General features: G+C 31.7%; 2 protein-coding genes across 2 annotated transcripts; one reads left to right on the forward strand and one right to left on the reverse strand.

Moving 5' to 3' along the window:
* Window positions 1–3,528: 3,528 nt before the first annotated feature.
* On the forward strand, window positions 3,529–13,764 carry LOC134690169 (uncharacterized). The gene is made up of 11 exons (XM_063550147.1): window positions 3,529–3,533; window positions 7,231–7,271; window positions 7,999–8,531; window positions 8,990–9,258; window positions 10,066–10,132; window positions 10,539–10,646; window positions 11,433–11,600; window positions 12,092–12,170; window positions 12,616–12,728; window positions 13,209–13,305; window positions 13,623–13,764. The coding sequence occupies exons 1-11, from the start codon at window positions 3,529–3,531 to the stop codon at window positions 13,706–13,708; spliced, it is 1,566 nt and encodes a 521-aa protein (XP_063406217.1). The 3' UTR covers window positions 13,709–13,764.
* An 8,449-nt stretch (window positions 13,765–22,213) lies between these two features.
* Window positions 22,214–50,216, reverse strand: LOC134691316 (succinate dehydrogenase [ubiquinone] flavoprotein subunit, mitochondrial-like). Its single transcript, XM_063551768.1, has 16 exons — window positions 50,054–50,216; window positions 44,246–44,344; window positions 43,624–43,785; window positions 42,563–42,706; window positions 41,744–41,908; window positions 41,059–41,207; window positions 39,662–39,786; window positions 38,955–39,123; window positions 35,047–35,242; window positions 33,435–33,632; window positions 32,449–32,541; window positions 31,466–31,564; window positions 30,684–30,827; window positions 26,715–26,828; window positions 25,398–25,484; window positions 22,214–22,454 (listed from the first exon to the last, which is right to left on the reverse strand). The coding sequence occupies exons 1-15, from the start codon at window positions 50,111–50,113 to the stop codon at window positions 25,398–25,400; spliced, it is 2,004 nt and encodes a 667-aa protein (XP_063407838.1). The 5' UTR covers window positions 50,114–50,216; the 3' UTR covers window positions 22,214–22,454.
* Between the last annotated feature and the right edge of the window lie 21,873 nt (window positions 50,217–72,089).

Raw genomic sequence — 72,089 nt, forward strand, 5'->3', positions numbered from 1 at the left:
AATTACGATTAAACCACATTTTCACCACGCTTATTCTGCGACCTCGTTACTATTATCACGATCTTACTACATATGAACTAGAGGCTCTAAAGAGCCCGTGTCGCTCACCTTAGTATAAGTGGTCTAAACAGATGGATTCATGACAAAATTGTGTTTTGGTGATGGTGTTGTGTTTGTACATCTGACTTTACTGAACATTCTTGATGCTTACAATTATCTCTATCTATAATGAACTTGGCCCAGTAGTTTCAGTGGAAAAGGTTAGTAAAAATTTACAAATTTTATGGATTGTTAAAAGTCGACTATAAAGGACAACAACTTCTTAAGGGGTCAATTGACCATTTTGGTCACGTTGACTTATTTGTAAATCTTACTTTTTAGCCATGGCGGCCATCTTAGATGGTTGGCCGGGTCACCGGACACATTTTCTAAACTAGATACCCCAATGATGATTGTGGCCAAGTTTGGATTGATTGAGCCCAGTAGTTTCAAAGGAGAAGATTTTTGTAAAAGACTACTAAGATTTACGAAAAATGTTTTAAAATTGACTATAAAGGGTAATAACTCCTAAAGGAGTCAACTGACCATTTTGGACATGTTGACTTGTTTGTAAATCTTACTTTGCTGAACATTATTGCAGTTTACAGTTTATCTCTATCTAATGATATCAAGATAATAACCAAAAACAGGAAAATTTCCTTAGATTGGCTTCAAGGGCAGAAACCCAACAACTGATTGTCCGATTCATCTTAAAATTTCAGCGCAGATAAATCTTGACCTGATTAACAATTGTATCCCGTGTCAGATTTGCTCTAAATGCTTTGGTTTTTGAGTTATGAGCCAAAAACTGCATTTTACCCGTACGTATGTTCTATTTTTACCCATGGCAGCCATCTTGGTTGGTTGGTCTGGTCACCGGACACATTTGTTAAACTAGATGCCCCAATGATGATTGTGGCCAAGTTTGGTTCAATTTAACCCAGTAGTTTCAAAGGAGAAGATTTTTGTAAAAAAAAAAAACCGACGACGGATGCAAAGTGATGGTAAAGCTCACTTGGCCCTTCGGGCTAGGTGAGCTAAAACAATATGTGGTATGATTGCCAATGAGACAACTATCCACAAAAGACCAAAATGACACAAGCATTAACAACTATAGGTTACCGTACGGCCTTCAACATTGAGCAAAGCCCATACCGTATAGTCAGCTATAAAAGGCCCCGTTAAGACAATGTAAAACAATTCAAACGCGAAAACTAACGGCCTTATTTAAGTAAACAAAATGAACGAAACACAAATATGTAACACATAAACAAACGACAAACACTGAATTACAGGCTCCTGACTTGGGACAGGCACATACATAAATAATGTGGCGGGGTAAAACATGTAAGCGGGATCCCAACCCTCCCCTAACCTGGGACAGTGGTATAACAGTACAGCATTTAAACAAACTATACAAATCATTTGAAAAAGGCTTAACTCATCAGATAGACAAAAAATACAAGTGGACGTGGTCGGTTACGCTAGCTCATTACGTTCTCAATACGACCACACCACAATTTATCCGATTGCAAAACGATTTCATGCCGCTTTTTCGGCGATAATAGCTAGCACGCTCTAACCATGATCATTCTTCGATCTGATCACGCTCATCTCGTGATTTTTCTACTGTACGACCGGAGTTTAGCCACTACCACACCATGAATTTTTTTAACATGTTCAAAGGTCACGCTCATCATGATCATGAAGACCTTTCCATGACTGTACCACGAAGAGGAAGACTATAATAGGCTGCTACTATACGCGCTTGTCGTTCCCATTACGACCTCACTAAGATTTTACTGTCTTTACTCTGATTTCGTTCAAGAAGAATCTCATATATGATAATATATACAGATGCATGATGCTTGAAGTATGATTTATATGATCAAATGAGACATAGAAATAATAAGAATAAGAATAGTTGAATTTGACTCCCATGATAGCAGAATAAATAAATTACAAATGATATTATGATATTGGCGAAAGCATATATTTTGGTCTATGAAAGGCTTGATAATTTCTCGCTACATTGAAGACCTGTTGGTGACCTTCTGCTGTTGTTTTTTCTATGGCTGGGTTGTTGTCTCTTACCCCATTTCCATTCTCAATTTTATTTACATCATATATGAACGAAGTACTTAAATTCCGACTGCCGCTTGAAGTGAAGGTATTTTGGAAAGGATCAGACAATTCCATCTGTGGAAAGGTTAACGAGATCTTAGCGTGCATATAATGTTGCACTTTACTAACATGCGGCAATATAATTAATGTTCCAATTCAGTTAGAATGAGACTTTAAACATTCACATCCAAACAAATTCCCATTTATGACATGAGCTTTCCCATACATGTACAAGACCGTTTTTGGTTCTGATGTCTTCATGATCATCTTCACTGCCTCAGGGGAATTCCTAGCTTATACATTTGTAATAGTTGTAATCTCAATAAACATAAAAAAAAAAAAAACGAATAACGTCGCATTGACAGAGTTAAAAGTGTCTCCGGTTTTACATATTTAGCTGCATCGTCCGTCAGCAGGCAGATCCTCTCCCGTTCTAGCCAAAAGTAAAACTTATGATAAATTAAGGTACTTAGTATAGGAATCTTTAGGGAACCCATTTAAAAGAGGATGTTGACGTGTGTGTTTTTTTAAATTATTGCGAAACTCAATGTTATCGAACGTTATGTGTTTAATCAGAAAAGGTAAAGAAAAAGCTTAAAATGTGTCATGAAACAGATTTCTCCAAATTTAATGTGATGGAGTGTTTAATCAGATTTCAAACAATGCGCCTATAAAAAAAATCAGGACATATATTGTATATTAAATCTGTCAACAAATTTATATATGTAGTAAATTGCAAGTTTTTATATTCAGTAATTATAATAAATAAAACAGCTTTTTGTAAAATGCCTAGAAAAAATAGCCATTATGTAAATAAAACATTTTACAAAATGCAAAAACTTAGAAAATGCCTTTAAAATGTACATGTATATAACATTGAGGGTTCAATGTTAGTTTGACATCTGTCACCAATCCTTAAACGCATTAGTTATAGTTATTTCTCCCTGTAAATGTGTCAGTATAGATATGATCTCTAAGATCGATAACGGAACCATTGTAGATTTAGAAGGGATTGGCACTAGCATATTCATTTCAACCACATGTCCCGCGGCTTGGACTAATACGCATTGATTGATGTCATACACTTTACCGTTATCTACCTAATCAAAACTCATGACTAAAGCAACACGTGTACTGAAAAATTAATAATGAATCTGTTACTAAGGACTGATACTTTGTTACCTGAAAAAAGGGGGGATTACATTTTTGGGACTAAAAGGGGGTATCCAAATGCAAGATACTTATATGGGGTGGGGGGATTCTATATTTTCAAACATGCAAGAATATACTTCATTTTAGTTGACACTATAAGACATTAGAGGATGGCCAGGATAGATGTGACTACAAATAAAATTGGGAATGGAAATGGGGTATGTGTCTAAAAGACAACAACCTGCCCATGGAGCAAACATCATCCAAAGGCCACAAAAACATGCTTTTAAAGTAGATGATATATATTTAAAACATCAAAATGACATTCGCCTCATGCAATGATCTTAAAGTTTATAAAAAATGAGTTATCAATTTACATAAGTCATGCTGAAGGCCAAAAATGTTGAAGAGTAGATCCAAAGATATTAATAATGAAGCGTGGTCCGTTGAAAACTATTTCAGCTCTCTCTTGGTTTTACAGAGTAAGCATATAAGACATTTTTTTAGTCTTGCATGGTATAAAACGAGAGGGAGGAGTATTACCCAAAATTATTAAGCATTGTTCTTAATTTTTTAGGTAGAATTAAATGACTAATATCTAAAGTAATTGTTATTGAGGAAATGCAAGCTTTTAGTAAATAGTGTCACTCTTATTTAAGCCATTATGAACTGCATAGTTTAAATATATTTATTTATAGTGGATTGGGAAACAAGTTTTGCAACTTATATTAATCCCTTTCCACTTTGCGGGTGCGAGTGCTGCCTTGTAGCGGCATTACCCTGCTCTTTTTCGAAATCTACAAGGGTGTCTTTAACGTGCAAGAGATATGGCCCTCTCTTAACACGGGTCAGCCATTTATTGTCCCCTTCCGACGGACTATCATCGTTTCCTCGAGACCATACTCGCAAATGGTGTCAAGGGAGAGCCGAAAATTCAGTTCCTGAAATTTTCATCCCAGACGGGAATCGAACCAGGAACCTATGTGTTAGTATAAACATACGTCAATTACATGAAAACACATGTTGCTAACATAAGTCATGAAACATATATTTCTTAAACTTTGTGATCATTGTCCTCTACAGAAAAAGACACGTTATGGCATATATATTGTTGTTCTTTAAGCATTGGCGAATTTTAATGTAAAGTTTACTTCAATAAGATTTCTCTTAAATTTTGTAAAACCGTTTTCAAGCAATATTTTGAACAGGTTATAACATGTATGAGGTACTTTTGTACATGTTATAACTTGTATTTTTGCATTATACAAGTTATAACATGTACAACATTTTTGTACATGTTATAACCTGTACAAAATCGCAACTTGTACACGACATATATATTACCTGTAGCAACTACATTTTAGTACTTATCTACTTGTGTAAACATCAATCCGCTCGGCTGTTTGATTCAGATACAAATTCTAAGTTTCAACATTTTATGTTACGGGAAAGTATTTTTATGTGTAGTTTAATTTACTTCTTTTTGAAGAATAAAAAATAATGTGCTGAAATCGAACGAATGTGTGGTTAATGTCAATGAGATTAAAATAAACACCTGTCCTAAGTCGTTTGACGTATATTGTTCATAATTTTTTTTAGTTTCTCGCGTTTTTTTAAAGATTAAATTTTTGTTTTCCTGTTTGAACGGGTTTACACTAGTTATTTGGGGCCCATAATAGCTTCCGAATTGAAGACCGTAATTGGTTTACTTTTACAAATTGTGACTTGGATGGAGAGTTGTCTTATTGGCACTCTTTATACCACCTCTTCTTATATCTATTATCTATATCTATGTAAAGTTCAATGAAGTCACAAACAACTCTCTTCTATAAGCTTTATTTGCACTACTATTGTTCAAAAAATAGTATAAACGGAAGTTGGAAGAATGTATTTTTTGTTGTGAATAATAAAAATATTAAAAAGTGTTGGGGGAAATTTATTATCAAATACTAGACTAAGTATATCTCCCTTGAGTGATTTTCATCAACCCGTAATAGATATTACTTTCCACAAACTTCTCAGAGAAGGCCGTATGGTGACCTATAGTTTCTGAGACATTTTGATCTCTTGTGGCCATTGTCTAATTGGCAATCATACCACATCTTCTTTTTATAGCCATGCCACAACAATCTTCTAGAACACGTGGGCGGCGTTGTAGGGGTTGCTGTAGAGGCAGAGGGAGCTCTGATAGTAACGAATTCTGGTGAAGCAGAGATTTCGGACCGACCAATTCAACCAAAATTACAACCTTTTGCTGGTTCATAAAGCTAAACTTACAATATGTTAGTGCATGGACGATAGTAGAGATGACACCGATGTGTCAATAGATATTGGAAAATGTGGTATGAGTGCTAATGAGACAACTCTCCATCCAAGTAACAATTTATAAAAGTAAACCATTATAGGCAAAGGTACAGCCCTCAACACGGAACCATGGATCATACCGAAAAGCAAGCTATAAATGGCCCAAAAAATTACTAATGTAAAACCATTCAAACGAGAAAACCAACGGTCTAATCTATATAAACGAGAAGTATGGTTGAGCTGTTAGAGAAAATGGACAAGAACTAAATATAGACAAGCAAAACTTAGAGATATATAATATATTCTATGTGAAAATGGCAATGAGAAATATGGTCGTAGTATGAACGTAGTCAGGTCGTAAGAAGAGAGTGGTGAGTACGACAAGGGCATGCCAGAATCGTACTACGGTCTTGAACTGCGTGGTGTAAACGTGGTATAGTCGTAGTAAAAACGTAGTTGTTTCGCGGCGAGAACGTGATGGTCGTAGTGAGTTCATACTAAATCGCTGTGAGATCGTAGTGCAGTATCTCCGAATAGAATCACGCTTTCGCTACGATGGTACACCGACCTATGCGATCTTACTTCAACATTAATGCGCTCTCACTACGCTTCTATACTATAAAAAAGAAGATGTGGTATGATTGTCAATGAGACAACTATCCACAAAAGACCAAAATGACACAGACATTAACAACTTTAGGTTTCCGTGCGGCCTTCAACAATGAGCAAAGCCCATACCGTATAATCAGCTATAAAAAGCCCCGATAAAACAATGTCAAACAATTCAAACGAGAAAACTAACGGCCTTATTTATGTGAAAAACATAAACAAACCACTAAATTTACAGGCTCCTGACTTGGGAAAGGCACATACATAAATATTGTGGCGGTGTTAAACATGTTAGCGGGCTCCCAATCCCCCCTAACCCGAGACAGTGGTATATATAGCAGTAAAACATAAGAACGAACTATAAAAATCAGTTGAAAAAGGCTTAACTCATCAGATGGACAAAAATACAAGTGGATGTGTCCGGGTACTAGTCAACTAAAGAAACGATTTGGAATATTTTTTTTCAAAAAGTATTAAATATAAAACAAAATTGAGATACACTATTTTGAAAAGCTTTCATTTGCATTGCATGCACATATGATAATGAAAATCCAAACTTGTTGGAAAGTATTTAAATTCCGTGTAAACGATCATATAGGGTGCAAACTAGTTTTGCGGAAAGTTGAATAAAAAATCATTTTTCCGTTGTTGACTAGTATACTACGACTTGATTACGCCACGACCGCACCACAATTGAAAGGCCACGCTCATCACGATCTTGAAGACCTCACCACGACCTCAATGCGATCTACATGATCGTACTACGATCATCAAAATTTGCATTTTTTTCACAAATCGTAGTGCGATTGTGGCCTAGTGGGACTGCTGTATCAGAGCTTATATCCCATGAACCGAACTCTAAGCCGGGAATGTCACAGTTTATACCCTGTCTGAGATCTGAATAACATATAATGTATATATAAATGTCAATGTATGTAAGCTGGGCTATATTTTTTTACTCAAAACTCCTGTCCTGGCTTTTATTTTAAAATTTCATCCTAGCCCCCCTCCCTTCGAAGAACGAATTCAAAGAAAATTCAAAGGTAGGTAGAGTTTGCGTGCAATTATGTCTGTTACGTAAAGTAACAATTTGTTTCAGATGTTTAACTGTTAACAAACCAAAGTACAATTAATAAAGTAAAAACTTGAGAAAAGGTAATTTTTCTAAAATTATTATAAATACATTCATACCAAAATGATAAAAAAAGTGCTATAGTATAAATGTGTATTTTAGTAAATGTACATCTTTTGTGCGGGTATCTTATATATTATTTGCTATGTTGAAATTAAGATGCTTCTAACATTATGTGGATATATTTTTGAAACTAATTGTAAATCCAAGGTATAAAGGCTTATATTGTCCCTGGAAAGAAGCAATAGGAAAGTTACATGTGTGTATGATAGAGTTTAATCATGAGGAAGAGTGTGAAAATTACTACCATTGGATTTATATATCCCTCCAACCATAACAGACATCACATTATACACAAAATTGTACTCTCGAAACAGGGGACTCAGAGTGGTATATATATATATATATATATTATATACATATTATCTCAATCAAACCTTACATTCAAATACACAGTATACTCAACAAATTACTCACAACTGGTTGCTAACAAACGGATTTCAGAAGCTTCAACTAGTGTAAATAAATGGCTTAATTATATTTATTTAAATATTTTCTTGTATAGAACACATATTTCTTAAATTTAGACATGCAACAGGTTGCCTGAATTGACTCAATTTTAATTGAATATACTTTAGGATATTTTCCTTTGCCGGTAGGAAACCTCAAAGAGCCATCATCTACAAATCTCGTGAGAGTTCCAGATGAATCCCATACTAAACAGTTAGAAAAGGAATTTAGGAGAAAACCTTTCAACTACTACACACTTATGGTAGTAAACATACCTGGATTATCTGATATTCCAGATAATATACAAACTTGTAAATTGGAGACCATAGGTGGTAACCATTCAAGAATAGCCTTGAAAAACATATTGAAAGACAAAGAATTGAGTTCAGAAGAACGAAAAAAATACGAGGAACGCTTGTGTGCCGTATACTGCTCTCTAACACCACAAGAAGCCAAGCGAGTTGGACTGGAGCACAATACAATTCACAGATTTGGAAAGGATATAGATATCTTTGCAAGAATTGAGTGTTTTCGTTCAACCTTGTTTCAAAGGGCTGGATTCAATAAAAAATCAGACATACAAACTAAAGAAACACCAGTAGACAAAAATTTACTGAATGAATGGAAAAACGACTTAGAGATGATAACAGGAGTCGAAAATGTAAGTTATAAATTATCATTATCGTTGAATTTTAAACAGAATTTTAATCAATTTTATACTAATTGTTGTAGTTGACCTTACGTATTACATTTGTACAACTAATTAAATTACACAAATAAGGGAGGACGGGATCCACAAAAAAAATGCAATCCATTATATTTCTCAATCAGTGAAGACCTATTGGTAACCTTCTGTTGTTGTCTGTTCTGTGGTCGGATTGTTGTCTCTTTGACACATTTCTCATTCTCAATTTTAGGATCAAGGCAAATGTTATGTACACATTTCTAAATTTATTACGATTCAGATATGTTAAAAACGAAATATTGGCCAGCCGAATTATTCAGAACAATTTGACATTTGTTTACAATCATTTAAAATATTACTCACTAAATCCTTGTAAAAAAATGAATATTAAGATATGCACGTTTTCTATATAATTGCTTAATTATTTTTTACAGAGGAAGAAACTGAATAATAAATTTCGTTTCGAATTGTTTTTGGCCCAGTTTTCAACCCCATGCTGGTTGCAACTGAGATCCTTTATTGATAACTTTAAAGGTAGCAAACGTAAACAAAAAAATAAGATAAGTGGAAGACAGTTACGGTGCTTAGATGGGTTAAAGGAAAAGACTATTTTGGATCTTCTTCAGAAGAACAACAACCAGCATGTTGACTTCTGTAAATTCAAAGCCATGTGTGACGAACATAAATCAAAGTCATCGTCAGTGTATGTATATACGATTACGTTTCTTATATTAAAAATTATTGCGATTTTTGTTATGGTCGAAATTCATCACACCAAATAGAAAAACTATTTAATTTGCATTGTCGTGCTACAATCTTGCAGTAAAAAAATGAAGTCTATGTACTGTAGTGTTGTCCATTTTTTAACCTCTGTCTGGTTGTGAACTATGTAATAGCACAAGCGTTGTGTACGCCCTTTGGCTGATTTGGCTATAATGATGTAATACTTGATGTTCGAAGATATTTCTTGTTATTATATCTGGCTGGATAATGTTGTTTCAATTTAAAACCACTTTTTTTTTTAAACTGTTACAGTTCTTTCATAAAACAACATGAAAAGGAGAACCCATATAATCAATTAAAGATAATTAATTAATTAAAATATAAGCATTCAGATAAACTCACTGAAGGCAATGCATGGTTATTATCACTATTCTAAGGTAACATTGTTTCAAACCTTTAAAATTTACTGTGTACTGGTGCCGTTATGATAAAAATATACAGTCAGATTTAATTTGAGCTTATATATATAAAGCTAAGTTTGAATAAATACTATCGGTCAAATACATGTAATCTATACACATATGTTACTTTGTCAATTAATGAATTAATAAATGTTAGTGTCCGTTATAGAACATGGAAGTACTAGTACACCTTGTCTTTTACTTTTCAACTCATGTTAACATCCATATTGAATTACAAAATATGAATGAATATGTCAGAATACTAAATTGCATGGTATAATTTTATAATTCTTAAAATCTAGTAAACTATAACATGTTTATTTTAGGACATCAAAGGGGAAGCACAAGGCCACATTAAAAAATGCTGTTACAGAAGAAGAAACAACTGAACCCGTAAGACATCACTTATCATTTTTTATCCTTTAGTATTTCAAACAAAATAGCAATTTGCTTTTTATTTCATAGAAGATGTGGTATGATTGCCAATATGACAATTTTGAATCTCCAATGAAACAATGTATGAAAAATAACTATGTGCAGTAACAATAAAGTGTATGCCTAGAATAGAAATGTTTTAATAAAGTCCAAAACACCAACACAAAATTAAGAAATTAAAAAAAAATCAAATTTGCACCTCTCTTTATAAAGACATTATTGTACATAAATATGTTTGGCAATTGTATATTATTTTCATACAGTTAACTTTCAACTATGCGAATTTTGATTACCTATGTAATTAAGTCATAACCACTGGAGTTTCATGAACACAATTAAATAATATAAAAAAAATGTTGTCTAGGATGGTGAAGAAAGAATTATCACTATTGCTGAAGAAGATGTGGTTAGTGAAAGTGCAAGTGATGCATCTGAAAGAGACGAGTATAAACTTCTGTACTTAAAAAATAAGGCAAGTAGAAAACAATAGTATATCTCTACGTGTCTGGTAGAGATTGCATTTGAAGAGTGCAACCGAATACTGATTTTTTTTATTGACAAATATAAAGTTAGCATATATAAGCTGTCATCAACCTAACAATGTCTAAATACCAACTCATGGCTCATCCAACAACCTCGATAAAATGTAGTTTTAATAGATCTTCAAAACAAACACAACTTGAAACTTTCTTTTTTTTTCAATTGAAACCCCGTTCAGTGAGAATTTCAACATAATTTTATATATACAAAACTTTACATTAATGTGTGTTGTTTTGAATAAATATATCGTATTGGTCTATCGCAAAGGAACATAAATTTCATGGTTAGTATCCTCTATACACTTTTTCAGCAGTTGGAACACTGCCTGTTGTCCTTATCTTCTAAACATAGTTACAAAATTATACTTCGTATGGTTTCAATTTAATATCATCTCACAAGTCATTGGAATTTTGGACTCGTTTATGGACGGAAAATATCTTTAATTCATTTTTAAACATTTTCAACTGCTTAAGTGTGGCCGTATTTAGGACAAGCATTAACTGTCAGAAGAATAACACCTTATTGTATTTGGCACAAAACTGTTGAAGAGGTCGGTGAAATAACCCCTTCCTAAGTTTCTTAGCCTTAAACAAAACTTTAAAATGTATTTTTTCATATTGATCGTATATTGTATAAACCAATTAAAAGTATAGCTTAGTGTCAAATTATTCATGCTACTGTTTCTGTTGATAGAATTTTATACTCCATATTTTTGTAGACCCATTTAGACGATAGCTTAAAGAAAATCAATGTACTACACAAAGAAAACACATCAATGAAGCAAAAATATGCAGAACTCAAAAATAGTTTCGAACAAGAAAAGTTGAGTAGCCAAAATTGTAAATGTGAAGCTGATATTCTTAAAAAAGAAGTTAGTGATCTGAAGGTAAATTTGATATTAAGTTGATTAATTTAACATACAGATTCGCAGAAAATTATCAGCATTGGACAGTATTTTCAAAGAAAGGATAATCAATAATAAAAAAAGTATAAACACATTTGCCAACTACTAGACTTATAGCTAGACAAATCTCCCAACAGTATTACAGTTCTAGGAACCAATCCTAATTGAGATATAATCACTAGACACTAATTGCTGCTTAACCTTTCTTTTAACACTGGAATTGCAATAGGCACATGTTGTAGCCAGTCCAGTCTCAAATAAGTTTTTATCTTTATGCAGCTGCCTGATTATCATTCAATTAAAGAATATAGTTTCCATTGCATGCATTGAACTCAAACAATGAATGGTTTGTTTAAGGTGCTCAAATAATGAGACACAATTTAACTTTAAAGATGTTTCTCTGAAAATACAGTATTTCCTTTTGTCGTAAGACTTGAGTAAACACATATGTAATATTTAATTATCTTTTGTAGAAGAAATTAGGTAATATCTTCAAAGAAAACAAAGAATTGAAAGAAGACATAAACAAACGGAAGTTGGCATCCGTGACAGGTATGAATTGCAATTTTTTTTTGTACTCTTAAGTGACATTTTATTTCCTTAATTATGACGAAAGAAGATTTGATGTACACAAATGTATATATCAAGTATAATTGAACATTCAATATGTCTATGCATGGTTGAGTAATTCTATCTCTGAAAAAGATATATGTTTCATATGTCATTGGTATGGTTTATGTCTCTTTATCTTTTATCAAATTATACATGTATGTTCAATATGCATATAATTGTTTAATTATAAGTCATGTTATCTCTGAGGAAATTACCTGTTCACTATAACTATGGTTTAAGTCTATGATCTGTGAGGAAATTATATATTCAATATGTCTATGGCTTATTAAAGTCATACTTCATGTATCTCTGAGAATTTTTTTAAGAATGTTCTTCCTTTGCAATTTCAAACTGGAAACAAGTACTATAAATAATTTCTTTTCAGATTTTTGTGCCAGTACTATCTCTGTGGATCTTAATCCATCTCCAAGGAAAAAACTCTGTACAGAAAATAACACAGACACCAATGATGGGAAAAGGAAACGTCAAATGAATGAGGTATATTTGAAGGTTTTGTGTTGACTCGGTCTTGCTTAATGTACTGGATAACACTTAAAATAATCATCACCTACAGTAACTATCATGTTTTCTAAAGATTAAATGCATATAATCACAACGTTTATTTCTGTTCTAATCATATGTTTACATGTTGCTATACTCGGTAAAATTTAAAGATTACAATGAATTACTTCTTGTTTAGTCAGACTCTATCAAACTATATATTTGGTTGAAAAATATCAGTTCTCTCATTATACCGTTATGCTTTTTTATAATCTCACGCTAACTGTGCAGAATATTGGATACCCACTACTTTTTCTTATAATTAATACGATTTATGTTATAAAAAAATACTTTGTTCATATATTTTATAGACATTTTGGAGTTTATTTTATGAAAGAAAAAAAAACAAGTGATACCTTTTACATAGAATTTAGTTACTTGACAATTAACTATGTTAATTTTGTGTTGTTTTATTAGGAAAACACTGAGTACAAGGATGGAGAAAAGGTTTTATGCTTTTGGAAGCAGGACCAGAAGTGGTATGAAGCTGATATCATAGAGAAAAGGAGTAAAGGTAGGTGTTGTCTTCAGTACAATCAACTTTTAGCTCCAGACAACAAACAATGCATCACCAACAGTATCAATTTACCTTTGATCGATATTTTAAGTAAAAATATAATTAAGAAATTAGAATACAAACGGTATTAGTTTAAGGTTGAAAATTATATAAACACTTTTTTTCACCAGCATAGCCGTTAAAGTCCAATATTGTAGATTATAGAATGAAATGCTTCTCTCAATTTTCTTTGATTCAGTAACGTTTTCAATTTATAGATTCTAAATAACTTATAAACTAATCATAATTCTAAATTATGTATATTTTTTTTACAGGATACTTTGTTAAATTTGTACTCGATGGAGTAGAGAGAGTTCTAAAGCAAAAGGACATAAAAAAGAAGAAGACTGGAAAAAGATGATACTTTTGCAGTCAAAATCCATATAAAATGTGAATTAATAAATGTGTATATATTTATTAACTTTTGTTATATGTTTGTATTCCCCTGTTCCGAATGTAGGAGAACATGAGTTTCATTTATTTCAGTAACTTCTTTCAATTAATTTTAAAAAATGTGATACCAAGCCGCATTTCATCAATTTTTACACTGTCATGAACTTAAAAAAAACAATGCTCCTCAACTTTTCTTACTACTGGTTAATTTTTATTAATAATGGTTCTGTAGGATTTTTTTGTTGCATTCTTCCCAGAAATCACACATCAAGGTCTTCGAAATTTTTAATGGTGTTTTATGTGAGCCTTATATACATCCATCACTTATCAACTTCCTGTTAACCAAATACTTAAAGCTGCCCTTTTTTTTTATTTATTTAGCAGTACCTCAAAGTTAGTGTATTCCATTATCATCTATGGATCGAAAAAAAACCAATTATATAAAGAAGATGTCGTATGATTGTCAATGAGACCAATATCGCTACAAAAGACCGATTGACACAGAAATAACAATTATAGGTCACCATACGGTGTTCAAGAATGAACTAGGTCACAAACAATTTCAAGGAGTATTAATACTCTCAAGGTAGAAACCTTTATAAATGAGTATCGATACTCTCAGATAAAAACCTGTTTAAATGAGTATCGATACTCTCAAAGTAGAAACCTGTTTAAATGGGTATCGATACTCTCAAAGTAGAAACCTGTTTAAATGAGTATCGATACTCTCAAAGTAGAAACCTGTTTAAATGGGTATCGATACTCTCAAAGTAGAAACCTGTTTAAATGAGTATCGATACTCTCAAAGTAGAAACCTGTTTAAATGAGTATCGATACTCTCAAAGTAGAAACCTGTTTAAATGGGTATCGATACTCTCAAAGTAGAAACCTGTTTAAATGAGTATCGATACTCTCAAAGTAGAAACCTGTTTAAATGGGTATCGATACTCTCAAAGTAGAAACCTGTTTAAATGAGTATCGATACTCTCAAAGTAGAAACCAGTTTAAATGGGTATTGATACTCTCAGAGTAGAAACCTGTTTAAAAGAGTATCGATACTCTTACGGTAGAAACCTGTTTAAATGGGTATCGATACTCTCAAAGTAGAAACCTGTTTAAATGAGTATCGATACTCTCAAAGTAGAAACCAGTTTAAATGGGTATCGATACTCTCAAAGTAGAAACCTGTTTAAAAGAGTATCGATACTCTTACGGTAGAAAACTGTTTTAAAGGGTATAAAAACAGTAAAGGTAAAAAAAAACTGTTAATGCTCTCAGGTTAGAAAACGTTTTTTGAGAGTATCGATACTCTCAACATGTTCAACATACTCAATGTAACCTGTTTAAAAGAATATTGATTCTCTTGAGGTAGAAAACAGTTACATAGAGTATCGATACTCCTTCAAAAATAAACTTATTTAAAGTGTAGATGTTAAAAAAAATGCTTCTAACATACTGCCTCTCCTGGACTATAAAACTTTATTACCGGAATATTCTAAAACTGGAGGTAGACAATGCTTAATTGAGTATCGCTACTCTTGAATATATATTTGCCAAAAAATTTAATACTTTTTAGCAAAAAGAGCTATAACCTAAGAGTGGCGATACTCTGTGGTATTATACTTGTGACGTATAGTACTAGACAGTACTCTGGAAGTCAAGACATACATGAACCGCATATGACAAAGAGCGTCAATACTCTTTAGATAAGACAGTTATAAAGAGGAGATGTAAATTTAAGTAATCTTATTTGAGTATCACAACTCTCGTACATATAAAATGATAACTTGATAATTTTGTTTACATTGATGATAATTTTTGTATTAAATTTTCCTGGTGGACCGTGAAATCAATACGCATTTCTATATGAAAAAAATCTAATACACGATGTTTCAGCACTCATTGAGTTGGAAATATCAAAACTTGACCAAAACGGGAATTATTTATTTTCCCTTTTTTATTTTTAACGTGTTACACGTAAGTAGTATAATACTTTGTCATCAAGAGATGTCGGAACGACCAATCAAACCTAAATTACAACCTATTGCTGGTTCATAAATTAAGCTCAAATGACGATATTTTAGTGCACGATAGCAGAGATGACACAGGGTGTCAATATACATATTTAGGAAGATGTGGTATGAGTGCCAATGAGACAACTCTCCATCAACGTAAAAATCTATGAAAGTAAACCATTATAGGCCAAGGTACGGCCTTCAATACGGAGCCTTGGCTCACACCGAACAGCACGCCTTAAAGGGCCCCAAAATATACTAATGTTAAACCATTTAAACGGGAAAACCAACGGTCTGATCTATATAAAAACGAGAAGCATGGTTGAGCCGTTAGAGCAAATGGATAAATATATTCAGACAAACAAAATCTAGGGAGTTTTTTTCATATATTTTATGTGAAAATGACAATAAAAATGATGGTCGTAGTATGAACGTAGTAAGGTCGTGAGAATAGCGTGATGAGGACGGCAAGGGCGTGCTAGAATCGTACTATGGTCGTGAACAGCGTGGTAAAGTCGTAGTGGAAGCGAATTTGGGTCGCGGTGAGAACGTGGTGGTCGTAGTAAGGTCGTGATAACGTCGCTGTGAGATCGTAGCGTAATCTCTCCGAATAGAATCACGCTTTTGCTACGCTCTCGCTACGATTGTACAGCGACCTTTGCGATCTTACTACGATCTTAGTGCGCTCTCACTACGCTTCTACCACGACCTAATTTCGCCACGACCGCACCACGATTGTTTTGAACATGTTCAAAGTTGGCCACGCTCTTCACGATCTTGAAGACCTCACCACGGCCGTGGTACGACCTTACTGCGACCTACACGATCGTACCACGATCATCAAAATTTGCATTTTTTTCACAGATCGTGGTGCGATCGTGGCCTAGTGGGACTGGGGTATTAGATCCGTCACTTGTGGTGCCTTTACTATGGAAACGTTTCTTCATACGGAATTTAAGGTGGTTTGGGAGTCTAAAATAAGAATGATAGAATTTGTTCATAATTTGCCAAAATGTAGTATCTATTGATATATATATATTGAAATAAATAATGAAAATGATAGGTAACCGCGCATTTTCTCAAGCTACAGGAAGCGACAAATTGAGACATTTTGTAAGGATTAAACAAGAAAAAACACCATTTTGTGGTTAGATACTAAACAAAATGATAGAATTGTTAAATACTTAAGGAGAAGATAGCTTTCTGACAATGCTTTGAGAATTTTTAAAGAAAAGATAGGGTCACCGTGAGTTTTTTCCACGTAAAATACAAAATAGGAAAATTCCATGTAGAATCCAACAGAAAATGCACTATTTAAGAGTTACCTCCCCTTAAAATGGCAATTTAAAAAAAAAAAAAAAACAAACAAACAAACAAAAATTATCATCATTTGCAAAAATGTTAATATTTATAAGTTATATTCTTATAAATTGGTTCTTTTAAATGAAAATTCATATTAAATATCTGCATTCCTGCACCAAATTTTGCTAACATGATAGAAAATCTGGACCTTTGGTTCACTGTTTTTTACAATCCAATATTTTGTTAAAACATAAGATTCCTGACTTAGGACAGGTACAAACATTTTAGTTTTATCTGATATCTCGTATATTAGATTCAATTTAAGGGAATTTAATATCAAAATAGAGATATTTTTTTGTACTTTTATCCATTATAATTTTTCTTATGTAGCAAATGGCAATGTATTAAATAAACATCATGAAAAAACAGAAAATGTAACCCTTCGTTTAATTTGGTTTCAAGGGGACAAAATGATATTTGTACAAAATACTAATATAAGAATTATTTACTTTCGACATGGGGATTGCTCTGGAATTCCCTTTGTTGGGACAATTTAAAAAAAATTACGGCAACCTTTCGTGCATGGGACACATAACTTGCATCATTTTGATCCCTTTTTTTTTCCGTCTTTTTGAATCGACATTACGTGATCGCCCAATTATGAATTGCTTGTACTAGACAAACTTTTATATCGTTTGGTAACAAAATTTATATGTTTTTTACGGTATTCAAAATTTAACAAAACTAAAAGTGTAATGCGGGACAAGGAACTCATATTGCAAAATAAAGGTTTTATTGAGTTTTTTAAAATTAATGAAAATTGTCTGTAACATAAACAAAATTGCAATAATCTAAAAGAAGAGTTTAAAAGCTTTAAAATGAGATACAAGTGGAACACTTTACAATATCAATTTTTATGTTTAAAAATTGATAAGATGAATGTGTCTTGTCCGTGATTTCACTAAAGTAACACCAGTAGCGTGCGACGTATACATTTGAGATAACGAGCAACACACAAAAAAAATTATGCCAAAAGTTGCGAACTTGTTTGTCATATTTCAATTGATTTAAAGTAAGATAAGCATGATCATGCATGACCTGTCTTTTTTCTTCTTAGTGATATTATACCAATATAATATATCAATTTGTTCAGGAAGGAGTACCTGACCATTTAATGAAGGAAAAAGATCTAATATTTTTAGGTGACGAATGCTCAAAATTGCAAATTTTGACGTTTATAAGGTTTTTTTTGTTTAAACTCTTCTTGATGAAAAGGGCTTCATTGAAGCTTGAACGGAGAGGGCCCCCACTAATGAAAAGTTCTGGATCCGCCACTGCACTTTAATATTATAATTGTCACTAAGACAACTTAAATTTACACCAGAGACCAAAAAAGACATGTATACATGTAGAAATTATAACAATTATAGGTCACAGTTACATCTTCAACAATGAGCAAAATGTTTTTTTTTAAAGGACGACATTCCTAAAGGATTGCGCCCCATATGTTCCTAATGTTTTTTTAAGTAAAAAAAAAGAATCTACTAAATGTCTGTTTTTTGGTTGTTTTACTTTGGTTGTAAGTTTTACAAAAACCTACAACAAATAAGCATAGTGTGTTGCTTATTTGTTGTTCCTTATTTGCCTTTTAGATATACGACTTAAGTTTTGATCAGTTGCTCCAGCCCAGTTCCAAACGTATACTGCAATGTCAGCTTTAAAGGCCCCAGTTGACAAATTAGGTCACTGGTTTTTCCATTTGTTGGTTAATGTATCTGCCAACCACATTTAGAAATCAAAGAGCTGAAAGCTCTGAGCAAAAGTGACGCCACTGCCTCTAATATTGGGATATTTTTATGCAAGTCTTGATTTTCACATACCGTTATAAATTTAACATTGCAACATGTCTCGTAAGCATATAACTGATATTCGTATATGTGTGTGTGAAGTGAAGATGACAACTGACTGGTTTTTTTTTTTAGTACAAATGAATAAGTCAAGAGTCAAGACTACCTGATTGATCTACAGTATCCAATGACTACTGGCTGTTTTTTTTTGTACAAATAAATAGGTCAAGACTACCTGAATGATCTACAATATCCAATGACTACTGGCTGTTTTTATTGTGCACATAAATAAGTGAAGAATACTGGAATGAGTCTACAACATCCAATAACTACTAGCTGTTCTTTTGTATAAATAAATAGGTCAAGACTATTTAAATGATCTACAATATCCAATGACTACTGGCTGTTCTTTTGTACATACAAAATAAAGACTACCTGAATGATCTAAAGTATTTTAAGTAATGTTACAAGTGAAGAGAGGATAGATACGTCTCCAAAATGCTTGCAAAACTGGAACTACAACAAGATCTCCAGACAAGGACGAACAAGGCGTTGTAGCCAAAGTTAGTATTTATGTAAAAAGAAGTTGTTGGGCTGATTCACACTATTGAACCAGACGAATTCCTCAAAAAAGCATGTCCGAAATTAGGACGCAGTCAGATGAATCCTGCCAGACTGACATGTACCGACGTACTACAGGAATTCCATACACCACTAAATAAATAAGAAATAGCCGAAAGGGTGATAGAGCAGTATTTTCACCATGAGAAAACATTAAAAACCACAGCAAAGCCAAGGTTAGCAATGACTTTCCAGTGGTAACAATCTGCCTATCACATGCACCCTTTCAGCTATGTATTGTTTACTTTAATATACTGAATGTTCCATTATTGCTGCCTGTTTAATCTCAAATGCAAAGTAGTTAACTATGCCTTAATTGTACATCATAATTTGCTCTATTTATTAAAGCTGCAAATGATCAAGTGTCACTATGAAGGACTGACTGAGGGTAGTAAGAGTATTTTCCATGGGATAGAATAAATTGTGTCTCTCATTTTAACCAATCAGAATCCCACATTTTGAAGAATAGAAAATATAGTTGACCTACTGCCTATATTTCTTTTTGAAATGGATGTTATCACATAATTTTAACATTGATCACTGATCCATGAAGTGAGGTGCAGGTCAGGTGAACCCTGATTGACATACATGTAGTCATTGCAAGGAACCCATATACCAAATAGGGTTAGCCTGTTACTCGTAAGTGAGAAATTCAAATGAAAAAAAAATATAAAAAAGAAGATGTGGTATGATTGCCAATGAGACAACTATCCACAAAAGACCAAAATGACACAAACATTGACAATTATAGGTCACCGTACGGCCTTCAACAATGAGCAAAGCCTATACCGCATATAGTCAGCTATAAAAGGCCCCGATAAGACAATGTAAATCAATTCAAACGAGAAAACTAACGGCCTTATTTAGGTAAAAAAATGAACAAAAAACAAATATGTAACACATAAACAAAATAGTATTTCCATGCATTCACTGAAAACCACTGAACCATGAAAATGAGTACAAGGACATTCAACATATGACAGATGGAAAGTTGGTAACATAAGGTATCTGCATACAAGATATCAAGCATCCAGGTCTTCTTCCTTCTGAAATTAAAGCTTTAAGCAAAACGTTTCTCTGTCACAGCAGCCCCCTTATAGTAATAACTATGTCCCCATTGTGTAACTCTTGCTGCAGGAGCACCAAAATCATGTCTGTCATCATTTCATTTTAAATAGTTCAAAAGTTATCTTAATAAAAAAAAAGCCCCAAAAATGACATTAAACACATCATAGACACCAGCTTAAAATTTTGTGCGATAGACTACCATTCATCTACCTAAGGTGGGATGGGGGCATTAAAACTTCAGCAGGAATAGATTTAATATATTGTCTGCCGGAGAAGTGTTTCACCCCTAGTTTTTGGTGGGGTTCGTGTTGTTTATTCTTAAGTTTTCTATGTTGTGTCATGTGTACTATTGTTTGTCTGTCTGTCCTTTTCATTTTTAGCCATGGCGTTGTCAGTTTATTTTCGAGTTATGAGTTTGACTGTCCCCTTGGTATCTTTTGTCCCTCTTTCATCTACTTAAGACTCGACAGCGACACACAAAAATGACTACAAAACTTCAGCAAATATTTATTACGGCAATTTTAATATATATAACAGTTTATATTTACAGTACAAATAGATAATATTCTAAGACATCATTAAACAAACTAAAAATTTAAGCAATAAGCTATTACAAACGATACAATTAGATTGCAGTGCATCCAGTGTAAGATAGGACACCCTTATATCCATCATAAACTTTTAACTGCATGTTGTAAGTAAAAATTAACTTCGGAATCATTGAATTTAATATGTTTTATGTAAATTAATATTTCATTAACTTACATGAATATCACATAAGATTGCTTTAGACACCAACAAATAAAAAATAAAATTCAGCTGGTGTTTCCCCCTATTTTGAAGTGAATCCAATCAAATCTGATAATGGTGGCGCTCTTTCAAAATTGAAAGGAAAAACATTAAAGGTGGAGGTGAACTCATGATATACAGTAGAACTACCTGAGATTAAGAAGTACAAGACAAACTGCCTGGTCTAATTTAAAGAACATAGAACAGCATTATAAATCATTTGACTAACATAACTTGAAAAATATCTATTGTGAAAATATAAATCAAAGTGCTGAGCACAAAAGGGTAAATATTGCTTTCATTTTGCAATTTTGCTAAATTGATTTGTATTAAGTTATAATTTGAGTTGGAGTTATCTACCTTTGAACATGATTGTACATTTGTAGTTGAACCTTTTTTTTTTATATCACAGATTCATACACCATGCAGTAGTTCTGTATTTTTTTTACAGGTACATTAATTCATATACACATCATATTGTAACTTAAATATTTGAAGTATGTTAAAAATATGCAAGGTAGTGATAACCTTTGAAAGATTTTTAAATCAAGTGTTAGAACCATAGGTTTTTTTCATTGAATTTCATTCAATCTTTACCCCCCAAAAAAATGTTCAAGTATTTTATAGTTTGCATTTTTAAACTTTTTTCTTTTAAAATGATACAATTTATAAAAGATAAAGAAATACCAAATTATCTGATAATCAACCACATTCAGAATTTTGCTGCTATTTATGTAAAATAACCTAACAGTACAAAATCAAAGTTCAATATCCATTTCTTGTTATTTTTAACTAAAGAATACAATGTTTTAACGGACAATTTAAAGTTTCTTCCATATTTATAAAGAAAATGCTCTCTCTTGAAATTCATTAATCATGAAACACAATTAGTCATTATTTCACAGTACTGATAGTTAAAAGTATTCAATTCTTTGTCACTTTCACATGCCCTTTTCATTGAATAACAAGAAATTCAAATGCTTAAGATTCAGAATCCATTGTTTTTTTTTCTTGAAAGACTTATTCCTTCTGGAAGCTGGCTCTCGTAAATAAATAAAGGAATTAGGAAAATCTGGAAAGAAAAACATAAAAAAACATGAAGAAATATATTATATATAAACTAGAAACCATTGCTGTAATATTGAGTTTGACTTTTGGTTGTTTTAGGTTTTTTCACAAAGCATTGTCAGTTAGTTTCCAACTTGTAAGATTGACAATCCCTCTGCCTCTCGTTTACGATAAATTAGAGGAAAAATCCAACAACCACACATTGATTAAGTGAAAAACTAATGTCTTTTGTCAGTTAATTCTTTGTAATATCTTAATGTATAATTTTTAGTCCCTTCATGTTCCATGTTCCAAGATTAAATAAATAATACAACTGATTTTTAATACCTTATTGTCATGAAAATACATTTTTTTCATTGATTTACAATTTTACATTTGTGGCCTCTTATCAATAGATGACTATAAACCAATCATGTGTTGTTTTTAATGAATGCGTTACACAGGTTGACTCTAGGTCAATCAGGATACAGGCGTTTATTGAACAAACACCTCTTACTCTCTTACTGTGACATTATAACATACATATTGTGACATACTGTGGATTCATTATAATTCGTTGGATACCAATTTTCGTGGCTTTCATGGGTACAGGTGAACCACGAAATAAAATGTTCATCAAATAACAAAATTTCTATAGGCTCATATGCAGACTTTGTCAAAACCACGAAATTGAATATCCACGAACATGCTAGTTTTCCGTAATCCACAAAAATTGGTACCCACGAAAATATAAATGAATCCACAGTAGAAAATATGCAAACATTCAAAAGTAATCTATTGTCAGTTAAATGTCCATATATATCATGTATATATTTGCATTTTTTTTTTGGTTTTTAAATTCATTTTCTAAAATTAATATTTTTTTTTTTTTTTTTTTTTAAATCATGATATAAATTCAATTCAATTCATGGTACTTTAAATTAAAAAAAAAATAATTGACTGATCTGCATGACAGGGTGACCAATTGTCCTCTGCTTATCTATGTGATAAGGTAAATTATCACCCTTATATTAACAAAATAATCAAAACCTGGCTTTTTGGTGTGAAGTATAATAAAAGTATTGTCACCCCCTTAGACATGTGACAGAGTTAATTATCATCCTCATATTAAACAATCAAAATCTTATATTTTTTTGTAGAGTATAGTAATTATCAATTATAATACTATTGTTATAGTATTAAACCATTTTCTAAGATGTTTCGGCCAATGACTAATTGTCACCCCCTTAGGGACGACATCAAAAGTTCAATGAAGGATAAAAAACTTAATTCATATAGTTTTTTCACTGACCCCCCTACCCCCTCTTAACTTAATTTAGGAAAAATTGATTGACCAATAAGGATATATGTAAAATCGATGTCAATTTATTAGTGTTGTTCCGATGATCGGAATAAGTCGGAAATCAGTTGGTTGGGCCTTGCGATGTCGATAATCGATTGGGATTTTGTTCAATCGATTGTCGTTTTAAGTTTCTGGACCTTTAGCTTGTCAACTTCCGGTCTGTTTTACGGTTTGGTTTTTGATATGCGCAGTCAAACAATATTAACCAGTCGATGACAGTAACAATGTCAAACATCCAATAATTAAAGAATAAACCAATTTCCTTCTTTATAAACGTGACAAAAGCATTTACAGATTGATGGAAAGTTATTTAACATTAATAACTTTGTATGAAATACTTTCTTTCATTACCCGTACTTGTTACTTGAGAGCGGTACAAATCATGCTGATTTTAGACAAAATAATTTCGTTGCTTCATTAGAACGTGTTTCAAATTGCCTTTTAGAAATGTTTATCCATGTGTTGCATCAAAAACGTCATATTCCTTTCCAAATTGTTTGCCAAACATCGTTTATTGTTGTAAATTTTCCGAAATTTGTTTGCCATTTATAAAAATATAAGAATCACGAATCGGATACGGTTCAACTATGTAATAATTCCGCATTCTTACAATTATTAGTTCAGACGTACGAATGACACAATTGACAGAAATTAATGATCACAAGAGTGAAAAAAAGCGTTCTTCACGAATTAACAGACAATGGCTTAATACCCTTTGTATACTGTATATCTTATAATGCAAATGCATTATTTTATTTTTTTGTGTTAATTTTAAATTTCTAAAAATTAAAAACTTTATATATCTTTTCCTAATTAGAAGCATTCAAATGTTCATACAGCTATGTTATTGAAATTGTTTTGTGAGTTACACCATTGAAATTTAGAAATGTTAGTGTCACTGTTGGTAATAAATGTTGTAATTATGAGATAAAATATGTTCAATATGAATCTTGATTCTTTTCAAGACATTTCATTGTTTTAACTGCTGAATAGATAATTATCAAAGGTACCAGGATTATAATTTAGTACACAAGAATATGAAAAGGAAACAAAAGATCAAATATGAATATATAAACTCTGCAATGATATTGAATGTACACATAAGACATGTACAATGAGACTAAATACATGATTTCCTTTAAAAAAAAAGGGCAAGGTATTATGATCCGATTATAACCGATAGTCGGTTGGTTGCTGTCAAACGATTGTAATAGATAATCGGTTGGTAATTTCAACCGATTATCCAACACTACAATTTATACAAAACTTGCAGCAGTTTGAACCCCCCACCCCCAAACTATTTGAATTAAGTTTTTTATCCTTCATTGATTTTTTGATGTCGTCCCTTATACATGTGATGGAATAAATTATCACCCTCGTATAAACCAATCAAAATCTTATATTTTGTTGTGGAGTATAGTAATTATGAATTATAATACTATTATTGTAGTATTAAACCAATTTTGAAGACATGTCGTAAAAATTGGTTTAATACATTTGTACTACAATAATGTAAAGTATGTACCTTATTGGAATTTTCAAAACCAAGAATTATAATACTATCAAATGCCTATGTATACTGAATAAGCAGATGACTATACCTACTTAATAAGATCTAACTGCTGGTGGAACCATGGGGCATTCTTCTAGATTTAATGTATCGTCTATAACGGGTCTGTAACTTAATTCTGTCTGTAAGCATATAAAACAAAAGTAAATAGCATTGCAAATTCTATAGATTAATTGTTCACCAATGGGAACTAATTTCATGGATAAAATGGACTTCATTTGCTCATTGTTGAAGGCCATATGGTGACTGTAAAGATTGTTGCCAATCTTTAATTTAAAAACAATATCTTTGGTTTCTGGATATTAAATAATGACTAAACAACTTTTACAAGTATAAGAGATTATTATTATCAATAATAATAAATACAGGTTAATGAAATACAATAGATTAAAACGTTTTTCGTGTATGCAAAATTACCTCTTGGAATCTTTGAAAATCTGTTTAAATTCGTTTCGTTATCAGAAAAGTCCGGTTTTTATAGTCCTTAGCACGCCTTATCCTTGCGTGTAAGAAAATAGTTCGCTACCGGGCAAGGTTTATCATGTAAACAACTGTCAGTGCGTAAATAAATATGAATTATAAAGAAAGCAAACACGATGTCATATAAGTCTCGACACTGATTCAACAATATAATGCATGTAAATACAAGTAACTAAAGAAATGTAGGATTCATAACAAGCTAGAAAACAAAGATGTTATCCGAACGCCACATGTTGGCGGAATTTCGTAACGTTAAATCGGCAACTGTCAAATTTGCCGGGAACGACGTTACGTTTACTAAAAGGTACTGCCGCGGTATTAAACGTTCACAACAGTGACCTATAGTTGTTAATTTATATGTTATTTTGGTCCTATGTGGAGAGTTGTCTCATTGGCAATCATATCACATCATCTTTGTTATATTTGCAATGGACATTTCCTGAAGATATGTACCTAGAGTTTGTCAAAATCAATTATTCATTCATAAAAGAAATAACTGTTTCACTCTTTCCAAAAAAAAAATACTCATGAGAATGTTCTATCCAAACAAATTGGAACTCATAAGAATGTGTATTAATAAACAACAAGTGGAAAATTTAGCCTGTAAGGGATATGCATTTTGATACAGTCAAATTTACATGTAAAAGTTGTATCAATGTGTCAAGTTATTGTGCCAATATATAGATCTAATTATTAAATGCTATATGTTACAAACATGTATTGTAAACAAATCAGATTTCTTTCACTTTTCCTTTACCTTTTCCAAGGGAGATAAATAAAATAACATTTCCTATTATTTGTATAAAGGGAGATAAATCGAATAATATTTCCTATTATTTATACAAAGGGAGATAATTGAATGTTCTGTTTACCTTTCCTGACTCTACATCAGTTTTAACCATTGTGTGTTTTCTCCAGTGTTCCTCGAATGGCTTCTTTTTTTGTCCTTCAACTGGTTTGGAGTAGTCATATTCATCTAAACGGTCCTGAAAAGATCACAACGACATCATAAAATTGAGAATGGAAATGGGGAATGTGTCAAAGAGACAACAACCCGACCAAATAAAAAACAACAGCAGAAGGTCACCAACAGGTCTTCAATGTAGCGAGAAATTCCCGCACCCGGAGGCATCAGCATATTTGATTCCATGTATGCAAATTAACCATAAAATGATATAGAGAACAGGATGTCCCAAAATTTAATTTATGGGGGATGGAAGCCACTTTTTTCAGACCAAGACCATCCAAGAAATAATTTTATATTAAACTTATATAACTCATACAAAAATTCTTAAGAAAATCCAACTACCATTGTTAATTGCTTTTATTTATGATTATTTCTAATACAATCCATATAAAATTTTTAACAAATTACCTTCCCTAGGGGGACATAGTATTTTCAGGAAATATATGTTTTGCCTTAATTCCTCCACCAATTAATTATTGGAACAGCTGTGACTTAAAGGGAAACTTCGCAAAAAAATCAAAAATTGATATTATGTCCATTCTGTATAAAAATGCTCAAATTTATAAATATTAAAGTTTTATTCCGCTAGATAAGAGATCACCATCGATTTTAAATTTTGAGTATCAGTTCTCGGCCTTCCGCCATTTTGTTATCTTGTCCAAATAAAAATCCGATATGTCTATAAACCACAAAGAAACAAAACTACAGTAACCGATGTAGTCTTAATTACGTGTCGATATCTTGTCAATCGTACGGTTGTTTTATCTGACTAACTTACTTGATACGGACAATGTTCTTATTTTTTTAAAAACCATATAGTCTGTTATTTTTAAACTGTTAATATTGGAATCGGTTAAAAAGTCAAAGTTCAAATCATAAATAAGTGTTCCGTGAAAATTGTTTTCGAAAATCTAATTCGTTCATAATTCTTTAAAGTAATATACTTTATTCAAATAAATTAGGATCTTCGCTCCACTGATCACCCGCATGGCTTAAGGTATTACTCCCAAAGGTATTGTGAGGGGTGAAAGGTGACACGTCCAGGTATTCAAGCGATTTCCTGTCGGGCTTGCAAGTTCATGCATCGTTTCACTTCTGTAGGTATTGATCAGTGTACACGGCCGATAACTTATAACTGAACTATCAGGTGCATGTATAATATACATCTCTGTCTTCCGTGTCCGAAAGTGATATAATATACTAGTCATAACTTAACTCATACGCTTGTTTATAATTGTATTATATGTCTCTGGGAAAATGTAATATTTACTCGTTGTCAATAGTAAAGGACATAGTTGGATCGGTAAACGGACAGAAAGTCACAGGACAAAAAGTCACAGGACATAAAGTTACAAATTTGATAGGACGAAAAGTCACAGGACAAAAAGTCACAATTATTTTTTTGACAATTGTTTGAATATATAAGAGAAAGATCTTGAAATATTTTCTTTTTATTACATCTATTTATTTTTCAGTGTAGGACATTGTTCATAAGCTTTGTTAAATGAAAAGTTATCAAATTTTAATCATGCAAAGGGGACATTTCTTGGCACCATGAAGCCATTTAAGTACAAAGTCACTTTGACATTTTGTTTTCAGAACAATTATTTGTTCATCATTGATATTTATTGAATAAATTTTAATTACAAAGTTGCTTTATATATAAGAGTTCAAGAAGAAAACAAAAACTTTGTTTTTAAAACTATTTTTTCTTGTTTAAAGAAAAATACTCTAAAAACTGAATTGTGACTTTTTGTCCTGTGACTTTTTGTCCGTGACTTTTTGTCTGTGACTTTTTGTCCTGTGACTTTCTGTCCTACATTCGTTGGATCATTCCAGAAATGTTGATTAAAAAAATGTGCGCACTTGTCGACGTATCATTTATACGCCCGGATAGAAAGTTACGGAACTACAGCGCAATTTAAAATATATACATGTATACATTGAACATAAGAAAGAAACATACATTTTGTGCAAATTGGGGTAAAAGTTTTGTAAATAGACTAGTCCACGTATACTAACTATACAAATCCTTGCGTATACTATCAGTATGTAATTCATCCAATTCGATAGACTATTGTATACCAAAAGAAGAAGAAGAAGAAGAGGACCAATTTGATTTAAATACAGGTCGATCTATAACTTGCTTTGGTTCATCGAAGTTATGAACATAGTAAAATCACAGATTTATATATCAATTAGATTGTTCTCGAATAAAGAAAGAAATTCGTCATCACCACAATTGTTCCGACATATGCAACTGGACGTACACTAATAATCCCCGAGGGATGTGAATATTTTCTAGGAAAGCTATTGAGTATTAAAGTTTCAAATCATTTTCGGGATTTATTTTCTTTCTTGATATTCAATGACAGCAAATTTAAAGAATAAACTGCTTTTCAGATATTTGTCCGCTTTAGGGCTATTCTTGCCAGTTGAACAGACTTATAATTACATTCAAAAATAGGGAAAGATGACATTAAGTTCGTTGTCTTTTGTTTTTAAACATCTTTGGTCAAATAGTTATTAAGTATTATACGTTGTGAGACAAAGACTATTTTAATAAGGACGTCCCCGATTGTGATTAAATTTGGTTGACGTTTTTCACACTTGATAAAGAATATCTATTCGTAATTTTTCGATTCCATTCCAAGAAGACCTTAAATTTGCTGTCAATTTTTAAAAACTTCTCAAGTAGAAAAATATTTTTTCTTTATTCGTTCATATTATATTCCGCTTCGGTAGAGTTATCTTCAGTGAGTTCCAGTTATTAATTTATACGTGGCTTTTAAAAAGTCTAAATCTAAGTGTTCTCATTCATTTATTTGCCTAATAAAAAAAAATAAAAATACTTTGGTAAAGCTATTTATAATTTCTTAAGTTCTCCTTTTTATTAGACATCAATCAAGGACAAAAGGTGTAAATCATTTCAATCGGACATTTGATTTTAGTTTCCCGTCTTTAACCGAAAATTGTGTATTTCTTAGTAAATTAACTTATTTGAATTAAAATAAATAATAGCACCAAACATAATTAAATTATTCCACGGCGATCAATTTTTATTTGTCACCAACTTGAATATATATTTTAAATATGTATATTGAATGCTCCCTTGTCTTATAATTCACTGATCCGAATAGACAGTCACACCTGGCAAGATGTGCCCGAGAGGCGTGGTTAAATACCGAAGTGCAAATAACAATTTACCTTTCAACAAGCCATCTACCAGTATTGCCACAGAACCGTGAATACACACATCGTATCAACCAAGTCATAGCAGAGATAGTAAAAGGTCAATAAGAGTACACCAACATATTGTCTTTACAGATTATTGTACTTTACTTTGTTCACCTTATCAGTCCGAAAATAAATTAATTAAAAATAAATTTATAACTTTTTGTGTTGTCTACAAAAATAATTCGAATATATACGTTTAACATAGAAAATTTATCTCATGAATATGTACAATTGAACGTCTGTGCGTTTTATCTTCTTATTATCGGATGGTTATTTAGATAAAGCGTAAGTCATCGGCGCGCTTACGATTACGTTAAAATATGATTAAAAACTTAAGACTTTTAATGATTGTGTTTTAAATCCCAGCATGCAAAAACCAGGAGAAAACGTCACGACCTACAGGAAGTAGTTAATATTTTTTCATTAAATATTGAATTTCTCCTTTATTACTGCACATATAGCAATAAAACTTTGTGAATATATATATTATGTCATAATGAACATATTTAAACCATAAGTGAAAAATCGTGAATTTTCCCTTTAAATGATAAAATTGATCTGCAGCAAGTATTTATATTCTGGACATAAGTTTATCGATAAAAGTACCTTAAATTTTTCCAAGTTTAAAGTTCCATACCTTAAAATCTTCCCGACTGTGTGCTCCTCGACTTTCTTTCCTCTCGCACGCTGATACCATTGTTTGTACAGCATTTATCATTAAATTCTGTAATTCTAATGTTTCCACTAAATCTGTGTTCCATATCATTCCTCTATCAGTAATCTACAAAACAATCAACGAACTAGAGTTTCAATCAACTACATCAATCTAAATATACCATTGCTTTTACATCACGTCTAAATATACTATTGCTTTAACATCAAATCTAAGTTGTGCTCCATATCAGTGCTTTATCAGTAAGTTACAAAACAACACTAACTTTAATTTTCAATCAACTACATCAAATCTATTTAAACCATTGCTTCTACATCAAATCTTAATATACCATTGCTTTTACATCAAATCTAAATAAACCATTGCTTCTACATCAAATCTTAATATACCATTGCTTTTACATCAAATCTAAATAAACCATTGCTTCTACATCAAATCTTAATATACCATTGATTTTACATCAAATCTAAATAAACCTTTGATTTTACAGCAAATCTAAATATACCATTGAAAATAATGAATCCAGAAAAATACTTGTTAAACTTTAAACCAGAGGACAAGAACCAGTAAGATATTTAATTCAAATGTATTGCATCATAAAATGACAAATTTATTAATTTTATAGACTTGTAACAATTTGCTGTTTGATGTACTGACTATACTATCTTGTTGAAAAATGTTTCTGGTCCTTAAGATATCTTTTAGTATTTTTGTTAGGTTGCTGGAATCTCTTTTATTGATATTACCTTAAGGTCATCCATTTGTTGATATAATTCTCCTAATTTTTTAACCCCTTCTTCTAAGACTGGTCCATCCCTGAATACTGCTGCATTGTTCTGCATAGCCTAACAAAATAGTCATTCAATATTGTATAAAATAATTATAACTGCTTAGCCTGACAAAATATTCATTCAATATCGTATAAAATAAGTATAACTAGTTGACCTTTTTTCATATAAATAAGGTCGTTAGTTTTCTTGTTTGGATTGTTTTACATTGTCATTTCAGCGCCTTTTATAGCTGACTATGCGGTATGGGCTTTGCTCATTGTTAAAGGCTATACTGTGACCTATAGTTGTTAATTTCTGTAACATTTTGATCTCTTGTGTAGAGTTGTCTCATTAGCAATCATACCACATCTTCTTTTTTATACTCAGTAAATATTTTTATTGCAGAATTTAATATAATGATTGATTAATGATCAATTGTTGATGATTAAGCCACTTTCTGTCATTATAATGGAATTTTATGCGACTGTCATACAAGTGATAACTTTATATAGCTATAAAACCAGATTCTCTACATTAGGAAATGCCTGTAATAAATCAGGAATATGACAGTTGTTATTCATTTGTTTGATGTGTTTGAGCTTTTGACTTTCTGTTTGGAAGTTTCCTTGTAGTCCATTATTTTACTGTTTTTCAGCAATCATTACCGTTACCTGGTTGTCAGTTTTTTATTGGTTGAGGAAGCCAGGGTGCCTTAAGAGCAACATGAAGATGTTATAATGTCATCACCTTGCACGTTAAGAAATTTAAACTTGGAGTATTTAATATGACCATCCTCTTAGATTTTTCACAATAATGAGTAGCATGTTTTAATTTGGATATATGTTTAATGTGTAATAAATCAAATATGAGAATCGAAGTAAAATGGACCAAGTTAAATTTGACATCTTATGCCCATTGAAATAGCCAAATTCATGATTTTCCTATACAATAAATATTACCTTCTGCATGGCAAGTCTAAGCTCAGCTGTTGTAGTACCCCCATTAGCATTTCTGACCTTATCAAGATTGGCTACAGAAAATTCTCCTGCATTCTGTAAAATATACATGATAAAAATAAGACTTGACACTTTTTTTCATGTCAAGCTACATTACATTCTGGTTACAGAGAAAATTGTTTTATTACTTAATTCATCTGAAACAAATATAAGTACTATGTATCATTTTTTAAATTTCAAATTTACTTGACAAAGGGTTGTTCAAGAATTGGGGGTCATGGGTGGCACTTTTTCAATATAAAATTTTCATTTTACTGATAATTCTTACTATAAAAAGAGAACTACCCACTATTAATCATTCTAATGCCCCATTGCACACCCCAACAATCAATTTTGTAATAGCCCTATAAATATCATACTGACAACCCCACAATCAATTTTGGAACAGCCCTATAACATGTATAAATATCATATTGTTTGGGATTAAATGTATGAAATCAAATGTCTGCTACAAATAAATTCTTTTCAGAAAGTAGAAATCTATTTTCTCCAATGTTGCCATATAGTTTTATCTGGCAACTTTCAAAAGGGAATGAGTTGATTTCTTAAAAAAAGATGTATCCCTTCTATGTGTGCACATGCCTTTCCAATTAAAAGAACCATACACAGTCGAACCTGCTTTAGAGATCACCTGCATTAAGCAAAAACATGTGTTAAAAAGACCACCAATTTTAGATCTCTCTGTACTACATTTCATATAAATTGAACCTATATGTAAAGACCACCGGACTTAAGAAACCACTTTTTTGCTCTCTCTTAAAGTGGTCTCTGAAAACAGGTTTAACTGTATTTCTAATCTTGACTGAGAAATAAACATAATTTAACTTTTTACAAAGTCAGATATTATGCATGTATAACAAACCACATTTAAAGCTTGTGCTAACAATTTTTAAATCCAGCAACAATTTACCATCAAGCTAGTGGCATACCTGGCTTATGGGTCCAATGGTCTCTCCTGGTTTATTTTCCTCAATGATGGTGTTGGCACAAGCCCTGCCAAAAACAACCAGATCGAGTAACGAGTTAGCCCCAAGTCTGTTAGCTCCATGAACGGAGGCACATGCTGCTTCACCGCAGGCATAAAGTCCTGGGACGACCTGGTCTTTACCATCGTTATATACAATAGCCTACAAATAAATAATAGGACATTTATAAGTCTGAAATAATAGACACAAATATCTGTTAACAGACAGGCATACAGTCCTGGGACGACCTGGTCTTTACCATCATTATATACAATAGCCTACAAATAAATATTATGACATTATTAGTCTTAAGTTAAGGATACAAAGATCTGGTAATAGACTCTGATTCACCTTATAGCTATTTGTTCGCCATTACTGGTCATAACAAAGGTTCCAACAAAATTTTGACGTCATAATAGAAAATATCTGATGACATAACGGAAAAATAATTGTTGTATGATTTTATTTATTTAAGAGGTGCTGAATCTCTGGTCAAGAAGAGCAGATTTCCAAATAGCAATAATGTATACTATGTAACTCATTTTTGTACTATTAAATCATTAACTGATGTTTGTAAATTTTTCATCTTGAAATTTAACTGTAAATCAACACATTTATTTATTTTTGCACGTTTTATGAGTAAAAGTAATGTTCACATTTAGATCATGTTAAACTTAAATTCACTTATAGAAAATACAGTTAAGTTGGTTTTTTTTTCTCACTTTTTTTAATTTTAAATTGAAGAATTTTCTTGGACCAAACATATAAGAAGTATTTTCAAGTGTTTTTGTTTGTTTGTTTGCATTTGTGATCTTCTTTATAAACTTCAATCAATATGATATTTTCATGCTTCTTTTTTATCACAAATTGCCAAAATAAACCACATGAAATCAGATTTGCTTCTGTAAATGTTTCTTTTACCTCCCATTCAATTAATTCTGGAACAGCTCTGATCTCATTTCATTCATTGTGTCATTGTGTTTTTGACAAATATGGATTGACAAATTGATTGAATGATTATGTCTAAAGCCTATTTCATGGCAGTTAATTTCTATTGGTGAAGGAAGCCAAAGTGTGTGAAGAGAAGAAACAACTTATGGAAGGAACACTGACAATCCTTATCAACACACCTGCCATGTGCACTATTCAAACTCACATACTGTAAATTCAGAAATTATTGCGTGCATTTAATTTATTATTGCAATTTTCTCATTTTAGACTTAAATGTGATTTTTTATGATTTTGGAAAAAAATCCTGATTAATTCATAGAAAATATTTTTAAATGCGAGATAAATTATTGCGTTTACAACAGTCGCAATTTTTGCAATTGTTAAAACCTTGCATTATTTTCTGAATTTACAGTACTCAATGATGACAGAGTAGTGATGCAGTTGTTGCAGGTAGCGCTGTATAGAAATATTGATATCAAAATTTTAAATGCAGTATTTTATTATTTTGCGAAAACCCATCTCACGGCAAATTTTCGCAATAACATAAATAATAAAAAAAACTGCATAAAAATATGAATTGACAACACATCTTCAATGACTTAGAACTGTAAAAAAAGGTCCCTACCTGTCCTTTGTAGTTAGTAGGTACACCTCCCATGTTGTAGTGCACTGTGGGGAGAACGGGAATGGGATCCCTGGTAACATCAACACCAGCAAAGATCATGGCTGTCTCTGATATTCCTGGTAGTCTGGTTTTCAGGACTTCAGCAGGTAGATGAGATAATTGCAGGTATACATGATCTTTCTCTGGTCCTACTCCTCTGTAAATATACAATCCATAAATCAGTTTAAAAACTTCATTATTTCATACCTGCCAACTGTCACTATTTGTGGGGGATTTCCCCCACGGAGGCTCCCAAATAGAAATTTGAAAGAGTAATATTGTTTACAATTTTAAACAAAACAATTAATTTTACAATGGCTGCAGGCTTTTTAAAGTATGAAGAAGCCAACTAGAGGCTCTAAAGAGCCTGTGTCGCTCACCTTGGTCTATGTGAATATTAAACAAAGGAAGCAGATGGATTCATGACAAAATTGTGTTTTGGTGATGGTGATGTGTTTGTAAATCTTACTTTACTAAACAGTCTTGCTGCTTACAATTATCTCTATCTATAATGAACTTGGCCCAGTAGTTTCAGTGGAAAATGTTAATAAAAATTTACAAATTTTATGAAAATTGTTAAAAATTGACTATAAAGGACAATTACTCCTTAGTGGGTCAATTGACCATTTTCAGATTTGCTCTAATTGCTTTGTTTTTTGAGTTATAAGCCAAAAATTGCATTTTACCCCCATATTCTATTTTTAGCCGTGGCGGCCATCTTGGTTGGTTGACCGGGTCACGCCACACATTTTTTAAACTATATACCCAAAAGATGATTGTGGCCAAGTTTGGATTAATTTGGCCAAGTAGTTTCAGAGGAGAAGATTTTTGTAAAAGATAACTAAGATTTACGAAAAATGGTTCAAAATTGACTATAAAGGGCAATAACTCCTAGAGGGGTCAACTGACCATTTCGGTCATGTTGAATTATTTGTAAATCTTACTTTGCTGAACATAATTGCTGTTTACAGTTTATCTCTATCTATAATAATATTCAAGATAATAACCAAAAACAGCAAAATTTCCTCAAAATTACTAATTCAGGGGCAGCAACCCAACAACAGGTTGTCCGATTCGTCTGAAAATTTCAGGGCAGATAGATCTTGACCTGATAAACATTTTTACCCCATGTCAGATTTCCACTAAATGCTTTGGTTTTTGAGTTATAAGCCAAAAACTGCATTTTACCCCTATGTTCTATTTTTAGCCGTGGCGGCCATCTTGGTTGGTTGACCAGGTCACGCCACACATTTTTAAAACTAGATACCCCAAAGATGATTGTGGCCAAGATTGGATTAATTTGGCCTAGTAGTTTCAGAGGAGAAGATTTTTGTAAAAGATAACTAAGATTTACGAAAAATGGTTCAAAATTGACTATAAAGGGCAATAACTCTTAAAGGGGTCAACTGACCATTTCTGTCATTTGACTTATTTGTAGATCTTACTTTGCTGAACATAATTGCTGTTTACAGTTTATCTCTACCTATAATAATATTCAAGATAATAACCAAAAACAGCCAAATTTCCTCAAAATTACAAATTCAGGGGCAGCAACCCAACAACGGATTGTCTGATTCGTCTGAAAATTTCAGGGCAGATAGATCTTGACCTGATAAACATTTTTACCCCATGTCAGATTTCCTCTAAATGCTTTGGTTTTTGAGTTATAAGCCAAAAACTGCATTTTACCCCTATGTTCTATTTTTAGCCATGGCGGCCATCTTGGTTGGTTGACCGGGTCACGCCACACATTTTTTAAACTAGATACCCCAATGATGATTGTGGCCAAGTTTGGATTAATTTGGCCAAGTAGTTTCAGAGGAGAAGATTTTTGTAAAAGATAACTAAGATTTACGAAAAATGGTTCAAAATTGACTATAAAGGGCAATAACTCCTAGAGGGGTCAACTGACCATTTCGGTCATGTTGAATTATTTGTAAATCTTACTTTGCTGAACATAATTGCTGTTTACAGTTTATCTCTATCTATAATAATATTCAAGATAATAACCAAAAACAGCAAAATTTCCTCAAAATTACTAATTCAGGGGCAGCAACCCAACAACAGGTTGTCCGATTCGTCTGAAAATTTCAGGGCAGATAGATCTTGACCTGATAAACATTTTTACCCCTGTCAGATTTCCACTAAATGCTTTGGTTTTTGAGTTATAAGCCAAAAACTGCATTTTACCCCTATGTTCTATTTTTAGCCGTGGCGGCCATCTTGGTTGGTTGACCAGGTCACGCCACACATTTTTAAAACTAGATACCCCAAAGATGATTGTGGCCAAGATTGGATTAATTTGGCCTAGTAGTTTCAGAGGAGAAGATTTTTGTAAAAGATAACTAAGATTTACGAAAAATGGTTCAAAATTGACTATAAAGGGCAATAACTCCTAAAGGGGTCAACTGACCATTTCTGTCATTTGACTTATTTGTAGATCTTACTTTGCTGAACATAATTGCTGTTTACAGTTTATCTCTACCTATAATAATATTCAAGATAATAACCAAAAACAGCCAAATTTCCTCAAAATTACAAATTCAGGGGCAGCAACCCAACAACGGATTGTCTGATTCGTCTGAAAATTTCAGGGCAGATAGATCTTGACCTGATAAACATTTTTACCCCATGTCAGATTTCCTCTAAATGCTTTGGTTTTTGAGTTATAAGCCAAAAACTGCATTTTACCCCTATGTTCTATTTTTAGCCATGGCGGCCATCTTGGTTGGTTGACCGGGTCACGCCACACATTTTTTAAACTAGATACCCCAATGATGATTGTGGCCAAGTTTGGTTCAATTTGGCCCAGTAGTTTCAGAGGAGAAGATTTTTGTAAAAGTTAACAACGACGACGGACGACGGACGACGGACGCAAAGTGATGGGAAAAGCTCACTTGGCCCTTCGGGCCAGGTGAGCTAAAAAACAACATTAAAATATGTTTGGAGCCCCCCTTGTAGGTTTTGTAGTACTATATGAGCCATCTTGCACGTAAAACCCCTATGGGCATTTTGAAAAGTTAGCAGGTATCTTATTTTCCAGTCGTGTAGATTGTTCTATCAACATAAAAGACATATAGATTCCAACACTTCAACAAAGTTATATTTAAAATTCTAACTGTTGAAAGTGGAGAGATATCGTAATACACGAGTTATAGTAGTGGAGTCTGTTTCTCTAATGATTCTTATCCATCCCTTTCAAAGATAGTTGTGTACTTTTTATGTGATGTCATCAGACAGTTGCCTTTTTTCGTTGATGTCACTAAAGGAAAATTTAGAAGAGGCAAAGAAAATTTAACGTCATAGTGAAATTTTGAAGGATCATTTGATGAGAACAGATTTTTCACTAGTGGGGAGAATTATTTTTCACTCACCAATCCAGAAATGAAAAAAAAAGCGCAAAAATTAGAGAAATATAATTTTTATGTACCAGGTGACAAAATGTTCATGTTAATCTTTAGATTTGTAGATCAAATGTTTTAAATTAATTTTTACAATGTGATTTAACAAAGTATTGAACAAGAGGCTGGCCGATTGACAGCTAATCAAATTTTCTTGTATAAAAATGATATTTGAAGACCTTGACCTCCAAAACAGAATCAAGTAAAAAATAACTTTACAAGAATATCTTTGACTGACTGAAAAACACATTGACAAATATGTAACAAGAGCAGGTATAGTGTATATGTAAATCATCAGTCTTGTATGGTCAGGTGTTAAAAATTGTTCTATTTCTTTGTTATATAATCAAAATAAAGGAAAAGAATTTGTTGCAGAATGATTTCTTTCAACTTGTTTTCCTTATCTATGTAAACATCCCCAGAGACCAAACCAATATCAGTTTGAGAGTATAATTCCAGACATATTACCTGCCCTCTCTAATTTCTATAGTACTAGATCTTGACACCACATCTCTGGAGGCCAGATCTTTAGCTGTTGGAGCATATCTCTCCATGTATCTCTCTCCTTCAGAGTTAATAAGATAACCACCTTCTCCTCTGGAGCCCTCAGTAATCAAACAACCAGCACCATATATACCTACAATATCAATTCAGACTTGATTTCTAACTTTTATTTATGAAATTTCATTATTATTTCTATCATTTTTTAGAGAACAGAAATGAAAAATTCAGATTTTCCCCCATTTATAAAGGGGCATAACTCCAAAACAATAAAAGTGACACCACCAAAATTCAAACTATATCTGTGTATTGTGGTAACATTGTGTATATGTTTCATTACATTTGGGTGAGGCAAACTAAAGAAATAGAAAGGAACGAAAAATTCAGCAATTTGGCATAACTCTAGAACAGTAATAGTGTCACCGCCAAAATTCAAACTAGATCTGTGTATTGTGATAATACACATTGTGTATAAGTTTCATAACATTGTTTACGGCAAACAAAAGTTAGAGAATAACATTTTTGGACTTATGGTTGGATATACAAACAAGGGTAAAACTTCATGCCCCAATCCACTACGGCATTGTACAGCTTGGGCATAAAAAAAAGATTAACACTAAGCAATGAAATTCTTATAAAAATTAACATTGCAAATTTTTTTTGTAAAAACAAACCTGTGGGATGAAATTGTACAAATTCCATATCCTCATTCTGTAGTCCAGCCCTAGCTACCATAGCTGTCCCATCTCCTGTACATGTGTGGGCCGAGGTACACGAGAAATATGCTCTTCCATATCCTCTGTCAAAACAAAAGTCAATCATGCATGTCAACAATATAATTTATACAAATCATGCTATTACTTTTAGGAGAAAGGTTGAACAGATCATGTCTATCATGTTAGTTTGCATGGTGTATGATATTAAAGTTCTAAGGGGTCATCCATAATTGTCAACCATTTTTTTCCAAAGTGTACAAAACGTACACTTACGGGGAGGGGGTTAAAAAATAAACATTTTTTACCGTACACTTTTTTTTTTATCACTATATAAAATAGTCAGATATATATGTTTCAGTTTTTTTTCAATGCAAATTTCTATATTAAACTAAACTATGATAGACAGGATATTTTTTTTTTTATTAATAATGATTGCTTCTTGTCTTGAAATCTGAAAATGGTTGATGTACTCTTTTTTAGGGAGGGTGGAGGTCTGAAAAAGTGTATGTTTTGTACACTTTGGAAAATGGTTGACAATTATGGATGACCCCTAACAGATATGTCTGTTAGTTTTCAAATACTTGTGAACGAGGAAAATAAAGACTTTAAGGATTACTGGTGATGTTCATGGTGTATGGAGACAATCATCACACTGTGTAAGGTTATAGGTAAAATAAATAATGATTTTTATGAAAAATTTGTTTGCATGGCTTATGATACCTAACCTGCAAGTACTGCTGTTAGTTTTCAATATTTTTGACCTTTTTGAAAATTATGAATTAAAAGAATAACGTGACACGATTTACCAATTATTAACAATTTCAATCTCTTTTCAATCAATGATAATCATAGATGTAATATGAAGTTGAATTTTTCACAAATCCCTGCCAACTCCATGCTGAGACAGTATTTTTGTTCTTCATTGAATGCAATGATCATTAATATTCATTTTTATTTATTGCATTCCTTTATCATGTTTATTGTGCCAAATTGTGACAGATTAAAAGTAAAATAAACATGGCTAAGCACTAACTATAGATTCAGTCTTCAGGATAAACTTGTAAATCAACAGACCCAAAGCTCAATTTTGGGAAAGTTTTATGTTGGCCTGTTGAGATGATTTTTACAGGCCTGTAAGCAATTTAACAAGCCTTGGCTGCTATTAAAGCATGAAGACTGTAGATTATGATATAAATGTCGATGGAACCTCCAGAGTTGAAATTAGTGCTGGTCCATTGGTCCAAGACCAGAAGAATTTACTTCACACTAGTATATTTTGTCAGCTGGTGGTCCAGCCGACCAGTAGAAAAGCTTAAATTCAACCCCTGAACCTTACTGCCATTTGTAAGCCTTACCCTGTGGCAAGAATAGTGTTCTTAGAATGGAATCTGTGAATGGTTCCATCTTCGAGATTCAAGGCAATTACTCCACGGCATTCTCCATCTTCCATGATCAGATCCATAGCAAAGTATTCAATAAAATATTTAGTGTCATAGGCTAGTGACTGAAAATATATATGAATTCTTCTCATAAATTTTTTCAAACATATTATCTAGAATTTGAAAAAAAAGTTTGTAAAATAAACTGTTCACACATCATGCACATGTACAGAGATTTGTCTCTCCTGTTGGCTGAAAATTCAGAAAAAGACAATTTGATGGAAAGCAAGATGGCTCATTAAATTAAAGTCACTGGACCATCAACTAGAGACAGGGCTTTGAAATGGTTGACAAACTTGATCTGTACTGATAGTTATGCAACTTTATAGAAAACATCATTAATCTATCAAAAGTTCTTATGAAACAAAGTGTTAAAGCAAAAAAATTATAATTTAAAATTGCTTATTAATTGAAATTCACTGGACCACGACCTAGGAAGACAGGACCTAAAAATTGTCGTCAAACTAACTTTAGCAGAAAACTTAACAATGGTTAACCTGTTATTGATGCTAGAAAATCTATAAATATGCAAAAAAGGTCACGGCTTTACAACCAAGAGGCTATAATGTCCACTAATATATCAAGATGTTAATAGCCTTACCCTTCCATAAAGTGTATGTAACAATGAATGTCCAGTTCTATCAGCCACACAACAACATCTGTGAGCTTGACCCCCTTTTCCAAACTTAGTACTCTGTCCACCGAACGCTCTCTGGTAAATTTTACCATTTTCTAATCTGCTAAATGGCATACCATAGTTCTCAAGCTAAAAGATATAAATATTTAATCATTAACAGAGTGCCTTTTAGACATTACATTCAGTATTAACCATGAACTTAAAACCCTATTTTTGTAATTTGATCTGATATTTAAAGAATGTAAACATTTTTATTCCTTAGATATCATGGATATGGTTAGTAAATTTATCTGTTTACTAATCTGTGAGTCTTATAATATTCGAAACAACTTGTCTATGTTTGTATTTCTTATCAAGACACCTGTCTTGAGCATATTGAGTCATGTTGACAGTAAATATTTACTATGTAACACTGTAACACTGTCAGCTGGTCAGCTGTATAAACAATGCCTAACTTTACTGTTTTTCTTTTTTTTTATTATATGTTGGGTTTTTTTTGTCTTTTTGTCGTTTTTAGTTCATTTACATTTATATATTTTGGATTTTAATGTGACGTCCATTTCACTGAACTTGTACACATGTTTATTTAGGGGCCAGTTGAGGACCACTTTGGGTGCTGGATTTCGAGCTGTTTTGAAGACCCATTGGTTGCTTCCGGCTGTTCTTTGGTGAAGTTGTTGTCAATTTTATATGCACTTTGCTCCTTGAGGGTACCCCTTTCAGAAATTAAAGATATTCTATATAGTCTGTATTTCACATGTTAGTTGTGTAATTGACACAAACCTCAATAACAGCTTTTGGTGCTTCTTCACACATGTAATGGATTGCATCTTGATCTCCCAGCCAATCAGAACCTTTCACTGTATCATAGAAATGGTACGTCCAATGATCTTCTTCCATATGACCTAAAGCTGCATTGATACCACCCTAGACAAACAGATAAAAGTTATATTAGTAATGCAATACATTTTGGTAGAAGTAAATTTAGTTTGAAATAAGTTTAAAACCTTTGTTTTTAATTAGCTAAACTAATTATGTATGTGCCTGTCCCAAGGCAGGAGCCTGTAATTCCGTGGTTGTCGTTTGTTAATGTTACATATGTGTTTTTCGTTCATTTTTTGTACATAAATAAGGCTGCTAGGTTTCTCCTTTGAATTGTTTAACATTGTCATTTCGGGCATTTTATAGCTGAGTATCAGTATGGGCTTTGCTCATTGTTGTATACCGTACGGTGACCTATAATTGTTAATTTCTGTTAATATAACAATTGTTCAAAACACAATCAAATTATTCCACACTTATTTTTACAAGTAAAAATAACATTCTTAATCAAAAAGTAAATAAATATATCTATATTTTCTATTCTGACACAAATATAGACTATGTAAAGCAAAATAATTCATTATTTTTAACATGTTTCAAAGTAAAATGTAATAATGATGTAATAGTATTCATTCAAGCTATTTTCTTTATTTTTTTTCCAGATAAATTCTTGATAATGCTAAATTGTAATTCAGTCTTTTCAGAAGTTTAAGTGGCACTGGCCCAAATTATATCCTTGACTGTTCTCTTATAGAATATATATATCTGTGAGAAATAATCAGGACTGTTCCAGAAAACACTATGCCACCAGGGAAGACATTTTTTTAAAATCTTATGTAGGTGTTTGTAGTTGAAATATCAAAATGAAAAGACACTTGTTTTAATTTATTTTTATTTCTAGGGGTGATGGTGGTTAAATACAAGTGCTGTCCTTAGAGGAACATAGTATTTTCTGGAACAGCCCTCAGAAAACCACACTGTCATTCCCCCTGCAGTTATAAATTTATTCTATATGGACTAACCTGAGCAGCTACTGTATGAGATCTTGTTGGGAATAATTTGGTAATACATGCTGTTTTAAATCCTTCGTTAGCCAATCCAAATGCTGCTCTTAATCCTGCTCCACCAGCGCCAACAACTACTGCATCATATTTATGGTCAACAACAGGATAATCACGCGAAATCTAAAAATAAATAGTAAGAATTTCATAATCCATATATATACAGGATTTACCTGTGTACTTTTAAGTGATTTTTCTCGTGTCATCCTGAAAATTACATTTCATTTTGAAATGCAGGTTAATTTCAGAATGATGTGAGATTGCTGTTGGACAAACAAAATAATGTATTATAATGAAACATACATGACATAAATGTAATGTAATTAATTCTGTTTTCACTACTGTGAATTCATTTATTTTCATGGGTACCAATGTTCGTGGATTATGGAAAACTTACATGTTTGTGGATATCTATTTTTGTGGTTATGTTGAAGTCTGCATACAAGTCTATAGAAAACTTGCTGTTCGTAGAACATTTAATTTCGTGGTTCATCTGTACCCATCAAATCCACGAAAATTGGTATCCAATGAATAATAATGAATCCAAAGTACATTTGTAAGTTTGAAACAACATTATACAAACCTGACTTCCTGTTGATGATTTGGCGTCTGTATTTCTACCATTCACTTTAAACGAAAAATTTCTCTGTACTGCTGTCAATGGCTGTCCTGTCTTCAGAAACTAAAATATACACAATTAAAACAATCTTTAGAAATTAAATTCAAAGTCACCCTCATCATGCTAATCAAATTCATTGACCCTTTATAAATGGTTGGAGCCACAGGCACCTGGACACCATGTACTCTGACCTCCTGTCATGCCTGTTGTATTTTATTCAAAATGTTGAGGTTCAATCTCAACCATGACATTACATTTTATTGGAAATACACTAGACAGAGTAAAATTATACATTGTACAATATGGAATACTGGAAAGAAAAGACAAGCCAAATATAACTGCCTTTTTTTCTTAAATAACAAGCAGAGAAAACAAGCTGTTCTCACCTCATTCCTTGTAAATAAATGTACATCTAAATACCTCACTTTAAAAAAGTTGTAGTGTTGGTTTGGTGTTTTCATATTTGTTTTTTTGTAAATTTATTCATGATGAATTGTCTATTTCCCTTATCCGTGTGTGTAATCCTACCAAAGCAAATTCCAATCTGTTTGAATGAATTACAAAATGTACAATGTTGACTCTGCCATTATTACAACTATTGACTGAGAGAAAATAGCATACATGACATACTGTAGATTCATTTATTTTAGTGGGTATCAAATTTTTGTGGATTGATGAAAACTTACATATTCATGGATGTTTGGTTATGTGGTTTTGCCAATCTCTGCATACATGGCATACAAAACCTATTGAAAATATCTTATTCATTGAACATTCGATTTTCGTGGTTCACCTGTACCCAGGAAACCCACGGAAATTGGTGTCCAAAATATAATAATGAATCCACAGTATTTTAATTTAACATTTGCTAAAAATGAACCACAGGAATCTTCTCAATATAAGACAAGACATTATAAGACAGATGAACATTCCAACAGACATATGTAATAAAAACACCTTTATAATTATTGCTATTTAGAAATCTATGCATGTTGATCCAAAAAATCAACACCTCTTGAACTAGTGACGTAATACAACAGTCAACTATCACTTTTTCAATAACCTGTCAGATATTTCTATCATGATTGATGCAAACAATTAACAGGGACCTGTTAACTTATGATGTCCTGAAATGATGGACAAATACTGAATAAGTGATATGTTTAATATATATGGGCTCCCTTGGATAGAAATCAACCTTGTGCAATTGAATGGCAACATATATATGGTATCCTATTTCGGCTGGAAATAAATTCATTTCAAAAGTCTTAACTGGTTGAAATTTGAGATCTTTAATATATTAAACTCTTTAAAACAAACTAAATTCATCTTTTATTTTGTATTCAAACATGTTAATTGTTTGTAAAACCATTCAAAGTTGTATACAGGTATATGGACCATAATTTGCTATTGGGCTCCGTTTCCTATAACTATAGAAAAGTGATAAAATGTGAATTACTGTACGAAAAGTTGTAACTTCATCTAAAGATGCCATTATTTTTATCAACATACAAGTGTATGCTACTCTTCCCTAGAAAAAAAATTGAAATATACGAATTTCAAAGATTCTACAACCGTATTTTTGTGTCGTTTCTCGCGTTACTTTTTGCTTCCGAAGAGCATAACGCTGACTGATTTATAGATAATCTTCACCGGCAAATTCGTAACTTTTGCTTTCAAATAACAAAGAACATCGACCAATTAGAATAGTGAGAAGAAAATGCCGAGAACTATAAGTATTTATGTAGCAGATGTAAGAACAGTGGCGTGACTTTAGTGTCCGATTTTGTAACGCAAATTTTAGATGATGTAATCTGCTTTGTTGAAATAGAATTCTTAAAAACAATATATGCAAATATGAACTCTCGCAAGATGTTCAAACAGGTAAATCAGAGATGATTTACATTCTTGTTTTGATCTTCGTAATAATTAAGTAAGAAAATGACGTTATCATTATGCGTTACATGTCACACGAAACAGAAGTCCAGTTATTTATTAAAATTGTTTTTGTTCTTAAGTTCTAATCATTTCCGGTCATACATGAAACATAGTGTTGGATAATCGGTTGAAATTACCAACCGATTATCTATTACAATCGGTTGACAGCAACCAACCGACTATTGGTTATAATCGGATCATAATACCTTGCCCTTTTTTTTTAAAGGAAATCATGTATTTAGTCTCATTGTACATGTCTTATGTGTACATTCAATATTATTGCAGAGTTTATATATTCATATTTGATCTTTTGTTTCCTTTTCATATTCTTGTGTACTAAATTATAATCCTGGTACCTTTGATAATTATCTATTCAGCAGTTAAAACAATGAATTGTCTTGATAAGAATCAAGATTCATATTGAACATATTTTATCTCATAATTACAACATTTATTACCAACAGTGACACTAACATTTCTAAATTTCAATGGTGTAACTCACAAAACAATTTCAATAACATAGCTGTATGAACATTTGAATGCTTCTAATTAGGAAAAGATATATAAAGTTTTTATTTTTTAGAAATTTAAAATTAACACAAAAAAATAAAATAATGCATTTGCATTATAAGATATACAGTATACAAAGGGTATTAAGCCATTGTCTGTTAATTCGTGAAGAACGCTTTTTTTCACTCTTGTGATCATTAATTTCTGTCAATTGTGTCATTCGTACGTCTGAACTTATAATTGTAAGAATGCGGAATTATTACATAGTTGAACCGTATCCGATTCATGATTCTTATATTTTTATAAATGGCGGACAAATTTCGGAAAATTTACAACAATAAACGATGTTTGGCAAACAATTTGGAAAGGAATATGACGTTTTTGATGCAACACATGGATAAACATTTCTAAAAGGCAATTTGCAACATGTTCTAATGAAGCAACGAAATTATTTTGTCTAAAGTCGGAATGATTTGTACCGCTCTCAAGTAATAAGTACCGGTAATGAAAGAAAGTATTTCATACAAAGTTATTAATGTTAAATAACCTTCCATCAATCTGCAAATGCTTTTGTCACGTTTATAAAGAAGGAAATTGGTTTATTCTTTAATTATTGGATGTTTGACATTGTTACTGTCATCGACTGGTTAATATTGTTTGACTGCGCATATAAAATGCAAACCGTAAAACAGACCGGAAGTTGATAAGCTAAAGGTCCGGAAACTTAAAACGACAATCGATTGAACAAAATCCCAATCGATTATCGACATCGCAAGGCCCAACCAACTGATTTCCGACTTATTCCGATCATCGGAACAACACTAGTGAAACATGTGACTAGCATGTGATCACGCCATTACGGCCAGATGTACGAAATACTAGGTCTAAACATTGTTTTTGTTTCCAGCGGGATGTTAGCAAACATAATCTGTAGACGTGTTTCGTCTTGTTTAAAAGAGGAAAATACAATTTTCAAAGAGATTGCGCCAGGGGTCTATTATTTTTCCTATGTGCATAATGTTACATACGATCTTGTGTGAAAATAAATGCCCAATAACTTGAAAAAATCGATTTCAGATTTGACCGACGTTTAAACACACTACGTTTCCCAATAACGATGTAAAGGGTCCTTGGAAAATTCAATCGAAATTACGTCTCTTATCATGGTGCCGATGTTCGTTGGATTGATTTTGCTTCAGCGGTAAATATTACTGGATATTTTAGGTGAATAAAAAATCGAAAGTAAACGTGGTCTACAGTCATTAGAATCGTCACATTAAGTATAGATGCAGATCCTTCTATCCAATATTAAAGAAATTGATGCCAAATAGATATTTAAACGTATTTTCAAGGATATAAATGATTGTGAAGTGAAAAAGTCGTTAAAAGTTCATTTGTGCAGTGGTTTAAAAAATAGAGGCACCCAACTTTTGTTGATCAGGGGTGTGCCCTGAAAATAACTGAAGTGAAGCTGTGAACCATATTACCAGATCCCTGTCCTTATCTTCATATCTTAGCATCACATCAGTCAATTCATTCAATTATTTAAATCAATATTGCCAATAACTGCATACATTAGCAATCCTAAAGTCTCCAAAGATCCTAGACTAGTCCTTGAAGGACTTGGACATATATGTATAGCTAGTTTGATAAAGATCCTAGACCCCTTGCTTTCATAAAAAATAAGGCTGATTTTTATCACACGCTAAAGTGACTAAAGCCCTCAAAATCCTAGCTGAAACCCTGGTTCCATTCATACCATTCAAACACCAACACAACCCACAAAATAAAAATTAAAATTTTAGAACTTATAAAAACATTGAAAAAAGCCTTTAAAGGATACAAAAAGAAACCAAAGGCTGAATACCAAATTATGGTCCATATGTTAATCTGTTATCTGCAGATTTCTATCCAACACAGCTCATATTGTCACCAATAAAGAGAGAAACCTTTTCTCAAGAACTGGCAAGCACAGAGTTCTAATTACAAATGTATGTGCCTTAACAAATACTTTAAAGTATTGCAAGAATTTACCATGTTTACCCTGAGAAATGATGTACCATAACCTGATAACAGGAAAAAAAATAGTTCTGTGAGAAAAGTTGTGTCAACACATCTTATCGCTATTGTCTGCTATAACTGGACTGAAAAATTTTGACATCATAAGGCCAAAAAAATGTCTGTTTCCTGCTGCCAACACAAATAAATCAGGGTTGGTAAGTCGGGATTTTTTTAATTTTTATTTTTGCACTCCCTGTCAGATTTGCATTCTGTTAAATGTCATGTTTGGTTAGAGTCCTGTATCCCAAAATGATTTAATCTCTTTAAAGAAGCTTTATTTTTCGTTCGTTTTTTTATATAAACAAGGCTGTTAGGTATCTCGTTTGAATTGTTTTACATTGCCTTTTATAGTTGACTATATGGGGTATGGGCTTTGCTCATTGTTGATGGCCATACAGTGACCTATAATTGTTAATGTTAGTGTCATTTTGGTCTTTTGTGGATAGTTGTCTCCATTGGCAATCATACCACATCTTCTTTTTTATATTAATTGAATAATTCTCGCAGTGCTGAAATTTTTTAAACCTTAGTTGTAGCACATTTGTGTTGGGAGCAACCATTTTGATTGTTTGAACATAGTAACCGGACCGGACCGGAAACGATTTTTTCCTGAATTGCTTAAAAAAATCTAGGGTCAGGGTTTGGGTTAGGGTCGGTCAGGTAACAGGAAACAGACATATATTTTTTTTTGGCCTAATAGAAAATATATGACGCCACAATGGAAAAGCTATTGTTGTATGACATCAAAAGTTCAAGCGGGACAGATTTTCATGTCAAGAGGGAATAGCGATAAGGTGTATTTTACCCTTAACCTTAGGATCAGGATGGTTACTAGCTGCAGAACCGTAACTCTTATGTCTTTCTTTATTTATTTTTTATTTTGCAGACCATTAAGTCCGCAAATTGTCCAAAAATAACATAAGGACCTAAGAGCTACGGTTCCGCAGCTAGATGGTTACATAAATGATATGATCAGAACTTCAATAATTAAAGGGTCTAGGAAGTCTATTCTTATTATTAGTGTGACGCATACCAACGTACTTTACGGACATTTCTTAAATCAACAGAGAAATACACTCCGCAGACGTTATGATCATATCCACTGCAGGACCATAATATTTTCGGCAAGTCTATTTCCCGTAACTTCCGAAGGTCACAAAATGCTAGCTATGTTTTAACATACTGGCGTTGTCAAGTACCAATTATGCAACTACTTGAAGCACAATATTTCTCATTCTGTGATTTTTAATTCAACTTTCTTACCAATTTTTGCAAAGGACCAGCTTTTGAAATGTGCGCCGACAGTTTTAGTGTTGATGCCATTCTTGAAGTTAAACGGAAATGAAGTAAAAATCATGTACTTGAACATGCGCAGTGCAATTTACATAACTGATTATATAAAACTTGTGTAAGAAGGTTATTTAAGACAAAAACAAAAGAAAAAGAACTGATTTTGTGAAAGATATAAATTTAAGTGGCTTAAAGCACTTAAATAAAAGATTAATTGAAGGCATAAACGTTTATGAATTATGTAAAAAACTAGTGGTGTGTCTAAATCACAAACCATATAACGGAGATATATTTCCGGCAAAAATTCACCGAGCCAAAAACGATAAAGATTCTTATGAAATTCAGATCATACACATAATTACAAATCAGTACAAGTACGCGTACTACCTGTGTGTGTGTGTGTGTGTGGTGGTGGGGGGATAACTTCTGATTTGGGAGGGTTGCCGCTGCCTTTTCCTATCATCATTTAGATTTTGCCGGAAATGTACCTTTTCATGTTTTGCATAGAAATATGACAGAAAAAGAAGTCACATGTATGTTACAACGTATAAGATTTAAGCGAGAGAAATTTATGTATTACTGAAACATTATTACACAAGGGATAGATATTTGTAAGATGTATGCTAGAATGTTTTCCTAATGTTTGTTAGTGATATTGCGTACAATGGGAGGCAACTCTCATTGTACATAATTGATAACACCTTGTAAGAATTGCTTCCCTTTGATACTTCATCCGGGTTTATATTACCATGTGCTTTTAAGCAAAAGAGCATGTTCCAGGCCACTTTTATTATGTAATTGATATAACACATTTTTAGCTCACCTGGCCTAAAAGGCCATGTGAGCTTTTCTCATCACTTGGCGTCCGTCGTCGTCGTCGTCGTCTGTCGTCGTTAACAATTTTTCAAACATCTTCTCCTCTGAAACTACCGAATGGATTTGAATGAAACTTAGCATGATTGTTCCTTAGAGTATCCTGCACAAAGTGTGTGCTTCGATTTTTGATCCGTCAAAAAACATGGCCGCCGTTACTTAAAATAGAACGTAGGGGTCAAATGCAGTTTTTGGCTTATATCTCAAAAACCAAAGCATTTAGAGCAAATCTGACATGGGGTAAAAATGTTCATTAGGTCAAGATCTATCAGCCCTGAAATTTTCAGATGAATCAAGCAACCCATTGTTGGGTTGCTGCCACTTAGTTGGTAATTTTAAGGAAATTTTGCAGTTTTTGGTCATTATCTTGAATATTATTATAGATAAAGATAAACTGTAAACAGCAAAAATGATCAGCAAAGTAAGATCTACAAAATTTAATATGTTAATATGACCAAAATTGTCAATTGACCCCTAAAGGGGTTATTGTCCTTTAATGACAATTTTTCACAATTTGTTCATCATATTTGCTAACTTCAAAAAATCTTCTCCTCTGAAACTACTGAATGGATTTGGATGAAACTTAGCATGATTGTTCCTTAGATTATCCTTAACAAAGTGTGTGCTTCGATTTTTGATCCGTCAAAAAACATGGCCACCGTTACTTAAAATAGAACATAGGGGTCAAATGCAGTTTTTGGCTTATATCTCAAAAACCAAAGCATTTAGAGCAAATCTGACAAGGAGTAAAAATGTTCATTAGGTCAAGATCTATAAGCCCTGAAATTTTCAGATGAATCAAGCAACCCATTGTTGGGTTGCTGCCACTTAGTTGGTAATTTTAAGGAAATTTTGCAGTTTTTGGTCATTATCTTGAATATTATTATAGATAAAGATAAACTGTAAACAGCAAAAATGATCAGCAAAGTAAGATCTACAAAATTTAATATGTTAATATGACCAAAATTGTCAATTGACCCCTAAAGGGGTTATTGTCCTTTAATGACAATTTTTCACAATTTGTTCATCATATTTGCTAACTTCAAAAAATCTTCTCCTCTGAAACTACTGAATGGATTTGGATGAAACTTAGCATGATTGTTCCTTAGATTATCCTTAACAAAGTGTGTGCTTCGATTTTTGATCCGTCAAAAAACATGGCCACCGTTACTTAAAATAGAACATAGGGGTCAAATGCAGTTTTTGGCTTATATCTCAAAAACCAAAGCATTTAGAGCAAATCTGACAAGGAGTAAAAATGTTCATTAGGTCAAGATCTATAAGCCCTGAAATTTTCAGATTAATCAAACAACCCATTGTTGGGTTGCTGCCACTTAATTGGTAATTTCAAGGAAATTTTGCAGTTTTTGGTCATTATCTTGAATATTATTATAGATAAAGATAAACTGTAAACAGCAAAAATTATCAGCAACGTAAGATCTACAAATAAGTTAATATGACCAAAATTGTCAATTGACCCCTTAAGGGGTTATTGTCCTTAAATGACAATTTTTCACAATGTTCATCATGTTTGCTAACTTTAAAAAATCTTCTCTTTCTGAAACTACTGAATGGATTTGGATGAAACTTAGCATGATTGTTCCTTAGATTATCCTGCACAAAGTGTGTGCTTCGATTTTTGATTGATCAAAAAACATGGCCGCCGTTACATAAAATAGAACATAGGGGTCAAATGCAGTTTTTGGCTTATATCTCAAAAATTAAAGCATTTAGAGCAAATCTGAGATGGGGTAAATATGTTCATTAGGTCATTATCTATCAGCCCTGAAATTTTCAGATGAATCAAACAACCCATTGTTGGGTTGCTGCCACTTAATTGGTAATTTTAAGGAAATTTTGCAGGTTTTGGTTATTATCTTAAATATTATTATAGATACAGATAAACTGTTAATAGCAAAAATGTTAAGCAAAGTAAGATCTACAAATAAGTCAATTGACCAAAATTGTCAATTGACCTCTTAATTATTGCCCTTTAAAGACTTTTTTCACAATTTGTTCATCATGTTGACTTACTTTAAAAAATCTTCTCCTTTGAAACTGCTGTATCAATTTCAGCCAAACTTAGGCTAAATGAGTTTTATAGTATCTAGTATAAATTTTATATTTCATTTCCTTGTATGTCAAGAAACATAGCTCCTATGGCTAAAATAGAACGTAGGAGAACATTTTTTTTTTGCTTTTGAAGAAAATAGGATGATTCAAAGAACATTTAAATAAAATGAAAAGCCAAAATAATCATTGATGAGAGATTAAACCAAAAAAATTCAGGTGAGCGATTCAGGCTCTTGAGAGCCTCTTGTTTTAAGATGCTAAGTCCAGAAGAGCAGTTTTGCAGAAAGAGGTCAAGCTTGCTAAGGGTGCAGCCTTTCGGCCTGGTACTTATTCAAATTTGAAGAGTCAACTCAATGCATACCATATTTTTTGTGTTTATTATAAATTTCGGCCATTTCCTTGTATTAAGGATATATTGTGTGCTTATGCATGTTTTCTATCCAAGAGTTTAAGCAGTTTTTCATCTGTTAAGAATTATATTTCTGGCATTAAGACCTGGAGTCAACTTTTTGGTTTTACTGTGGAACCTTTTTTATCTACAGAATTCAAATTGACTTTAAGAGGATTGAGTCATAAGAATCAGCATGTGGCCGTGTCAAAATTACCATTGTTATCTACACATTTAATTGATATTGTTAGGTTGTTGAATATTTATGATTATTTAGATGCTTGTTTATGGTGTTTTCTAACGTTTGCTTTTTTTGGTATGCTTAGGGCGTCAAACCTGGTCAGCAGAAGCTCTACATCTTTTAATTCCCGTGAACAATTGATCAGAGATAATGTTGTTGTTAGTGAAGAGGGTATCCTCCTTTTATTGAAATGGTCAAAGACTAGACAAAATCATGATTACACCCATCAGGTTTCTTTGTGTTGCTCAGTTGAGCCATCAATATGTCCTGCTCGAGCTTATAAGCATCTTGTGTCTTTAATACCTGGTGATAAGAATGCTCCCGTTTTTGCTTTACCTGTTCATGGTAAATTAATGCCTTTATCTAGATCCGTTTTGTTGAACCGTTTTAGAGAGTTAATTGTTCTTGTTGGTTTAGACCCTTCAGTTTATTCTTTTCATTCGCTGAGACACGGTGGGGCTACATTAGCCACCAAGGCTGGCATTCCTGAGATTTTATTGAAACATCACGGAGACTGGAGATCTGATTGTTTTCAGACTTACATTAAACAAGCTAGTGTTGATATGTATCGGGTTACGTCAGCTATGAATTATTTGATTGGTAATAAGTGTTAGGGTATTTTCGCCGGTGTATTTTATATTCTTGATTTGAAGTTGTTGTTGGGTTGTTTGTTTTTTTTTATGTATATATTATTAACCCCTGTGTTTGGCGACTTCGTTTTGGGTTCAGGTGCTTCATATTCACATTTTGTTCATTACAGCTTATTGATACCATGCTTGGTATAACTATATATGCATTACTATAATAAAGCACCTTTCGCCAAACACTATTAGTTGTCAATTGCGTACAATGGGAGGCAACTCTCATTGTACATAATTGATAACACCTTGTAAGAATTGCTTCCCTTTGATACTTCATCCGGGTTTATATTACCATGTGGTTTTAAGCAAAAGAGCATGTTCCAGGCCACTTTTATTATGTAATTGATATAACACATTTTTTTTTCTTTTTCTTTTTATTGTTCATTTTTTCTAATTACTTTTATTATTACCCACATTGGGGTTCAGGTGCTTCATATTCACATTTTGTTCATTATAGCTTATTTATACCATGCTTGGTATAACTATATATGCATTACTATAATAAAGCACCTTTCGCCAAACACTATTAGTTGTCAATTTGAGTGAAACACATGTTTGATACGAAAAAAGAAATATTTATAAACATTTTTACATAATAATTTTAATTGATATTTGTAAGATGTACGACAAATGCTTTTCTAATGTTTGTTAGTGATATTTGTGTGAAGCTCATGATGTTTGATATGAAAAAGGAAATATTTTTTATACATTGTATAATTTTTAAACCAGATTAACATGAATGTCTCCTCATTTTTGATAGAAATGTCTTAACAATTCTAATCTAACTTTGAGGAAAAATTCAAATCAAGTCAAAAGAAAAAATTATCTAGCGAATAACGATTGTGTTTGAAGACCATTGAGGACTCAGTAAAAATCAAAATGATAAAGTCATACCAAATAGGACTACGATAATCTGTGCCTAGAACTAGAAAATGCTTTGTATTTTGCCTATTTTAAAGATTTTTAAACAGTGTTTATAAAAAAATATCATTGATATTTCATGTCAATAAAGAAATATAAGCCAACATTGTGCCAACAATATGCCAACGTATTAGGTAATTATCTCCACCTTTATAGCACATACTTGAAAATTATATTATTTGATTTTCAATGTTCTAACAAAAACATGTGCTCTTCCTTCTCTATATCTAACATTTTCAAATCTGTGTAGTCATTTAAATGTATTTACCTAACTGATTAAATAATTTTATGCACAAACACAAAATATTTAAAACCAGCCCAAAACAACAAATACAATTTGAATATACTTTCATAATTTTCATTTTCAATTATTTCAACAGATGATTAACTCGAGTTGATTTTTCTTACTCTCCAATTGACAGTTGTGAATCTACTAAATATATATAATATATTATCTACCAGTAGAAATTATGAATTAACTTACATTCTTTCAATTCAATGCTTATAAATATGGTTGACAGACTTCATTTCAAAAAACATTTGGAAAACACCTATAAAACATATCCTAACCATTAGGAGAATATTTTGTCCAGATGTTTAAAAGATGTTGTCTGGATATTTTCAATTGACACTGAATAATATAAAAATTATGTTATTTCAATATATAATCAAGATATTAAAAAAAAAGCTCTTTAAACATTCAGAACAAATATTTCCAGAAAATATGCTATTCACATGAGTACAGCCATACATATCACGTCAAAAACATGTTTTTGAATGATATTTTGGTGACATTTTGCAATATATATTAAAAATATCAATAAAATGTTTTTGTGCTACCTGGGTTATGTTCTTCTCATATATTTCATGATGGTATAATACTAAATCCCTAACTGGAGGGGTTAATTGTGCCTGCTATTCATATGATGAAGACATAATCTTTCAATCAGTTTAATTGAGGTCTGGAGCTGACGTACATGTCAGTAACTGCTAGTAGTCTGTTGTTATTTATGTGTTATTGTCATTTTGTTTATTTTCTTTTGTTGCATATCCTAACAACGGACTCGGACTTTTCTTAACCTAATTTTAGTGTGCGTTTTGTTGTGCGTTTGTTTTTTCTACATTGGCTAGAGGTCATGATAGGGGAGGGTTGAGATATAAAAAAAACATGTTTAACCCCACCGCAATTTTGCGCCTGTCCCAAGTCAATTAAGAGTCTCTGAACTTTGTAAGTCTGGTATGAGTTTTAATTTTGGTTTCTTTTTTATAATTCGGGGTTTATTATGACGTCCATTATCACTGAACTAGTATGCATATTTGTTTAGGGGCCAGTTGAAAGACGCCTCCGGCAGTGGGGGTTTCTCGCTACTTTGAAGACCCATAGGTGGCTTTCGGCTGTTATCTGCTCTATGGTCGGGGTTGTTGTCGCTTTGACACATTCCCAATTTCCAATCTCAAACTTTATTCAGTGACCTAATCATATATTTCTCAGTAATAGATTTATAGTTTTCCGGACCCATTTACATATTTTCAAGCTTGACAGGATTACATATTCCAGCGGCACGTCCTATCACCTTGTTTATATAAATTTATTTATTTATTTATTTATTTACAAGTTTGATCGTTTATATCAATATACAATGTTATTTCCATTGTTTTATGCAATGAAGGTCTACATATAATAGTAATGCTGCAGCTGATTTAATAAGTTTATGTAAATAAATCGAAAAAAAAACTTCGGTTTCTTTATAGTACAATCTGAATAAAATTTGGATCTATTATAATTTTCATTCGTATAGTTCTGGACATAATATTCAATTTCATGATGCTTGATGTATAGGGAAAACGGAAGTATTACATTTTCCCAGCATTAGGTTGGCCTTTTGTGTACCCAAGACAGAGCGAAGGAGGTCAACTTAAGAACGCTGTGATTGGATGTATTAAAGGGTACAAGTTATTTTTTTATTTATCTATTAATAACTGCAGTGTGTATATTTACAATATAAATATTTTCTAGTGAATTATTCGAAAATGTTTCATAATTAGTAAAGGTTGAATCAAGTGCATTTGATTACTATGCAATTATTCTAAAAATAGTAAAATCACGTGAAGGTCGCGTGGAGTCTGCATGTACAAAGCGTGATAGATATTGTTCGGAACCAAATTGCGTTCTGAAATTCTCTTGACTTTTTATTACTTTAACATATTCCCAATCATTTATTTATTTAGTATATTGATATATAATAAAGCCTGACGAAAGTTCATTCTGTTGTTTCGGGATTGTTCTTAAATACTCGGATACATCGGGATTTTTCAATCTCTAAATTCTGAAAATCAAGTGAAGGCTGCTTGGAGTTTGCATGCAGCAAAAAAAGTGAAACCATTGGGGGAACAACGTAAAAGTAGCATGTTTTGACAGAATATTAGACTTAAGTGAAATGTTTTTGACATCTCTTTTGAAAAAGGTCAAAATGGCTGCCGTTGATATGGACACAGCAAAATTTGAAAAGTGAACCATTTACGGCCTTCAACAATGAGAAAATCAAATGCATTATATTTAGTTAGAATTTGTTGAAAAAATATGAAAAGTGAAGCATTTACGGGCTTCAACAATGAGCGAAACCAAATGCATTATATTTAGAAGTTGCTTTAAAAAATATGTAAAATGAAGCATTTTCGACCTTCACCAATGAGCTAATAGCAACTGTTGCCTAAAGAGTGTTTCAATGGAAGTCGCGAATTTCTGTATTCTTCCCATTATGATGTCATTGGTCTGTATTCTTTATTTTTGTTTAATTATTTTGTTAAAATTTCTTTATACTTTACCACCCTATTAGCCTTTATTTTTTAATATTGGGGTATAAAAGCGTATAGTATGCATTTACAGTTTAAGATGCCATAAATAAATTTATATAATTTCTGACACTATAAATTCTGTTAATAAGATATTTATTTAGGCGCTCCATATAAATAACATGATAAGAATCAATCAAGTTCATATGGACAGGTTACTCGGACATTTTTCTATAAATAGAGAATCAGGTGAAAGCTGCATGGGTTCTTATTATAGGACATTAATCACGACCAGGTCAAAAATGTTGCCTAATTAGTAAAGGTTGAATCAAGTGCATTTGGTTAGTATGCAATTATTCTAAAAATAGTAAAATCACGTGAAGGCCGCGTGGAGTCTGCATGCACAAAGCGTGATAGATATTGTTCGGAACCAAATTGCGTTCTGAAATTCTCTTGACTTTTTATTACTTTAACATATTCCCAATCATTTATTTATTTAGTATATTGATATATAATTAATACAAAATGCACATTTATACCCCTGGGGATTGAAGGCATATACAAACAATACAATACAATATACACAATAGAAAAATTAACATATTAAACATCATATATAAAGTGGTAAAACAGTAATATTTATGCTGGCGTTGTGTCCACTCCCCTCAGTGCAAATGACTTTTTAATGAACGGAACAGTAAGCTGCATAATATCAAATGAAGATAGAATTAATTGTAATCTATCTGTTTAAGACAAATTTAAGTATTCTGGACATATATTATTTATATCTTTTTCAAGCTGATTACGTAAAGATTTATTAATTTTACATTTTAAGAGGAAGTGGGTTTCATCTTCAACCGCATTTATATTACAATGTTTACATATTCTATTTTCTCTTTGAATTCTTTTATATCTACCCCTCTCTATTTCCAAGAAATGGTCACTTACTCGCATTTTACATAATAATTTTCTATTTTCAAAACTATTTTTAGAAATGTATTTGTCTATTTCATATTTTGTTTTTATTTTACTGTACAAGAATATTTTACTGGTTTCATTAGTTAATCTTAATTTTTCAAAGAAAATATTTTCAAAGCTATCTTTAAGTTCTTTTTTAATATTTTTTGAGAATGAACTCTTCTCTTGTTTATAGTTTATATCCTGAATTTTATTTATGTCTAATTTATTTACATTGGCTATATTTTCTACATATGAAAACCATGAAAATATACCATTAGTGCTAAGCCATTTAGATAAACAAAAAGCATCATATAATAAAGGGTTATTTTCATCACTAGAAATTCTTGCTAAGTACTTCAATGATTGTACTTAAATAAAGACATCTATGGGATACTGAGCTAGTTCTGCTCTTGCAGCTATATTGACATATTGTTTACTATGCCCAAGTATATATTTGCAAAATTTTAAATGTGTCTTCTCCACTTGGCTACTATCAATCATTGCTAAAATATCAAATTTACTCATGTCTTTAATTTGAGCTCGTCTTTCAGCTCTTATTATTTTTTCATAAAAATCCATATACCAAATTTCAGAGTTATACATAAGAATAGGTTTAATTAGTGATTCGAACAATTTTTTGTATACTTTTATAGACACATTTTCTAAAGGAGAAAGATACTTAAAAATAGAAAACAAAACTTTAGTACCTTTCTTAGCCAATTCAGTGTGTGATGAAGTCAATTTCCCAGATGCTTCAACTATATCAAGATATTTATATTTTAAAATTTTTTCTAGTTGGTCACCATTTAAGTAAAAATCATATTTATTATTTAAAATGTTTTTCTGTTGAAAGACCATTATTTTAGTTTTTTGTTTATTTATTGTGAGCTGCCACTTATTACAATAAGAATTTAGTTTAATTATAGAGTTCTGTAAACCTTCAGGAGTTTCAGATAATAACTAAATGTCATCTGCAAACATAAGGCAGTTCATTGACATATTTTGCAGAGTCACTGGTTTACAACTTTCATCAAATATTTCTGGTAGATCATTTATATAAACATTAAATAAGTTTGGACTCATATTATTCCCTTGTTTCACTCCTCTATCAATAGAGACATATTCAGATATATTCTCCTTTAATTTCACTGAAGCTTCAGTATTCTTATACATATTTTCTATCAAATTGTAAAATTTTACACCAATTTTCTCATATTTAGCGCTCACCTGGCCTAAAAGGCCAATTGAGCTTTTCTCATCACTTGGCGTCCGTCGTCGTCGTCGTCGTCGTCGTCGTCTGTCGTCGTTAACAATTTTTCAAACATCTTCTCCTCTGAAACTACTGAATGGATTTGAATGAAACTTAGCATGATTGTTCCTTAGTATATCGTGCACAAAGTGTGTGCTTCGATTTTTGACCCGTCAAAAAACATGGCCGCCGTTACTTAAAATAGAACATAGGGGTCAAATGCAGTTTTTGGCTTATATCTCAAAAACGAAAGCATTTAGAGCTAATCTGACATGGGGTAAAAATTTTCATAAGATCAATTTCTATCAGCCCTGAAATTTTCAGATGAATCAAACAACCCATTGTTGGGTTGCTGCCACTTAATTGGTAATTTTAAGGAAATTTTGCAGTTTTTGGTCATTATCTTGAATATTATTATAGATAAAGATAAACTGTAAACAGCAAAAATGATCAGCAAAGTAAGATCTACAAATAAGTCAATATGACCAAAATTGTCAATTGACCCCTTAAGGGGTTATTGTCCTTTAATGACAATTTTTCACAATTTGTTCATCATATTTGCTAACTTTAAAAAAATCTTCTTCTCTGAAACTACTGAATGGATTTGGATGAAACTTAGCATGATTGTTCCTTAGATTATCCTGCACAAAGTGTGTGCTTCGATTTTTGATCCATCAAAAAACATGGCCGCCATTACTTAAAATAGAACATAGGGGTCAAATGCAGTTTTTGGCTTATATCTCAAAAACGAAAGCATTTAGAGCGAATCTGACGGGGTAAAAATATTCATTAGGTCAATATCTATCACCTCTTAAATTTTCAGATGAATCAAACAACCCATTGTTGGGTTGCTGCCACTTAATTGGTAATTTAAAGGAAATTTTGCAGTTTTTGGTCATTATCTTGAATATTATTATAGATACAATTAAGCTGTTAATAGCAAAAATGTTAAGCAAAGTAAGATCTACAAATAAGTCCTTTTGACCAAAATTGTCAGTTAACCTCTTAAGGAGTTATTGCCCTTTAAAGACTTTTTTCACAATTTGTTCATCATGTTGACTTACTTTAAAAAGCTCCTATGGCTAAAATAGAACATATGAGAAAATGATTTTTTTTTGCTTTTGAAGAAAATAGGACAATTCAAAGAACATTTAAATAAATTGAAAAGCCAAAATAATCATTGATGAGAGATTAAACCAAAAATTCAGGTGAGCGATTCAGGCTCTTGAGAGCCTCTTGTTAGCTCACCTGGCCTAAAAGGCCAAGTGAGCATTTCTCATCACTTGGCGTCCGTCGTCGTCGACGTCGTCGTCGTCGTCGTCTGTCGTCGTTAACAATTTTTCAAACATCTTTTCCTCTGAAACTCCTGAATGGATTTGAATGAAACTTAAAATGATTGTTCCTTAGTATATCCTGCACAAAATGTGCGCTTCGATTTTTTATCCGTCAAAAAACATGGCCGCCGTTACTTAAAATAGAACATAGGGGTCAAATGCAGTTTTTGGCTTATATCTCAAAAACGAAAGCATTTAGAGCAAATCTGAAATGGGGTAAAAATGTTCATTAGGTCAAGATCTATCAGCCCTGAAATTTTCAGATGAATCAAACAAACCATTGTTGGGTTGCTGCTTCTTAATTGGTAATTTTAAGGAAATTTTGCAGTTTTTGGTCATTATCTTGAATATTATTATAGATAAAGATAAACTGTAAGCAGCAAAAATGATCAGCAAAGTAAGATCTACAAATAAGTTAATATGCCAAAATTTTCAATTGACCCCTTAAGGGGTTATTGTCCTTTAATGACAATTTTTCACAATTTGTTCATCATATTTGCTAACTTTAAAAAATCTTCTTCTCTGAAACTACTCAATGGATTTGGTTAAAACTTAGCATGATTGTTCCTTAGATTATCCTGCACAAAGTGTGTGCTTTGATTTTTGATCCGTCAAAAAACATGGCCGCCATTACTTAGAATAGAACATAGGGGTCAAATGCAGTTTTTGGCTTATATCTCAAAAACAAAAGCATTTAGAGCAAATCTGACATGGATTAAAAATGTTCATTAGGTCAATATCTATCAGCCCTGAAATTTTCAGATGAATCAAACAACCAATTGTTGGGTTGCTGCCACTTAATTGGTAATTTTAAGGAAATTTTGCAGTTTTTGGTCATTATCTTGAATATTATTAAGGATAAAGATAAACTGTAAACAGCAAAAATGATCAGCAAAGTAAGATCTACAAATAAGTTAATATGACCAAAATTGTCAATTGACCCCTTAAGGGGTTATTGTCCTTTAATGACAATTTTTAATTGTGCTTCATATTTGCTAATTTTAAAAAATCTTCTCCTCTAAATCTACTCAACTAAATTCAACCAAACTTCAACTGAATGATCAGCAGGGTGTATAAAATAAAGTTTGTGCTTTATTTTTTATTTCGTCAAAAAACATGGCCGTCATGGCTAAAAATAGATCACAGGGTAAAATGCAGTTTTTGGCTTATATCTCAAAAACTCCAGCATTTAGAGCAAATAAGACAAGATGTTAAAGTATTTATTAGGTCAAGGTCTAACTGTCCTGAAATTTTCAGCCAAATTGGGTAACTGGTTTTTCAGGTATAATGCTCCTGAATGATGATTTTAAAGAAATTTTGCAGTTTTTGGTTATTATCTTGAATACTATTATAGATACAGATAAACTGTTAATAGCAAAAATGTTAAGCAAAGTAAGATCTACAAATAAGTCAATTTGACCAAAATTGTCAATTGACCCCTTAAGGAGTTATTGCCCTTTAAAGACTTTTTTCACAATTTGTTCATCATGTTGACTTACTTTAAAAAGTCTTCTCCTTTGAAACTGCTGTATCAATTTCAGCCAAACTTAGGCTAAATGAGTTTCAGAGTATCTAGTATAAATTTTATATTTCATTTCCTTGTATGTCAAGAAACATAGCTCCTATGGCTAAAATAGAACATAGGAGAAAATGATTTTTTTTTGCTTTTGAAGAAAATAGGACGATTCAAAGAACATTTAAATAAATTGAAAAGCCAAAATAATCATTGATGAGAGATTTAACCAAAAAAATTAAGGTGAGCGATTCAGGCTCTTGAGAGCCTCTTGTTTGTTATTTTGTACAAAAGACCTAACCTCCACACTGAATTGAATGCCTTTTTTAGGTCTACAAAACAACCATAAATCTTTTTCTTTTTATAATTTATATATTTATTAAACAGAGTCTTTACAATAAAGACACCATCTGAAGTCCTACTATTCTTCTTAATGCCTAGTTGATGGTGACATATATTATTTTCAAATAAAGTAAGTAATCTACAATTTATAACCATATTAAATAATTTACTTAGACAGCTCATCAGAGAAATTCCTCTGTAGTTTGAAGGATCAAGATGATCCCCACTTTTAAATAATGGAATTATAAATTTTTCAAATCTGTGTAGTCATTTAAATGTATTTACCTAACTGATTAAATAATTTTATGCACAAACAAAAAATATTTAAAACCAGCCCAAAACAACAAATACAATTTGAATATACTTTCATAATTTTCATTTTCAATTATTTCAACAGATGATTAACTCGAGTTGATTTTTCTTACTCTCCAATTGACAGTTGTTAATCTACTAAATATATATAATATATTATCTACCAGTAGAAATTATGAATTAACTTATATTCTTTCAATTCAATGCTTATAAATATGGTTGACAGACTTCCTTTCAAAAAACATTTGGAAAACATCCATAAAACATATCCTAACCATTAGAAGAATATTTTGTCCAGATGTTTAAAAGATGTTGTCTGGATATTTTCAATTGACACTGAATAATATAAAAATTATGTTATTTCAATATAAAATCAAGATATTAAAAAAAAAAACTCTTTAAACATTCAGAACAAATATTTCCAGAAAATATGCTATTCACATGAGTACAGCCATACATATCACGTCAAAAACATGTTTTTGAATGATATTTTGGTGACATTTTGCAATATATATTAAAAATATCAATAAAATGTTTTTGTGCTACCTGGTTTATGTTCTTCTCATATATTTCATGATGGTATAATACTAAATCCCTAACTGGAGGGGTTAATTGTGCCTGCTATTCATATGATGAAGACATAATCTTTCAATCAGTTTAATTGAAGTCTGGAGCTGACGTACATGTCAGTAACTGCTAGTAGTCTGTTGTTATTTATGTGTTATTGTCATTTTGTTTATTTTCTTTTGTTGCATATCCTAACAACGGACTCGGACTTTTCTTAACCTAATTTTACAAAACAACCATAAATCTTTTTCTTTTTATAATTTATATATTTATTAAACAGAGTCTTTACAATAAAGACACCATCTGAAGTCCTACTATTCTTCTTAAAGCCTAGTTGATGGTGACATATATTATTTTCAAATAAAGTAAGTAATCTACAATTTATAACCATATTAAATAATTTACTTAGACAGCTCATCAGAGAAATTCCTCTGTAGTTTGAAGGATCAAGATGATCCCCACTTTTAAATAATGGAATTATAAATGATTCATTCCAATTTTCAGGATATAGAGAGGAAGATAATATAAGGTTAAAATATTTAGCTATGGCTGTTAACATTACAGAACTACTATGTTTTATAATTTCATAACATATGTTATCTGGTCCACAACTTTTACCACTTTTCAATCTTTTAATTTGTGTTTTTATTTCAGATATATTTATTGGTGTATCACTTTCTTTTGATGTTAGCAACTTCTCTGTTTTGCATAATTCTTCAAAAATACTTTTCTCAAAAATTTTATCTATCTTTTCAGGTTTACACTGATTTTTAAAGTGATCTGCAAACTGACTTAAATCTAGCATGTTATCATCATTCCTGTCCTTATTAATTTTTATTGTCCTTGCTTTCATTTGGTGACATGTTGTCTAGTTTATTGAGAACATTGAGTTTAAATTCTCTTTTTTTAAGTTTAGAAACTGTTTTTAATTGTTTAGAATAAAAGAAGTATTTCAGTCTTATAGATTGATCAAAGGGAGATAACTTTAATTTTTTACTATACAGATTAAAAGTACTTCTTAATGCAAAAAAAATTGAGTCTGTCCAGTTAGATATTCTTTTTCTTTTCTTTTAAAAATATCTTTTTCTCATACACTTATGTGATAAAGTTATATAAATGTCTGAAATTAAGTCTGTAGCTCTGTTCAGTCCATCTTGAGTATTTTCAAAGTTTGTTTGTTGAAAATTGTTTAATTCTTCATATATATATTTTTCTTTAAGCTCATTCTCAAGCAAGAGTTTTGAAGTGTTTGTCCACTTGAATTCAAAATCTATTTTTTTATAAATATTATTTATATTTGGCAGTTTTCCATCACATTTTAAATGGGTAACAATTTGATTATGATCTGAAAAGTATGATGGAGTTTTAACTATAAAGTAATTCACTGAGGAGAGTAGACTTTCACTAGTTATTGCATAATCAACTACACTGCATCCTTTCATGCTAAAAAATGTCATATTTCCTAACAAATCTCCAATAAATCTCCCGTTTAGAATACGGAGCTGGGCAGAAACACAGAGGTCTAGTAAATCCCTCTCTTGTGGGGTTATGATTTTATCTTGACTTTTTCTAGTCAGTTGAAAATCTGACTTGTAGTTATCTGGTAAAATATGAGTCAAATTTATGTTGTTTTCATCATTTGCTACAAAATCAGAATAATTAGATACTCTTGAGTTAAAATCACCCATTAACAAAAAATTTCCTTTGCTAGAAAGGAAACTTATTTCTGATTCCAAACCTTCATATTCATTATTGTAATGCGGGGAATTCTTTGGTGGAATATATATGCCACATATATACAAATCATCTTGAAGTCCAAAAAATGACTTATCAAGTTTCATCCACAATCTATTCTGAGATTTGGTTACATTTTTTAGATAAGTAATTCCTTTTTCAAACTTTTTCTTATAGTAAACAATAATACCCCCACTATTTCTTTTTGCTTTATTAGCTTTAGTTCTTTGCTTACAATAATAATTATATTCAGGTATTTGGACATCAGGTTCTACCCCTTTCCAAGTTTCTATCAATATATTTATGTCATGGTTTATCAATTCCAAGAAATCAGGGTCTCTGTGTTTCTGTCCCAATCCATGAACATTCCATGCAGCTAGATATAGAAATGGAATCTATAGATGAAAACATTTGTTTTGTTTTCATATTTATTTATAAAACATTTAATTATGCAAGAAATTTCCCCATTCAAGTACATGTATATTAACTCATATGAAACTTAATTTGAACACATTTATCTTTTTCTAAGATGCTTTATAACAAAAAGTATATATTTTTAAAATATATATGTACCGATGTCATATGGTATTTTGAACCCCATGGTCAAATGACCCCAGGGTCAAAATACCGCTATGGTAAATTGAACCCCCCCTGTATGGAAAATTGAACCCCCATGGTAAATTGAACCCCCCTGTTTTTTTCATTCTAGATGATAAATAAAACATTTAACATTATATAAAAGCTTATCAAATATTAAAAATCATTAATACAAAAAGGGGAGGTCAATTTTCAATGATTGGTTAAAAGAAAAATATTTGCTTGGTATAATCGCTCTGAAGTCTTAACCAACAAAATTTCATTCAAAAAACTTCTTAAAGCATTAAAACCAAACAATGTAGCTTGGACACTTTAATTCTTTGAAATAAAAAATATTTATATAGAATGGTAGACTTTTAAATTTTAATTCTCCATGGTAAAAAAGGGGGAGGGGGTCAAATTACCATGGCTCAGTTAATCTAAAAAGTAAAATTTTCAAAACATCTTTTCAAGCTAATAAAATAAATACATACTACTTATTGGAGTATAATAGATATCTAAAGGAGTTACAGTAGCAAGATGTTTTAACATGAAAGTTCTTTAGATGTATAGTAGGGGGTTCAATATACCATGGTACAATAACATGGCTAAGTAAAATTTTCAAAATATCTTTTCCAGCATGTTAAATACATACAAACTACTTATTGGGGTATTAAAACTATAATAAGGAGTTAGAATAGCTTGGGTTTTTGAAATTCAAGGTCTATTATATAGTAGGGGGTTCAATATACCATGGTAAGGGGGAGGGGTGAGGTCAAAATACCACAAAAATATTTTTTCTATAAAATATCTTCCAGCATGTTAAATGCATACAAACTACTTATTGAAGTATTTTTACTATGTTAAGGAGTTAGAATAGCTTGAATTTTTGAAAATCAAGGTCTATAGAAGGGGGTTCAATATACTGCAGGGGGGTCAAAATACCATGAAAATATTTTTTTCTTCAAAATATTTTTTCCAGGATGTTAAATGCATCCATACTACTTATTGAAGTATTATTACTATGTTAAGGAGTTAGAATAGCTAGAATTTTTGAAATTTAAGGTCTATGGTAGGGGGTTCAATATACCGCAGGGGGGTCAAAATACCATGGAAATTATTTTTTTTCCTAATATCTTTTCCAGCATTTTAAATACATATAAACTACTTTTTGGAGTATTATTACTATGTTAAGGAGTCAGAATAGCAAGAATTTTTGAAATTTAAGGTATATGGTAAGGGGTTCAATATACCGCAGGGGGGTCAAAATACCATGGAAATTATTTTTTTCTCCAAATATCTTTTCCAGCATTTTAAATACATATAAACTACTTGTTGGAGCATTATTACTATGTTAAGGAGTTAGAATAGCTAGAATTTTTTTAATTTAAGGTCTATAGTAGGGGTTCAATATACCGCAGGGGGGTCAAAATACCATGGAAATTATTTTTTTTCAAAATATTTTTTCCAGGATGTTAAATGCATACAAACTACTTATTGAAGTATTATTACTATATTAAGGTGTTAGAATAGCAAGAATTTTTGAAATTTAAGGTCTATGGTAAGGGGTTCAATATACCGCAGGGGGTCAAAATACCATGGAAATTAATTTTTTTCAAAATATTTTTTCCAGGATGTTAAATGCATACAAACTACTTATTGAAGTATTTTTACTATGTTAAGGAGTTAGAATGGCTTGAATTTTTGAAAATCAGGGTCTATAGAAGGGGGTTCAATATACTGCAGGGGGGTCAAAATACCATGGAAATATTTTTTTTCCTAATATCTTTTCCAGCATTTTAAATACATATAAACTACTTATTGGAGTATTATTTCTATGTTAAGGAGTTAGAATAGCAAGAATTTTTGAAATTAAGGTATATGGTAGGGGGTTCAATATACCGCAGGGGGTCAAAATACCATGGAAATTATTTTTTTTCCTAATATCTTTTTAGCATTTTAAATACATATAAACTACTTGTTGGAGTATTATTACTATGTAAGGAGTTAGAATAGCTAGAATTTTTTTAATTTAAGGTCTATAGTAGGGGTTCAATATACCACAGGGGGGTCAAAATACCATGGTAATTAATATTTTTCAAAATATTTTTTTCCAGGATGTTAAATGCATACAAACTACTTATTGAAGTATTATTACTATATAAAGGTGTTAGAATAGCTAGAATTTTTGAAATTTAAGGTCTATAGTAGGGGGTTCATTATACCACAGGGGGGTCAAAATACTATGAAAATATTCTTTTCTTCAAAATATTTTTTCCAGGATGTTAAATGCATACAAACTACTTATTGAAGTATTATTACTATGTTAAGGAGTTAGAATAGCTTGAATTTTTGAAATTTAAGGTCTATAGTAGGGGGTTCAATATACCGCAGGGGGGTCAAAATACCATGGAAATTATTTGCTTTCAAAATATTTTTTCCAGGATGTTAAATGCATACAAACTCCTAATTGAAGTATTATTACTATGTTAAGGAGTTAGAATAGCTAGAATTTTTGAATTTTAAGGTCTATAGTAGGGGGTTCATTATACCACAGAGGGGTCAAAATACTATGAAAATATTCTTTTCTTCAAAATATTTTTTCCAGGATGTTAAATGCATACAAACTACTTATTGAAGTATTATTACTATGTTAAGGAGTTAGAATAGCTAGAATTTTTGAAATTTAAGGTCTATAGTAGGGGGTTCAATATACCGCAGTGGGGTCAAAATACCATAGAAATTATTTTTTTCCCCAATATCTTTTCAGCATGTTAAATTCATACAAACTACTTGTTGGAGTATTAATACTATGTTAAGGAGTTATCATAGCTAGATTTTTTTGAAATTTCAGGTCTATGGTAGGGGGTTCAATATACCGCAGGGGGGTCAAAATACCATGGAAATTATTTTTTTTCCTAATATCTTTTCCAGCATTTTAAATACATATAAACTACTTATTGGAGTATTATTACTATGTTAAGGAGTCAGAATAGCAAGAATTTTTGAAATTTAAGGTATATGGTAGGGGGTTCAATATACCGCAGGGGGGGGTCAAAATACCTTGGAAATTATTATTTTTCCTAATATCTTTTCCAGCATTTTAAATACATATAAACTACTTGTTGGAGTATTATTACTATGTTAAGGAGTTAGAATAGCTAGAATTTTTTTAATTTAAGGTCTATGGTAAGGGGTTCAATATACCGCAGGGGGTCAAAATACCATGGAAATTATTTTTTTTTCAAAATATTTTTTCCAGGATGTTAAATGCATACAAACTACTTATTGAAGTATTTTTACTATGTTAAGGAGCTAGAATAGCTTGAATTTTTGAAAATCAAGGTCTATAGAAGGGGGTTCAATATACTGCAGGGGGTCAAAATACCATGGAAATTATTTTTTTTCCTAATATCTTTTCCAGCATTTTAAATACATATAAACTACTTGTTGGAGTATTATTACTATATTAGGAGTTAGAATTGCTAGACATTTTTAAATTTAAGGTCTATAGTAGGGGTTCAATATACCGCAGGGGGGTCAAAATACCATGGTAATTAATATTTTTCAAAACTTTTTTTCCAGGATGTAAAATGCATACAAATACTTATTGAAGTATTATTACTATATTTAGGTGTTATAATAGGTAGAATTTTTGAAATTTAAGGTCTATAGTAGGGGGTTCAATATACCACAGGGGGGTCAAAATACCATGAAAATATTCTTTTCTTCAAAATATTTTTTCCAGGATGTCAAATGCATACAAACTACTTATTGAAGTATTATTACTATATTAAGGTGTTAGAATAGCAAGAATTTTTGAAATTAAAGGTCTATGGTAGGGGGTTCAATATACCGCAGGGGGTCAAAATACCATGGAAATTATTTGTTTTCAAAATATTTTTTCCAGGATGTTAAATGCATACAAACTACTTATTGAAGTATTATAACTATGTTAAGGAGTTAGAATAGCTAGAATTTTTGAAATTTAAGGTCTATAGTAGGGGGTTCAATATACTGCAGGGGGGTCAAAATACCATAGAAATTATTTTTTCCCCAATATCTTTTCCAGCATGTTAAATACATACAAACTACTTGTTGGAGTATTAATACTATGTTAAGGAGTTATCATAGCTAGATTTTTTTGAAATTTCAGGTCTATGGTAGGGGGTTCAATATTTTGACTACTTATATAGACCTAAAATTTCAAAAATTCTTGCTATTCTAACTCATTAACATAGTAATTATACTCCAACAAGTAGTTTGTATGTATTTAAAATGCTGGAAAAGATATTAGGAAAAAAAATAATTTCCATGGTATTTTGACCCCCCCTGCAGTATATTGAACCCCCTTTCATAGACCTTAAATTTCAAAAATTCTAGCTATTCTAACTCCTTAACATAGTAATAATACTCCAACAAGTATTTTATATGTATTTTAAAATGCTGGAAAAGATATTAGGAAAAAAAAATAATTTCCATGGTATTTTGACCCCCCTGTGGTATATTGAACACCTACTATAGACCTTAAATTTCAAAATTTCTTGCTATTCTAACTCCTTAACATAGTAATAATACTCCAACAAGTAGTTTGTATGCATTTAACATCCTGGAAAAAATGTTTTGAAAAAAAATAATTTCCGTGGTATTTTGACCCTCCTGCGGTATATTGAACCCCCTACCATATACCTTAAATTTCAAAATTCTTGCTATTCAAACTCCTTAACATAGTAATAATACTCCAACAAGTAGTTTATATGTATTTCAAATGCTGGAAAAGATATTAGGAAAAAAAAATACTATCCATGGTATTTTGACCCCCCTGCGGTATATTGAACCCCCTAACATATACCTTAAATTTCAAAAATTCTACCTTATATAACTCCTTAACATAGTTATAATATTCCAATAAGTACTTTGTATGTTTTTAACATGCTGGAAAAGAAATTTTGAAAATTTTATTCTGCTATGGTATTTTGACCCCCCTGTGGTATATTGAACCCCCTACCATAGACCTTCAATTTCAAAAATTCTAGCCATTATAACTCCTTAACATAGTTATAATATTCCAATAAGACCTTTGTATGTATTTAACATACTGGAAAAGATATTTTTAAAATTTTACTTAGCCATGGTATTTTGACCCCCCTGCGGCATATTGAACCCCCTACTATAGACCTTGAATTTCAAATATTCAAGCTATTCGAACTTGTTAACCTAGTTATAATATTCCAATTAGTAGTTTGTATGTATTTAATATGCTGGAAAAGATAATTTGAAAATTTTATTTAGCCTTGGTATTTTGACCCCCCTGCGGTATATTGAACCCCCTACCATAGACCTTCAATTTCAAAAATTATAGCTTATATAACTCCTAAACATAGTTATAATATTCCAATTAGTACTTTGTATGTATTAAACATGCTGTAAAAGATATTTTTAAAATTTTACTTGACCAAGGTATTTTGACCCCCCTGTGGTATATTGAACCC

The sequence above is a fragment of the Mytilus trossulus genome, chromosome 11 (assembly GCF_036588685.1).
Source record: "Mytilus trossulus isolate FHL-02 chromosome 11, PNRI_Mtr1.1.1.hap1, whole genome shotgun sequence".
Taxonomy (NCBI): Eukaryota; Metazoa; Mollusca; class Bivalvia; order Mytilida; family Mytilidae; genus Mytilus; species Mytilus trossulus.

What these genes read in the sequence shown, in the direction of transcription:
- LOC134690169 (XM_063550147.1), top strand. An exon ending in TGATAACAGGAGTCGAAAAT is followed by an intron (nt 8,532 to 8,989) that starts GTAAGTTATAAA and finishes TATTTTTTACAG; the next exon opens with AGGAAGAAACTGAATAATAA. An exon ending in TTCTGTACTTAAAAAATAAG is followed by an intron (nt 10,647 to 11,432) that starts GCAAGTAGAAAA and finishes ATATTTTTGTAG; the next exon opens with ACCCATTTAGACGATAGCTT.
- LOC134691316 (XM_063551768.1), bottom strand. Translation starts at nt 50,113, where the DNA reads ATGGCATCAACACTAAAACTGTCGGCGCACATTTCAAAAGCTGGTCCT. An exon ending in TACATACACTTTATGGAAGG is followed by an intron (nt 41,208 to 41,743) that starts GTAAGGCTATTA and finishes ATATATTTTCAG; the next exon opens with TCACTAGCCTATGACACTAA. An exon ending in TTAGACTTGCCATGCAGAAG is followed by an intron (nt 31,565 to 32,448) that starts GTAATATTTATT and finishes CTATTTTGTTAG; the next exon opens with GCTATGCAGAACAATGCAGC.